Genomic DNA, 70548 nt, shown 5'->3' with positions numbered 1-70548 from the left:
AGAGGGCTGGTCACCCAAGGAGGCTTCCCAAAAGTTACACTGAGGAAAATAAATAGCTTTGAGCAAATGCCCAATTAACGAGTCTGGATTTTGAAGGAGCCGCCATCCTTGTTTCGCTAACATAGCCAGATTAAAAGCAAATAAATGCCGGAACCCCATACCTCCCATGCTTTTGGGTTTGCATAACTCATCCCATACACGCCAATGCATAGCCCGTTTCTCCTCTGTACTACCCCACCAAAATTGGGCACACAGCTGATGAAGCTCCTGAATAAGGGAATGAGGTAGCAGATAACAATTCATAGTGTAGAGTGGCATTGCTTGAGCCACCACCTTGATTAGAATCTCCCTTCCTGCACTACTCAGTAATTTAGATCTCCAACCTGTCAGTTTCTTAGATAACTTATCTTTAATAAAAGCAAAAGTCTCAGTCTTGGAACGTCCCACAAGAGTTGGAATGCCCAAATATTTGTCATGTTTCGACACCACCTGTACCCCTAGAATTTGTGCCAAGTGGTCACGCAGAGGGGGAAGAACACTACCACTAAATACCACATTACTTTTCTGGAGATTCACTTGCTGACCGGAGGCTTCCTCATAGGTATTAAGCAAGCGACGGATCCTGTAACAATCCTCGGGACTAGCAAAGGAATACAACATGTTGTCATCAACAAATAGTAGATGACTGATCATAGGAGCTCCATCACAAATATGTAGACCTTGCCAACTTCCATTCGTTACTGCATTAGATCTAGCAGATAAACCTTCTGCACACAAAAGGAATAAATAAGGTGAAATAGGGTCCCCTTGCCTTAATCCCCGTTGAGGAGCAATAAATCCCTTAGGTGCGCCATTAATGAGAAAAGAATAACGTACTGTAGAAAGGAAAAACATAATCAAGTCAACCCACTGAGTAGCAAAACCCATCTTTAGCAAGATCCGACGCAAGAAGCTCCACTCCAGCCTGTCATAGGCCTTGCTAATATCTAATTTAAGGGCCAAGAAACCTTCTTGTCCCCGCCTGAGCTTATTCATATAGTGGGCCAATTCCGAAGCCACCAGAGTATTGTCAGAAATCAACCTGTCAGGCACAAACGCACTCTGTTGGGGGGAAATAATGTCTGGTAGGAAAATTTTTAATCTTTTAGCCACAACCTTGGAAGCAATCTTATACAACACATTGCAGAGAGCTATGGGTCGCAAATGTGACATTGTCGTCACTTCCTTGATTTTTGGGATGAGCACTACATGAGTAAAGTTCAAATCCGGGGGCATCTCCATTCTAGTCAACATCGAGATTACCGCATTGCTAACCTCATGCCCAACCAAATCCCAATATTTCTAAAAGAAAAAAGGAGACATACCATCAGGCCCCGGTGCCTTAGAAGGATGCATTTGGAAAAGCGCCTAACGGACTTCCTCCATAGTATAAGGGGCTACCAGAGAAGCCTTCATAGATGCCGTAACTCGAGGTGAGATGGCCTGGAGGACAGTATCCTGAGCTGCCGAATCAGAGGGTTGGGAGCCAAAAACTGACTGAAAATACTCCAAAACAACTTTCTCGATCCCTGGAGACGTCTCCTGCCAGGTACCCTCCTGATCAAAAAGCCCTTTAATACTATTCTTCTGACGACGATTAGAGGCTCGCTTATGAAAATATTTTGTATTTCGGTTACCGTCCTTGAGCCAAATCTCACGTGATCTTTGGCGCCAGTAAGTTTCATCAATAGACATTAACTCATTCAGCTTTTTAGACAATTGCAACTTGGCCTCGTGGTCAGCTGGATCAAACGGTTTTTGCAACAAGTCGTTGAGCTGAGAACGAATCACTTCCACTTCATTCCTACAGCTCCGAAACACATTGCGGTCCCAAGCTAGTAACTGGTGGCCAACCCCCTTAATTTTCCGACAGATATTCAGCATAGGATCCCCGGTAGAAGGCTCGTTCCAGGCTTCCTCTACCTTCTGAGAAAAGCCTTCATGGGTACACCACATCTCCTCGAACCGAAATGCCTTCTCCGTCGCTCGTGCACCGGTGGAACACAGCGGACTTCTAGTAACAGAGGAACATGATCTGACCGACTAGGGTGTAAATGCACTACTCTCGAAAAACCGAAAGCAGGCCACCACGACGAGGAAGTAGTGCATCTATCCAGCCTTTCTTTAGTCCCGGAATCACACCAGGTATACGAACCTCCAGCAGCCCCCATGTCTTCCAAATGGCAGTCTGTCAAAGCTTGACGGAAGGCATGCATCTGCCCTAGACTCCGAAGCCTTCCACCTGATTTCTCCCCCAACTCCAATATCTCATTAAAATCCCCCGCAACAACCCACTTCTCTAGCGGATTCCTGGCCAAGGACCTAAGCAAATCCCACGAAGTATGACGTTGCCCGGTTTCCGGGTGGCCGTAGAAATTAACCAGTAAAGCGCCACTCAATGTTGTCTGGGCCCTTCACTATCGCATTAATGAAGTAGCGATCAACCATTCTGACATTGACGGTGATGGAGTCATCCCACAGCAAAGCTAACCCACCTGCTCGGTCAACTCAATCGAAGTGAGCAATCTGAGAAAGCCCAACCGATTTTAAGAGCGACTGGTGCTGCAGTTTAGTGCAATGAGTCTCGCTGAGAAAAACCAAAGAAGCCTTGTGCTTCTGGATCAACGATCTGAGGGCATAACGAGTTCGAGTATTAACTATCCCTTGACAGTTCCAAATCATACAGTTCATAGTGACGAGAACAAGGTGACAAGCACCCGCTGTAGCCGGCAATCGGCGCTGCAGAAAACCCTAGGAATCGGAGGCGCAAACCCTAGGTCCGAAAAGTTCTCCCTCTAATATCGGGGGAGATTGGTATCATAGTATTCTGAATTGACTAGCTAGCAGGATTTATCCCTGAAAATTACACATATTGCCACTATTTAAATATGATAAACATAAGTCAACTAGCAAAATTAACGTCCTCTTTAAATACCTTAATTGTAGATTTTTTTAGGGCTAAATACAAATTACTACCCTGTGGTTTAGGTCCAAAATCAATTCAGTCCCTGAACTTCCAATTTCATCAAAAACACCCCTGCACTTTCAATTTTGATCTAATAGGTCTAATTTGTTAGTTTTCCTACAATTGAGTTATTTAACTTGTTAATGTGGCTCATATATGGCCTATGTTTTATGATGTGGTGTCGAGGTGGTCTGCATAGTCAATTTAGGAGTGAGTCCTACTATTAAAAATAAATAGTTTTTCAACAAATAATCCAACTATAACTTGAACCCATAACAGAATATTAACAAATTGGACCTATTAGATCAAAATTGAAAGTGCAGGGGTGTTTTTGATGAAATTAGAAGTCCAGGGACTGAATTGATTTTGGACCTAAACCACAGGGTACTAACTAGTATTTAGCCTATTTTTTTATTAGTCCCATTATTCCAACAATTTTCCTTCTACTCATCATTATGGCTAGAATTATGGAGTTTTCTTTGCACGTTTTTTAATTCAAATGTTTTATAGATGTGTTTTTGTTTTAAATACATGTTTGTCAAAAAGGGGAGAGCTCCGCAAAACTCGGACTGGTCGGCGTCTAGAGTTGCAAACTTGTTCTCGTCCGGTGGCGCTCTTTGTCGGCGGTGGTTCGCCTCGCCGGTGAGGGCTGCTGCCGGACGGGGATTCTAAATATGCCTGGGAGCTTCTTGGAGAATGTTTTTGGCTCGGGATTTGGGCCTGGATGGCTTGGCGGCGAGTCCGAACGACGGGGCCTCAGGCCGGTGATTGGGTGTACATGGGTGGGGCACCTCATCGAGGGATTTCCAGATTCGGTGAGTCGAAGGTGACTGGGCGGCGGTGGAGGATCCTGGATCGGGGAGCACGACGTGGTGCAGCGGTTTCTGTAGCCGCGTAGCTCGGTGTGGGGCTTTGCGACTCAGGGCGTGGCGTTGGGGTTGTAGCGGCATGGGTCGTGGGACGGCGTTAGGGTGCGGCGGAGGAGACCACTGGAACTACGCCGGAGTTGTACGCACGGCCAGTCGGCTGAGGAAGATGAAGTTTGGGCTTGGGCCAAACCAATCTTTGTCGGACCCAAGTTTGAGCCTTTTTTCATGAGCTGTCCTTTTTGGGCTACTATGGTGGGCTGGGGTGTTTTCCCTAGGCCCATCCCTATGTTATTAGTTTATCTAATTACAATAAATTCCTTGTATTAGGAACACTCTATGTACTTCTAGCGTCTGGAGTAGTACCGAAAGAGGGTATCCGCTATCTCTACGTCTTTAAATGTCTAATGAGTGGGTCTATTTCTATGTATCATTGTGGGTACTACCACTATCTTCTTGTCTGTCTATAGATGGCAGCGGAAGGATATGTAATGGCCTATTCTGGCTTGAGATGATTATATTGACACCCGCCCTTTGGGTTTGGGTTTGATTCAAAAAAAAAAAATGTTTTATAGATTTAAATGAATTTAGAATTTACTTTTTGGCAATTTAAACTTTCTATTTTAAAGGTAGATTTTGTGTTCTGAAACTCAACTAATTAGTATTAGTTGTTCTTATCTGTTGTGTTTTGCAGCTCAACTCTAGATTTATATTTTTCATCAATGCATTTACTTGCAACTTGACTTAAAGGTAAATTAAAATATTTTTTTTTTCTAATTACAACCTAAAGATTATATGCGTATGTTTAGCTAACCTTACTTATAGGAATTTTCATATCAACCTATGATTCATTTTTCACATCAACCTCTTTCTTAGGTATTCTATATATCATTGCGATTTGACCATATTTCTTAGGTTGAATCTCTAACTTAATTATCCCTATATGCATACACCTATCTATTTGGCGTGAGAAGGCGCATTACTCGAGCGTGATGTGTACTCCACGATAGTTCATACTCAACGACGTACGTGAGTTTCGATATTTATCAAACCAATATTCATCTACACGGAGGATTCTCGAAATTACTTTGCCTCTATATTTCGATTCACATGTTGACCGTGGAAATAAGTTGTTTCAAGGAAGTATGTTGACTTTTCACTCGGTTTAGGGCCCGGCTGGCCACTGGATCCCCCTAGTATATACCGAGCTTGAAAGTTTGTTAATTAATGAATACCACTTGTGACAAATAATAACAAAGTTATTGAAGTGGCATTGTAGTGACACCTTAAGAGGCAGTAAGAAGCGAAATTGTTGCTCGCTTGATTTGAAAGATATCGAGAACCACTAAAGAAATTATTTATGAGATCTTTGAAATATATTGGAATTATCATTATAGTCGATTATGGAATTGCTCTATATATGCAAACTTTGTTGTGATACAAGTGAGCATTCCCAGAGAATAGGTTGGGTGACTGTTATGGAAACTTTGATTTAGTCACCGGAATGTTGTATTATATGTATTGTTGGCACCAAATTGTTATTGGGGCTGTGTCTCAAAAGATAGAAGTACTCAAATCTCATATATACATTGTGATTTGGGTTGTTGGTCTGTCCGAGCAGATGGTATCCTTAATAAGAAGGATTATGTGGTAAATGGAATTGTGACATGAGGCAAGAGTCTAAAGGTTTTATGTTAGACAACACCACAAGGTATGGAGATTGAAATGGGCACTGGAGTCCGACAAGGGAATGATGAGTTTTATTGAGAAATTGAGTCTGTCCCTCGAAATTTCTTTTAAGGGGGGGTGGAAATGTGAGCACCGGGAAAAATTTAAGGAATTAAGACGAGATTAATTCTATTTCTCGATAAGTGATCATGGGAAATTTTCCGGAAAACTTTACGGAAGTGAATCTTCAATTTATTGACTCAATGTAAACTTTGTGTCGCGATGAGTTCATGGTAATTTTTGTAAAATTTTTCGGATGTCGGAACTATTTATTTTAAATTTCGGAATTTTGGAAATTAAGGAAATGTTTAATTAAAGGAAATTCAAGCGGTTAAATCTGGAGCGTTGATCTCTACCACTGCTTCATCATGACCGTCCACTGAGCCTATAAGTATGCTGAGATTAGAGCAAATGGTCTAGATCACTCATTCACTCTGATATTTGGTGTGTTGGCGACCCGTTTCTCGGACCAGCGACCCGCCAAGGAGACCGGATGGTATCTCCTCCGTCCGGCCACTTCTCGGTGGCGCACCACCTACATTAGGATCGCCTCGACGTCGCGACTAAACCTGTGGCCTGGGTTTCCACCGACGGGCTCGAATTCGAAGCCGAGAAGTTTCTTTGGTTCCCAAGGTTTTCTTGTGTTTTCCGGCGACTCCGGTCGCCGATAATGACATGCAAGGTAAGGAAGTTAGTCTTCTCGTTGAGCTCTACGTTCTGGTATAACTATTTTTTGATTTCGATTGAGTTTTGAGGAATTGATGTTTCGGGATTCGTCGACCTACTTCCGAGGTACTGGTCACGGCGGCTTTTCTGCATTTTCCGGCTTTTTCGATCATTGTTGGTGGTAAAATAGTTAGAGACCAGTGGAGTTGTGTCGGAATTGGAACGAGGATGAATTGGAATTTGGTTTTTTCCGGCTGTTCTGCATAGAGGTATTATGCCATTATGGTGAAGGTAAGCTTCGAACTTTGGCTGCACATGGATTTCATATTTAATTGTGGCTCTGTTGACCAAAGGACAATTGTTGTTAATTTAGATTAAAGATGAAGGAGTGAATGAGCTGATCGAACTAAGGGCATTGCCGCATTGCAGTGGCTCTGTACCGTGTTGAGTTTTAGAAGCTTGGTTCATGAATGATTTCTATGAACTATGATCAAAGGTATAATTGTTATGCTTGAACACATACTTTGCATGTGATTATTAATTAGTTATCGCAGGGTTTGGTCTGCAATTGTAGTAAATAATGAAGAGTTAAGTGGACAAGAGATTGATTTGGATGCTTAATCATTTAGCTTGGAGTTGTGAATTTGATCTAATGTTAATTGTACGATTGGAAATCAACTCAAAGTATATGCAAATTTTGTGTTTGGTCTGCGATCATTTCACTCTGTGGAATTCTTGACTTTAATATCTAGTACTAAGTTATGTCTTGAAAGTGGATTCATTCCAGTTATGGTTGACACCTACAAAGAAGGTGCTGGATATTGAGAAACAAAGAGAAAGGACAAATTTAAGTAAAAGGTTTGCTGGGCAAAAGTTGCTTTTGGTTATTAAGAAAATGGTGTCCAAAGTAGTCAAGAGTACGGGTACTATATATATATATATATATATATGGAGATACATATGTACTGACATTGTTATATCTTGTTATTGATCAAGAGGAAAATAGTCAATATTTGGGTGTCCATAGTAAATTGGAAGATCTACAACCAACAAGAAAATGAATTCATTTTTGGAATAAATTAAACAAATAGATTTGGGAGTAAATGTTGAGTGTAAGAGAACAGAATTTTATATTAACACTCGAATACTATCATTGTCGGACTAGGACTCTAGTTACCCGGAATGCGAGTTTATTCGGAAAACAAGCTATGGTGGTGTTGGCCTAGAAAAGCAAATGAAGTCAAAGTTGCAATATTCCAGGTAGGGGATTCTAGACTCGCCTCAGTAACTTTTATGCATATATTTTAAGGAAATTAATGATGCATGAAAAAGAATTTGATTTTTATTGCATTTTCTATGTTGATGACCTGAGAGTGAGAGGAGTATAGCGACTTCCTTGGGCTTCGATCCCCTAAATCTTCGGAGGGGCTGTATGGACTGAACAGTGTCTGACATCCGTTGAGGTGTGGCATTGCTTCTAGGTGATATGGCGTAAGTGGACACTCTCGCTACACATTGCCGGTGTAAACGATATTAATCATGGTAATTAGGTGTTGTAGTTGGGCATAGCGATCAGTCATCAGGTCTGTTTCATTCCTTTGGGCCCTACCATATTTTTATAAACGAACTACCGTTTGTGGTTTCGAACATTTTTATCTATATGCGTTTCTCACTTACTTTGCAGGCACCTATATTTTAAATTATTTTTGCACCTAGCTGCATGGGGTAGAGTCTTATTGAGCAGCGAGGACAAAAGCTCACCCCTGCAACAGTTTGTGGATGTAGGTACTGTGTACGAAGACGGGATAGTTGGATGATGCTAATTGTGGCTTAGTTACCTTGTACTTTAAATGGTCATCAACGGAGTTAGATCCGCGTGACAGGTTCTCTTATTTCCTTTACTCTCGTGTAACTTGTTTACCGAGGTTGTGATTATTTGTAAAATACCTCTTTTGTATATTTTTGGGACTTTGGCATTGAACTGGACGAACATTCAATAATTGTTTTGAAATGACTTGTATTTGTTTTCTTTAAAGGATTTCCAATGGTTTTATATAGTTTTCACCTCACTTAAACAACTGCTTCCGTGCTCAAGTTTTCCTAATGTATTTACTAAAACATTTTTAACTTTCTTGTGTTGCCTTGCGGGTTCTTAGGACTTCAATTAAGTATCTTAGCTTAGGTTCTAAAGGCACACGACACTGTAATGTACTCGGTTTGAAGAGGTGCAAATTGGGGCGTTACACAAGTAAACATGGGCGCAATAGCATACAACCCTTGACTTCAAATGATACTTATTTGATATCATTACCATTGCCTTCAACCCCAAAATCAACTTAACCTGCCAGGATCGATCAAATTCATTTATGATCAATGAGTTAAACTTCCTGTGGTATCCAATATTCAATCATAAGGAACAGCATAACCAACATTCTTTGATATATAATACGCTTCAGTCATGTTAAAAGTCAAAATTGCAATGAAACTAGTGAAGGAAAAAAAATTCCTAACTATACAAGTAATGGTGGCAAATTAAATTCACTAGCATCTAATTAAGAAGTCTAACCATGAAACTAAGACTGTATAATTAAACCTGAGGTGCTGACCAAGCACATTAAATAACTTGCTTATGATTTCATCACCATATAATCTATAATGCACAAAACTATAGTTACAAAAAATATAACTCAATCTTGGAGGGAGAAGATTTGGAAGGATCAATGGCACTAGATTCACCATTCTCTAAACATCATTGAGCATTTGCTTGCACTTCACAAGCTTAGAGTTAGCTAGAGTTCCAAATTCAGAAGCAAGCAAGTCTTTGACTCTATTAATTTGTTCCATTAAAGTGTAGTACCAGCATCCCCAGCTTCTATAAATTCAAAGAGAATGGAAGCAGTAGAATAATCTAGAGAGGACAATATAACAAGCAATAACTTTTATGTCACATTAACTTGAATGACAACAGCAGCAGCTACAAATTAATTACCAAAATGCTGTTAGACCATCTTTGAACTGCAAATAAACACAAGTACTAGTGTAGTCTAAATGAAAGTGATTGTCTACATATAAGGCCAATGGTGAACACTCATAAGGGAGGAACCATATGAACAAACCAATGACTGCAAATTGAAAATAGAAAAAATCGCATTAAACATCAATCAGATCCTGGTGTTCTCCCCATAATTGAGTGAGCATATTAAAGATCAATCCTAGATAAAAGAAAGGAGCTATTAGAAGTGAACAAGTAGAAGGTAGTCATGTTAGAAAAATACCAACAGGCATTTCAGATGTGGCAAGGTTAGGATACTGAATGGTTGTTCCAGCTAAGCATAAATGCGCAATTATCAATTGATGACACTACTATATCTAATATAGATGGAAATTGAGAGTTTAAAGGAAGAAACCTAGAAGAAGAAAACCGAAGTGGGAGCATATGAATTTGAAGCTCACCACTTGAGCAATTGATACAAGATCAACCGCTGTAGTCGTAATCCACATGTGGTGGTAACAATTCCCCAAAGTTCAAGCAGCATGAAACTGTATAGATTAGGAACACAGATTCTAGTTAGCCAAAAAAAAAAAAAAAAAATTACGTAGTAGTACATGACCAAAGATGTAAACACAGAAAACCCACTCTCAAAAAGATTTATACAAATAAGAACATGAGCTGAGGCCCAAAAGTCAAGTGATGTAAGTCTGACTCTCAATTTTAATGAAAAATGACCAAAATACTCAATTTAATGAAATATTTACGCGTATGCCACTGACCCAATACCAACACCCCAACACAGAGAAGCATCAAGATAACTCAACCCATTCTCGAGACCTAGCGACGACCCCCGACCGAAATTTTAGTTTCCGACGACAAAATGACGGCGGACCACCGGCGTCTGGTTCCTTTTCTTGTCAGGGTTACTATGAACTCGGTGGAAATGAACTCAGCCGACTCGCCGGACTGCAATCCGCAGCCACAAGAAGAAGACCCCCTCCTCAAATTCATCGATTACTCTGTTACCGTATTTGGGGTTTGAGTACCCTCCTGATCAATCTTTTGTCCCAAATACACAGTATATATTTAAGAACAAAATAAAAGAATCGAAACTATAATATACTACAATATATCCAACAAATCACAATACTAATGTAAATTGAATTAACAAAAATGCAATCACTAACTTGGTTGGTTGAGAGAGGCTTGCGTATGCAGCGCAATGTCCTAAGACAGAATTTCGTCCCCACACAGGTGTTGTGGTTGATCGTAGACGTCTGCCCTGCAGGATACAACTCTCGTTCCAAGGCGTGGCACCGTTGCCTTGAAACCTAGCGAACTTCACTTGTGTTTCTCTCGAGTGTTTATGAGAAGAGATGTCAGAAGCGATTTTTTCTTATTCTGTAATGAACCTTCATGCCTCTTTTATAAAGAGCAGATAAGAAGAAGAAGACGTAACTGTTCAATCAATTTGAATTTGATGTAAACAGTCACAACCGTTTTTGGATAAGTTTTTCCAAAAATATTGTCTTTATCCGAATTTATAAAAAGAAATGGTTTTATTGGAATTTTAATTTCGGCCCAAGGCCCTATCTTTGATATATTGAATATATATATTTATCAAATATATATTTCCAATATTTCCATTGCAAAGGGCTTGTTACCCATTTAATGGGCCTCCACTTTCACTTTGTCTATTTAATATGTTTCTTGTGTAAACATATATAAAGAGATCAAAGTATGGCCTTCACTACTAGAAAAACAGGTACTTTCACACGGATGGATTCTGTGTGAATACATTGAAATACACACGGAAATCTGTGTGTATAGGTAGTTTCACACAGTACAGTCACGGATTCAGAATTTGTACGTGTTGCGAGCGTTGCTAAATCACTTTCACACGTAAAGCTCATCTATGTGAGCTATATTAGGTGGGTCCCGTATGAATCTCAATTATATTAACTTCCAAATTTATAAACATTTGAATTTTTGTAATTTCCAGATTATTCAAATATTAGATATTTATTTTTAGGTCCTCCATTTATTTTCATGTTGTTTTAGGTCCTTCATTGAAGTTTTGCAAATCTGGAGATCTTTCCTTCATCATTCTTCATTGAGATTTTGTAAATCTGGGAATTTTTCCAGGGGCGGATCCAGGATTCCAAGTTCGGTGGGGCTTGGACTTCTTAACAAAGTACTGAAGGAAGAAAAAAATAGGCCGGCCTAGTTTGAGCTTTTTTGGAGAACTGTGTGGCAGCTGCTTGTGCACCAGCTATGGCTGCATTGAGACTCGAAGATCTTCCCGCTTCAGATGTTCTAGATTGATCAATGTTTGCAGATATAGACCCCGGCTTCAAGGAAAATGGATCTTGTGGATTTGGAAGTGGAAATTTAAGCGGGAGAGGAACTTCAACCGGGGTGAGACCTCTAATAGCAACTTCATATATCTGAAACATGTAAATAAGTTAGGTCCAGTACAAAATAAGCACCCAGAAACAGAGAGGGAGCAAATTTTTGCACACAATATGCACCTTCTTTTCCAAGTCGGACGGCATTAATAGTTTCTGCATTAACCAAAACCAGCACAAACACAGTTTATCCTTCAAATCAAACAGTAGCCATATATTTTATCCTTCAAGTTACACACCTGTGGCTGCTCGCAAAGCCAACACATATTGGTCTGTGCTTCTAGCCGCACCTGTATATGTAACCAAACAGTCCGAGGTTAGTCAGCACACTTTTGGCACCCCTGAAATCATTAGCTTACTACATTGAGAAATTTAATGGCTTAACTAAGTAATTATACCCACCCCTTCAGGCCTTCAGATACCATCTCCCAACCAGCTAACTCTTCGCATCTAACACATCCAACTACTTCAACACACCCTATCTCATGCACAAAACCATAATTTGTCAAAAGATACAGTCATGAATCATACAAAGCTACAAACTGCAATTGAAGAAGAAATCAACATTAAATGGAAATCAAGTTATCAAATCCATATCTAACTACCCAATCAGTATCATTACCTCAATTAAAATCAACATCAAGTTATCAAGATCAAAAATTCAAAAGGAAATTGAACCCATTTCTAACTACCCAATCACTCAATCAGTATCATTACCTTAATTAAAATCAAGATCAACATCAAAAGAAAATCAAAGCCATTTGAAATTGAACCCATCAGAAACTCAGAAGAGAAGAAGAGGAGGACTGGAGGAGCCGAGGAGGAGAAGAAGACGGAGAGGGGTTGCTGGTTGCAGCCTTGCAGGTTGCTCACTGTGTTCCGTGTTCCGGACTCGGAAGTGCTCCAAGTCTCCAACCCCGAGTTCGGCTCGGAGACCGGAGATCGGTAGCCTTCTTGCTTCTCTATCGGACTCAAGCAGGATGAGGATGTCGCCCTCCCGGACAGGACCATTGACGTTTCTCATGATGAACCGGTTCTGGTCGTCGAGAAACTTGACTCGGACTTGGGTCACCTGACCTCTAGATCCGGTCTGGCCCATCACCTTCACCACCAGGGTGTGCTTCACAGTCGATTCCATGCTCAGATTTGGGAGCTCGAGACGAGGGTCTGGAGGAGGAGGAGGTAGCTTGGCTTGGAGGTTGGTGGTTGGAGGCGGCTTGACTAGGTGTCTGGGTATGTATGTTAATATCCCAGCTCGCTATCCATTCTTGAGAGAGAAAATCGGAGAGAGATGAGAATGAGGGAGATGGAGAGAATAGAGTCTTTACTCTTTCAATCGGAGATGCAGAATTAGAATTTTATTATTTATATTTTTACACAAATATCCGTGTAAAATATTAAGCTGGTATTAGAATTTTATTATTTATATTTTTTACACAGATATCTGTGTGAAATTAAGTGGGTATTATAATATTTAGGGTTTTTATCCATTTATCCCATTTCTAGGGATTTTTTTCCCACTTACCCCATTAAGTTTTTTTAATTCCCTCCTACCCAAAACACTCTAAGGAGGTCTTCTCTAATACCCCATTAAGATTTTTTTTTTGTTTTTTGTTTTTTTTTTAATACCATTTTACCCTCACATTTTTTTTTTTTTTTAATAACCTCACCCCTTTGTTATTTAGAGAGAGAGAGAGAGAATGGAAGAGAGAGAAACTATAGGAGACTTCGCGGGAGCCCGGTCACCGACCGCCGGATTCCGGTCACCGGTCGCCGGATTCCGGCAAACTTTCGCCGGATTCCGGCGGCCGATGACCGGAATCCGATCACCGGCCGCCACCCACCGGAAAGATTTACTGCCCCAATAGACATCTATTGCCCTCAAATAGAGGGGCAATAGACGTCTATTGCCCTCCAATAGACGTCTATTGCCCCCCAATAGACGTCTATCAACCATGTACTGCCTCCCAATAGACGCTTATTGCCCCTCAATAGAACTTTCGGTTGCAAGAATATGAACTAATCTCCTAAAATTTAGACAATAAAACTTTGCTTAAAGAAAAAAAACGAAGAGATTATATCAATTTAAAAACGTCTATTGCCCCCAATAGACGTCTATTACCCCCCAATAGACATTCAAAAAAAAACATGACCGAAACAACAACAAATCGTGGTGACTGTGATTCGATTGCCCAGGAATGTGTAGAGAAGGTCACCACCAGAAAACAAAAAACTGCAATTCAACAACTGACCCTTCCCTATCTGGCCCGCCATCCAACCCAACTCCGGCAGCCCCGTCCTCGAAAATTACGGGTTCGCCCTCCCCAGCCTCACCCACCGCTCCTTCCTTGGTCCGACCCAGACCTGGTCGGGCCGGATCTGGGCCCGTACAGGCAGCTCCCACTCGACCAACCACTTCTCCTGCCTCACCAGCGACTGCGGCAGCAAGCTAGAGTGCAACTGCGCCGGCGCAGCCCCCGCAACTCTTGCCCGGTTCGTCCTCCACCACGGCCCCAACGACAATGGTCTACGGCGTCAGAGAGAGAGAGAGAGAAGTTGAAAAAGCTCCGGCTGCTTGACGCGTCCATGAACCGGCTGACGGGGCCGATTCCCGACGAGTTGACTCGGCTGGAATGCCTGAATCTTTATGAGAACAACTTGAGGGGAGCTTGCTAACTCGCTGAAGCTGTACGAGCTCGATGAGAGAGAGAGAGAGAGGAGACAGATCGATCTGCCGGAGGGAATGAGAGAGTCAGAGAGATAGACAGTGGCAGGATGTAATTTCTTAATTAGATTAAGGGCAAAATGGTCATTTGGTGTTAAATTGGATAGATGGGAACAAAAATCTGTTGCTGGGGTAAGTGAGATAACTTTGGCTTATTTTGGTGCTTTGGGTCAAGGACCCTAATATTTATTTATATTTTTACACAGATATCCGTGTGAACTAATATTTCACACTGAAAACTGTTTGAATTTTTAATAAGGCCAATGATAAAAGAGGTCATTTTGAAGTACCTTATTATAATCTAGGACACACAAATGTCCCCATGATAATTAAGGTCACATCTTCACAACCTGCCACTAAAAGTAACAATAATTACAAAAACTGCCACTGACAGCTCTCTCTCTTCCTCCTGTTACCCAATCCCGGGTTCACTAAACCCTTATCCATTCGGACTCATTCAGAGCTCTCTCTCTCTCTCTCCTTCCCTCCCCAATGGCGTCCAGTACGCCCGGTCTCCCTACGCCATCGTTTCTGCGCTTCTTCGCCGGAGCGGGAGCTTCGAATCGACTCTGTAGAGATGGAGAGATCTGGTAGAGGCGGCACTGATTTCCGAGACTTGCTTCGGAGATCCTCAGGAGGTCCGATTTCATTCTTGAGCTTTTCGATGCCTATGGATTTGAATGTTGTTTCGGCGGCGACGGTGGCGATTCTGGTAGTGGAGTCGAAGTGGCGCTCGCGGCGAACGTTGTCCTCGATTTTTTGCTGGGCGCGGCGTCGCTGGTTGAATTTCTCGGAGGTTTGACACTTTGACATACTTGTCGCTGCATTTTGCACTGCCATTTGCATACAAATCTCACGGAGCCTCTCGCCTTTACTTCTGGACTATGCATTATGTATCTTTATGGGCGTACTTCATCCATAGATGGTACCACAATATGCAGGTATGAACTGAAAATGGCAATGTGGTTATATTCATATATACAATGGTGCCAGAGGCCAAATCGAAACTCTTGTTATCAATGATCTTATGTATTCATTATGATCTTTACAGTTACAACTTCTATCTCAACAAGTCATAGTTGTCGCTTGGCTTGGTTTGCAACAAGATATGTCAAAGTCAAGTCATAATCACTTTGAGGCATTATGTTTAGTTTGGTCTCCAAGCAATTGTTTTTCCTTGCTCATTGGTATCAAAATATATGTCTTATATGTGGCAGTACTCAGTTACTTAATTACTATTAGCAAAGTATATATGATCATTTGAACTTTTAGTTGGCTGCATTTGCTAGTTGTTGCTTCTTGGAGATTACATGCAGATTCATCATTCCTGATTTGTAGATGAGAATGTTGCATTTATTTGTATAAAAACTGCAAACTTTGATAAATATATCTAAGGCCTTTTTTTACTTTGTGTGATTATTCTAAAGATGCAGATTTCCCAAATCATTGAATAGTAGAAACTAGGTTCACTTTGGATTCTGCTTGAATGTTGTCTAATTTTGTAACAAAAGGCCCTAATGTTTCTGTTTTTGCATACTCTACCAGTGGAAGATGACAGAAAGTAAAGAAATAGAAGATCAATAGCTCATCTGGCCGGCAAAGCATTGTCCAGAATCTAAAAAGAGATTATCTGTGATAATCGTTGTTTTGGAGGTTTGCCATTTGCTCTCATGCATAGACAGAATGTTCTTTACAGCAAGGCCGAGGCCTTATTCAATTTTGGATCAAAACCAATCATCAAAAGTCCAATGAAATTCCTATCTTATTTCCTGAGAGAACACATGTTGGATTATGCCCTATCATCAGAATTATAGGTTGGGAAGTTTCAAAGTTTAGCTCTGGATTTCGTTTATTAAGAAGATCAGAGTGGCTGATGAAAATCAAGGAGAACTGTCTGATGAAGATGATGATCTGTGTCTAGTTGAATGTATTAGAGAATTTTATCTGATGAGGAGTTCTTCAAAATTCTTGATACGGCCAAAAAAAAAAAAAACAATTCTTTAATTGTTGTAGATTTTTATCGCACCTCATGTGGAAGCTGCAAGTACATAGAGCAAGGGTTTTCAAAGTTATGAAAGAGGGCTGATGAGAGGAGAAGTTGAAGCAATCTTCTTAAAGCACAATGTGAGTATGGCATGGATATAGTAATCTTATTTTATTTTGGTCTGAAGTCGTTGAACTTTCTTTTAGCAGCTCAATACATAATTCTAAAAGGGTATTTGCTACAGGTAATTGATGAGTATGATGAACAATCCGAGGTTGCAGACTGGATTAGAATTAAGGTAACTTCCTCTGGTAATAACTCTCCTTAATCCTATATCCTGGAGAGCAATGATGTTGTGTGAGACTTCTGTTGAGGACACTTGATCATAACTTGCACACCAAACTTATAGCTTCATTTCTCTATGATCTACATGTATGGTTCTTCTGCATCGGTTGATATACTGATCAACTCTATATCTGTCTTTCTATTCCATACTGCTTGCTCTAAATTTAAGATAAAATGAAATGATGCAGACGGTCCCCCTCTTCCATTTCTATAAAGATGGTGTTCTCTTGGAAGCATTCCTAATTAGACACGAGGAGAGGATCACTGTGGCAATTCGTAAATACACATCTCCTGCAACATCTGAATTGATTTGAGCTAATATGGTTTTGCCTACAGACTTGAATATGTAGATTTACAGTGATCCCTAAACATATATATGATGATGATTGATGAGTTCTTTTGGACCAATTTGTATGATATAGTTCTTTGTGCAATCTGTATGATATAATTGATGAGTGTTGGTTGTAATACTGCAAACATTATGTTCTCACATATAAGCAAAGAAAACCTTCCTATTTCATGATTTGAACTGCGAGTAGTTCATAAAATATGTGGTCTGAGCAGTTAACATTAAATTAAAATCCACAAGAGAATGAGGCAGCTGATAGAGTACATTTACTAGAATGACAAAGTAATCTTTGCAATATCAAAATTTGGTAAGAAAAGAAAAGAAGGGCATACCTTTAGTTTATGAGATATGGTCAGTGACATGGTCAGTTACTTAGTTAGTGACATATGATTAACAGTGACTTGGCTATGAACTTGTGACTTGGCTACTGACAGTTACTTGGTTAATGACATGGTCAGTGACATGTAATGTGACATGGTCAGTTACTTAGTTAGTGACATGTGATTAACAGTGACTTGCCTAGCTACTGACAGTTACTTGGTTAATGACATGGTCAGTGACATGTAATGTGACATGGTCAGTTACTTAGTTAGTGACATGTGATTAACAGTGACTTGGCTATTAACTTGTGACTTGGCTACTGACAGTTACTTGGTTAATGACATGGTCAGTGACATGTAATGTGACATGGTCAGTTACTTAGTTAGTGACATGTGATTAACAGTGACTTGGCTACTGACAGTTACTTGGTTAGTGACATGGTCAGTTACTTAGTTAGTGACATGTGATTAACAGTGACTTGGCTATTAACTTGTGACTTTGCTACTGACAGTTACTTGGTTAGTGACATGGTCAGTGACATGCATGTCACTGTCAATTCCTGACAAAGTTGCTTACCATGTCACAGGCTATGTTACTGGCCAAGTTATCTTAATTTCAAGTCATCGACAATGACATGTTCATGATTGTGATATGGCCAGTGACTTGAGGTTAATAGTAACGTAGTCAGTGACTTTCCCAGTGATTTCAGGTTAACAGTGATGTGGTGAGGGATTGATAGTGACATGATCCGTGACTTTGCTGGTGACTTGAAGTTAACAGTTACTTGGTCAGGGATTGACAGTGACATGGTCAGTGACTTGACAGTGACATGGTCAGTGACTTGATCAGTGACATGTGTTGCAAATTTGAAATTGAACTTCACAAGTATTTTTTGGACAATGAATTCAAGCGTAAGACAAAACTGTATGCTCAAAACATTAGTAAGAATATTTTATTGTGATTCCAGGAAGATTTCAAGTGATTTTAGTCAAAGTACAACCACAACACTTTTTCCAATTAGAACAACCTCCCATAAGCACATTGAACAAAATAAAATATAACCACAACTGGGTCTAAAGATACGGCGAGAATTTTTCTTGTCCAGGGTAAAAGTTCCATAGCAGCATTACGGATGCGGTCAAAGCATATACTGGACCCTCCACAACTCCCTCTTGCACCGAAGCCCATATTCTCTAACAAGCTTCAGCTCAACATCCAAATGTTCCTTCTCATAAGGACGTCTTGGTTTCTCTAAACATGAACAATTGTCTCATCACTATCCAAAGCCACAGAAATCATCAATTTTAACCACAAACACAAACAAAGACCATAGCATATAACACTTGAATTCACCAAAGCAAATTTTAGCAATACATGTGTACTACATGGTGGAATAAGATATGATGAGTTTTCTCAAAAACCAAGTAATGGGACAATTTCCTTCAGTAAAGAGTAGAGATAAACTTGTCAAGAAAATGTAGCTAGGAGTCTGAACCATCACACTAATAAGTGACAAGACTACAGCAGCTACTTGAAATTAAAGCTAATACATATATGAGGTACTACAGCTAAGTAACAAACTAATGATAAAACCCAGACATGAACAAAACAATCATGAAAGTGTAACCGGACTATCCAAGGCGGCATTATGATGATCTAAGAGAACTTCACACTCCACTTCTTTCTTTACAATCTCAATCGAAGTAGGACAACTAGATGCATAGTAGTCCAATGTTAAAGGAGGGTGGGTCACTTGCAAGTAGACGCATAGTAGTCCAATGTTAAGGGAGGCGCATTATTTCAATTTTTCTACCTAATCAATCCATGAATGAAATTGAAAACATAGAAATCGCATTCATAACGTTTTGAGTCAAACAGATAGACATATAGAGATTAGAAAGCAAGGGGCCATACCTGAACATCGTCGAAGCTTGGTTTGTGGTCTTTGACTGAACTAGAATCGCTGAAGTAATCCAATTAGATCATTTTTGTTGTTTGAAAACCTAAAGCTTTTTGGAGATAAAATAGAAACTTAGTGAAGCAACTTAGATTTTATTTATTTAATTCTTTTGGGTAAAATTAAGGATCCTGTGATCTTTTGCAATTGGAACTAATGAATCCCCAGCATAAACAAGCACAAATTATAATACGTGAGAATCAGTAACTACCTAATTCAACATCCTGTGCAACTCATCCCTTGCCTCAACAACTCGATCCATGTCATTGCAATCAACCACAAAAATAAGACCTTGAGTGTTCTGGAAGTAGTGCCTCAACAACTCTATCCCTGTCATTGCCCTTATATCTGTGTTCCAAACAAAATACTAATCTTACAAGAAAATCAATTCGTCAATTCAATTAAGCCAATTGTTCTTGCTTGACAACAATTGTGACCACACCACAGATCATACCCGTTTCTTTTCTATTTAATTATCAAACGCATATACTGTAAAATCAAAATGAAAAATGACTTAAAATGAATCGACCAACCAGATTCTTCATCCTTTCTTCAGCCTTCCAAACATCACATGAACTCAACAAATCAAAACTGCGGATCCACAAGAACCGAAAACACTCACAATCTCCGTGAACCTGTCAATCTTTCCAAGGATCTGACTGATCAAAGGCTCCACCTCTCCAGATCCTGCGACGCTCATCTCGAACTCTTACCTCTGTGCCATCTCCGAGTCTGAGACATCTCAAAATCAAAATCAAAACGCAAACCAATAACAACATCCAACAATTTCTTAATCCATATACTGGCATAATCTTTAGAGGTAGCAGCCCTAATTCAAAATTGGCTGGAATAACAAAAATTTCAAATGCATACTAGAACCACAGAGAGAAAGATCTAGCAAAGAATGGGATAAAATTAAAGAGAAGAAAAACAAGAAAGAAATCGAATGCGATGCGGAGAGATAAGGATAGAGGAGGAGCTGAAGAACACAAACCTTTAGTGGCGGAGAAGATCGGCGAGGGGAGGAGTTCTTGAGCGAGACTGACTTTTCCGTGGGCCATCATCAACGAATCAATTGCAGAAATTTGATTGAATTGAAATCGAAATTAGCTTTCTACAAGCGAACACTTGCAGATTACGAGAATGGCGAAGGGGAGAGCCAGACGGAGAGAGAGAGAGAGAGATTTCTAGGGTTTCGGGAAATGCAGGGTTTGCAAAATGAGAGACAAGGTGGGAGAGAGGGGTGAGGCCGTGAGGGTTTGGGTTGGTGAATCTATGTACATCAGTTTTTAGGCTTCAAGGGCAGAATCGGAATAAAAAAAACTAAAAATTGATCTTTTTTAACATTATTTCATTATTTATAAGGACTAAATTAATATTATTAACAATTCATTATGGATCTTTTTATCAAGTGGGAAACTAGGTGACTTTTTTATCATTTCATTCTCTAAAGTGACATTTTCCATCATTTCCCTTTTTTAATTTACCATCTGACAATCTTATAGGAATTTCTAAATTTAACTTTATTTCACACGGACTCTGTGTGTAAATTAACTTGTAAAATATTGGGTCCCAATCTGAACCCTATGTGGCCACAATAGTCAGTGTGAAAAATATTTACACATGGATTTCCGTGTGTACTATAACACTTTATACACGGATATTCGTCCGTGTGAAGCTCTGTGACAATACCATCCGTGTGAAAGAACCTATTTTTCTAGTAGTGCTTATCTCCTATGTGGGAGCACTATCTATTCCAATTGGTTCTAACATACTCCAGGTCCGCTCTCTCGCCTGAAACCGACGAAGATTCAGATCCGAACGGAAATGGGGCGGAGACCTGCAACGCCTACTCCAGCGGCGTTACGGCGGCGATTTTGCTCTTTGATCTCTCACAAGTATGGGTTTTTAGCTGAACTAGGTTCTGGCTTTCGGTTTGTGTTTGGTTGCTGATGAAATGTTTGGGATTAGATATGATTGGAATTTGTGTTGATTTGATTACGCATGGCATGAGCAAAATAGGGACAGGCCTGTGAAGAAAATGCTAGAATGCGTGAAGCAATTGCAAAAGAAGAATAAGCGAAGGAAGCATTCGAACACTGTGACCATTGATTCCATTTACAAGAAGAATTTCTTGTCCTTGAATAGTGTGTAGGAAGTAGTGATTGTCGACGTTTTTGTTCTCCCTGGTAATCTGGTGACTGAGGAACTGTAGAATTAAGGGAAAGATGGCTTCTTTTGGTTGAAATGTCGTTTGTTTATCTTTGTAGCTTTGGTGATTTTGATTGGATGATGCTTTGGTGAAGATAGTTGCAGTTATATGATTATGGCTATGATAAAATGACCAATTTTGTATCAAATAATAAGGCTGCAGCATGGTTCCATAACTTATATGGAAGATGTATTTGTGAAATCATCTTTTGTCAATAACTTATATGTAATTTGTTAAAAAAAAAAAGGAACACAGATTTTAGGCTTTGCCATATAAGACCTGGAGCAGAACACCGATAAATTATGAAATCTTTGTTTAGCCGGCATGCTAAATCTATGGAATTGATTCCTCAGCAATCTATACAAATTAATCATCAAAGTTGGGATGTTTGTGATACTGGAAAGATGGGGAGGTCGGATGGATATATAAGGGGCGAATTTATTTGAGTTGTCGAGATGAATTTTTGGTTATAACAGAGATCCATGAGAAGAATAGTGGCTAGGATGGAGACTTGGAGGAGATAGCAGAGAAAGGATGGATTGTACAAAAAGTGATCAGCAGGTCTATATATATATATAGGAAGGATCTGAAGCGGACGTCCGCAACCCAGAAAAAGTGCTGACGTCGCTCCTCCGGCCTAATTCAGGCAGCGACAGCGGCATTTTTGTTGCCGGAAGGAACCAGGCCACGATGTGGAGCAGTTCAAAAGCGACTGGACTCGTCGGCGAAGGGTTTGAAGTCGAGCTCGATGGGCTTCCATGGTTTCCAGCAAGCTCACAGCACACCGCTGAGTTTCCGATCGCCTTCGCCGCTTGATCAAGGCCGTCCGGGATGTCCAAAGGGTGCGTCCGGCACCCGCAGCGCAGCGATCGCCACCTTCCTGACGCCGGAGGAGCGACGTCTACACTTTTTCTGGGTTGCGGACGTCCGCTCTCGAACGGCTGCGTGTGTGTGTGTGTGTGTGTGTGTGTGTGTGTGTGTGTGTGTGTGTGCCGCTGAGTTTCCGATCGCCTTCGCCGCTTGATCAAGGCCGTCCGGGATGTCCAGAGGGTGCGTCCGGCACCCGCAGCGCAGCGATCGCCACCTTCCTGACGCCGGAGGAGGGACGTCTACACTTTTTCTGGGTTGCGGACGTCCGCTCTCGAACGGCTGCGTGTGTGTGTGTGTGTGTGTGTGTGTGTATCTCTTCAAATTGAGGTTGTACGTAGCAAATGAAAAAGAAACGATAGTACGTACAGCCACCAATAAAGGATTGATCTAATATGTCGTGGTAAAAGTATTTTCTACTTGCAAGTTTACTCATTCAAAACCAAAAGTTATGGTTCAAAATTGAAATCCAGAAAACGAGGATTAAGCTGGCAAACCTGATACAAGATCTATCATGAAAATTCCAAATTTGTCAGCGGCAGTGCATCATTGGAGGCTAGATCTTTAAGCTGCTTGCCACCATACATGGAGGCATGTCCCTGCAATTAATCCAGCAAAGTACGTACACAACCTCCACCACTAAGTCACCACCTTCATCAATAATTCAAGTCATAAACTTGTATTGCTCTTCCACTGTAACAGCTCAGGTCTGAAAAATTGCATCTGGCCATGAGTCGTGATTATATATCCTACAGGCTACAAGAGAACTTGTTCAATACAATAGGAAATAATAAGAAAATTTACAAAACACCACACACTTAATATATAGTCATCTAATTCATTGAAAAAAAAAATAGTCATCCAATTGAAATGAAAATGTAACTCTGAGAGTCTCGGATGATAAGAAAAGTATAGGACTAATGTACTTAGCTTGTATAAATTGATCTATTTTTCAATAGAAATTTTCTGACACAGAGGATATGTTCTGAAAGAAGCTGAAGCATGCAGCTACTTTTGAACTAAAAGAAAGACTAAGTAGTTTTTCTGTTGCATGTTAGTGATCAATAGCAATGTATAATTGTTAATCTTGATATATAAATTTTCCATTCTGGAACTTGCAGAAGATAAGAAAAGAAAAGTAAATATATGCATGATATGTATGTTAGGTTTATTAACGTGCATGCTGAAAAGTAAAAGATAGAAAAAGAAATGCAAGTTTGATATAATGGAAAAGTAATTATATCTTGATATAAATGTCTAAAGTTTGCATAGATCAATTTTCACTACTTACTCTATATAGAGATTGTAACGCACAACTAGATAGTATAATAAGAGTGAGAGAGAGAGAGAGAGAGAGAGGTGTTTGCTTCAATAGAATCACTTAGAGCAATATTTGAATTGGAATTTGTGGAGGTCCAGTAGCCCACTGATATTGCTTTCGACTTCTGCAAAATTGCAGTGTTCTGCCCTAAAAATAAACAAGGCATCTATATACTTGGACAGCAAATTCGGATAGGAATTATCAACAAATTAATATATTTCAATACCGAGCCCTGAGGTTAATGGAGGATTTACATGAACGGCATTATAATTAAGGGACGAAAATAAGTACAAGAAATACAAAGAATATAATAGATGTATTTTTATAGAGGACTTATATTGAAACACTAAAACTGAAAAGGGAATTTAATTATCACTGGCGATAGATGTTTAGCAACAGTAGTTAACTCACATTATTTTGATAGTCTTGATAATACATGTAATGCAAAGGCATATTGGGTTAGAAAATACAAGTATACTAATAACCACTTCACTCACACAGGTAGGGTTTGCCTATTGAGAAAGAAGCAGCAAACTGTGCCCTATCTTGCAGCAATACTCTAGGTTGAACAATTTAAATACTCTCTAGAGTAGTCTTCAGGAACAACTAATTAAACACATAACTTTAAAATCATCATTTACACTAAACACTACTAAGCTTAAAATCATCATGGGTAGATAACGTTTACTTTGCATAAATACCACTAACCAAAAGCAAGAGATAAATACTACTTACTAGATAACGTTACTTGGCCACTGATCCCAATTCCTACATCAGTCATTTGGATCATCAATACATAATTAGCACCTAATAATATTATGAAAAAGCTTCTAACATCAACATGAAATGCCAACAAGAGTGCGCATGCAGAAGATATTGATATTGATTTAGGAATTTGGAAGCATAAGATAATGATTTCCGTATATGATTAACAGAATAATAATTACCATCCCCAATGTTAGTATAAAATATTGTTGGCATTCCAAAACCTACTATACCAGCCGTGTGAAGTATAAGGAAGTGTGAAGTATAAGGAATTGTTTCAAAGGAAGTGTGGTGTGGTTGCTTTGCTCTTTCGTACGTGTTGAAGAATTTGTGGCTTTTTTTAGCATGCAAGATTGTTTAATTGTATTGTGGAGAAAATGCTGTCAAAAGAATATTGCAGCTTGCTGCAATGATCAAAAGGTGAAGATCGAATATTACTGTACACCTCTTCTCCTTCACATGATCATTCCTTCTGTTGAAAACCAAAAAGAAAAGGAAGTTGCATCTGGGTTTTCAGTTTTTCTATTTCTCTCCTTCGTGGAGAACATGCTATGAAAGAGAAAAGGAAGAACATGAGAACATGCTATGAAAGAGAAAAGGAAGAACATGACAACGTGGTTTTCCATTTCTTCTTATGGAAACATTGCTGTCAAAGAAGAAAGTAGGAAGCAACTACATCTGGTTGCCAGCCATCTCGTCTTGCCCACTCAATGCAATATCCCCTTGAGATGGATCCGGTGCCTTGGTGATTTGTTAGTATTAACATATTGGCAAGGAGAGGAAATATCCAATTGAGATGGATCCGGGTGAGGAAGAAAATCTTGGAGAGGTAATTAATATCCCCTTGAGATGGATCCGAGTGAGGAAGAAAATCTTGGAGAGGTAATTAATATCCCCTTGAGATGGATCCGAGTGAAGAAGAAATGTGAAAGCAACCATATCTTTTCCTTGCTATCCACTCAGTGTAATCATGAAGACCTTGCTGTCTAAAATGATAGTGGGAAGCAAGCAACTGGTGATCATTCATACATGAACTTAAAGACCAAGTATGATAGTTTGTTTAATTGCAAGTATGATAGTTTGTTTAATTGCTGTCGAAGACAGGTGGCCTTGTTCATCTTCATGTAAACCTTGCTGTCAAAGATCAAAGTGGGAGACAATTGCAGCAGGGTTTACCATTTTAGTTGGTTATCTTGCCGAAACACAAGGCCCTACTCCAACCAAGCTTCTAGCAACTTTGACAGAATGGAATTCCTTCTTCCTCCTATATATACATGGGTATTCTGTTTGTTCTATGTATTGAAATCGTATTGAGTTTCAATCCCTTGATTGTAAAAGAGTCAGACTCTTTGTTGCTCTGTTTTGTGCCATGTTGAAAACAGTTTGTGAGTCTGTCCAGTAAGGATTGCAGCAGTCATTGCAATCCCACAGTTAAATGTGTAGTCTGTCCAGTAAGGATTGCAGCAGTCAGTGCAATCCCAGATTGTAAGTTAGTCAGTTCAGGAGGGATTGCCGCGGTCAGTGCAATACCTGAGTTGTAACTTTGTAATCTGTTTTGATTAGTGAATCATTGGGTTCTCAAGAGTTAGAGCCCCGCAGTGTTTTTGATCTCAATTGAGGTTTTCACTGCGTGACCAAGTTGTGTTGTGTTGTGGAATTTTCTGTTCTCTGCCCAGTATCCAAAACACGTTCATCCTTGTATTTACAATTGGCATCAGAGCGGGTTCTAAAGAGTTTTAGTTGATCCGTGATCAAGGATGGAACATCAACGTGACAGAGCCTCCAGCTCCATTAACTGTCCACCATTATTTGATGGAGAAGATTACTCACAATGGAAGATTATGATGAGGGCATTTCTCTACTCTCAAGATGAAAATATGTGGAATATAGTAGAAATTGGTTGGGAACATCCAACCATGGCAGAAGACTCCAAGAAAGAAGAAGTGAGTTCTGCAAGAATTCCTAAGCCTAGAAAGGAATGGACAAAGGAGGAGGTTCGTGACAGAAATTGTGATTTCAAGGCACGAAATTCATTATTCATAGCTCTATCCAAGAAGGAGAGAATGAGAATCAGCCACTGTGACACTGCCAAACAAGCATGGGATCTTCTCCAAGTCACCTATGAAGGTAATAAAAAGGTTAGAGGGCAGAAACTTCAACGACTAGTTTTGGAATTTGAGAATATGTCAATGACTGAAGATGAATCAATCGACGACTTTCATGCTCGGCTTCTCAATGTAACAAGTCAATGTCGGAGCTTGGATGATCCATTTGAGGAGCACCGAATTGTCAAGAAGTTTCTTAGATCTCTTCCTTCAAAATTCCAGGCCAAACAGATTGCCATTGAGGAGGCTCAGGATCTAGATACCTACACTCTTGACGAACTGGTGGGAAATCTCAAAACTTTTGAGATGAGACTCAAACCGGATAAAAAGGTAAAAGATGTTGCTTTTTCTTCCATTAATGATAAAGATGATATTGTTGATGATTCTATGGATTTAACTTTGTTGACAAAAGAGTTTAAAAAATTTCTGAATGATAAAAACTCATTTGGAAACACCTCAAGAAACTTTTCTGACACAAAGAGAGGTCAAGAATTTGAGAATCGTTTTGATAAAAATTCAAAGTTTGCCAAATTTGCTCAAAAGAAAAGTTTTCCTGACAAACCTAAATGCTATGAATGTGGTGGAATTGGACATATTGCTGCTAACTGTGGTAACAGGAGATATAATTCACGTGGCGACAAAGCTTTAAAATCCACATGGAGTGATAGTGATGAAGGATCTCAATCGGATTCTGAAGAGGTAAATCTTGCTCTTACTTCTTCCCTTAATATTGATTTATCCGATGAGTCTGATATTGAAGTTGAAGCTTTTGATGAGGAGACGAATGAAAAGTGTAAGCAATTGTACAATGCTTCAAAAATTGTTCTTAAGAAAAATTTCAAACTTAAGGAAGAAATTGAGTCATTAAGAAAAGAAAAAAATGAATCTGAGCTAAATTTTGATTCTTGCTTGAAAGAATGGGAAGAAGAGCGTACTGACCTTGTTGATAAGATTAAAGTTTTGCAGGGTGAGGTCAAGTCTCAAGATTGGGACAAGGAACATGATGATCTTATTAACAAGATCAAAATCTTGCAGGTTGAAGTTAAGGCTCAGTCTACTCTAAATATTTCACTAACATTTGAAAATGAAAAATTGCAGGATGAGCTATCTAAAGTCAAGGAAAGCTTCAACAAATTCTCTATAGGGTCGGAAAAGGTCTCTAGGATGATTGGCTTTGGTAAAGCTCATTCTAACAAAGAAGGATTAGGGTATGAAGGTGAGTCCTGCAAGCCCTTGACCTTTGTAAAAAGTCTGGATTGTGAAAATTCTTTGGGTCAGTCACAAACTTTAAATGACAATGATTCTGATACTAAGTTGCCCAGAAGATCAAAACCAAATTTAGACTTCCAAACCCATCAGAGAGTTGCTCAGGTAAGTTCTAACAAGCACACATGCGTGCATCAGCCCAGGTATGTTCACAACTCCAAAAGGTTCATTCCCACTTGTCATCACTGTGGTAAAATAGGGCACATTCGTCCTAGATGTAATTTGCTCCGCAGGGAATCTCAAAAATGCAGGAAACAGAAGGAACTCAGCTCTACAGCTTCTTTACAAGCTGAGTTGAAAGAACATCTGAAGTTGATAAACAGGATTGCAGTGCGTATTGCAATCCCCAAAGAGCAGAATTTGAAGCAGAAGCAAATTTGGATTAAAAAAGGTTCTAATAATTGTCTTTCTGCTCATATGGATAAACTTGATAACATGTTTGAACTTGCTTCTGTTCCTATTAAACACAAATTGGCTGATTCGGTTACTAAGTCCTTAGACACAGCTCGATTTGAATCTCTTAGAAGCGACATTGGTGGGTGCTCTAAGTATTGATACTCTCACTTTACTTGATCCATTCTGCATGCATTCATATTGTATGATCTCATTGTAGTATAAGTGCATTGCTCTTTTTATTTCTGTATTTTTTATTTTTCTGGTTTCTGGAGAATCAGGATTGCATGTGTGGTTTGTATCCCGAAGTGTCTGACAGATTCATTTGAACTTAGATTGACAAGGTTTCTACTCCCTTCCTTAAATATGAGTGTGATGAGATGATTAGCATGTTTTGAACTTGTTCTTGCATCACTGTGTAATCTCGAACATGATCAACATATTCTCTATCACTTTGTATGATCACATGCACACATACTCCTTGTGGTGGTAAGTAATATTCTTGGTTGACTTGTTCTTAGTCTACACATATGAAGTTGTTAAAATGTTATTATTGCTCCTAGTTAAAAAGGTACAATATATTTGGAGCATGGCCAGGCTATTCCCAAAGTAAACAGGTCTTGGTCGTGACGAACGATATAAGGATTGGGAAGAAAAGGGAATGGTTTGGTCACCCCGGTGGTATGTAAAACTATTGACTCGAGTTGATGTGTCCTTTGGGATGTCCTTGTTACATCTAGTACCCTAAAGTCATCTGACTTGGGAGCTGCTGGCATAAAACTCATTACATGAGTCTTAGTTTTCTTGTGAAAAACTATATGTTGTGTGAAAAGGTTAAAAAAAAAAAAAAAAAAAAATTTAAAATTGTGCCCACACGGAGATATAAGGGGGAATATCTATGTTGTTCATTTTTTCTCTTCTTATGTGTGTTCTAATTTCAAGGATTCTAAGAATGTTACACACTCCATCTTGAGTTATGTTCACTTACACAACAAAGGTATAGAATACTCGATCATCTTCCAGCTTACCTTGTGGTTGTCAAAAATGGTTTACTCATGTGACCTTATCTTGTTGCATTTATGTTTATGGTTTTGTGGTCGTACTCTTGTCTGAAAAGCTATGCAAATTGAATCTGTTTTTAACTCTTGGATACAAACCCACTCATTGTGTGTTTGCATTTCATTCGTGCATCCTTCATAACATGATCCCATTTAGGGGGAGTATTGATATTTGGACTATCTTCCTCTGATTGTTTCTTCTTGGGTTGGTGTCTCTTGAGCAACATCTACAGGTAATTCTTCTTCTACATTGCTTCCGCTACATAGTTGCCTTTGTCATTCCTAGACAAAAAGGGGGAGAAGATATTTGTTGACATTTGGTTTTGTTTTCCTGGTTTATGTTGCTTAATTTGGCTAGACTTCTTTATGGTTTGAACTAGTCGGTTAAATTGCTACTACATGACTTATTGAATTGCAGTTTTATGTCTTGATCATAGTATTTGTTTTTCACAAAGTGTGTGATAAAGATTTCAGGAACAGAGGATTCTCTAGTACTACATGAGGGGGAGTTGATCTAGATTATAGTAGTTTTGTTTAGGAATGCCAAAGGGGGAGATTGTTAGTATAAAATATTGTTGGCATTCCAAAACCTACTATACCAGCCGTGTGAAGTATAAGGAAGTGTGAAGTATAAGGAATTGTTTCAAAGGAAGTGTGGTGTGGTTGCTTTGCTCTTTCGTACGTGTTGAAGAATTTGTGGCTTTTTTTAGCATGCAAGATTGTTTAATTGTATTGTGGAGAAAATGCTGTCAAAAGAATATTGCAGCTTGCTGCAATGATCAAAAGGTGAAGATCGAATATTACTGTACACCTCTTCTCCTTCACATGATCATTCCTTCTGTTGAAAACCAAAAAGAAAAGGAAGTTGCATCTGGGTTTTCAGTTTTTCTATTTCTCTCCTTCGTGGAGAACATGCTATGAAAGAGAAAAGGAAGAACATGAGAACATGCTATGAAAGAGAAAAGGAAGAACATGACAACGTGGTTTTCCATTTCTTCTTATGGAAACATTGCTGTCAAAGAAGAAAGTAGGAAGCAACTACATCTGGTTGCCAGCCATCTCGTCTTGCCCACTCAATGCAATATCCCCTTGAGATGGATCCGGTGCCTTGGTGATTTGTTAGTATTAACATATTGGCAAGGAGAGGAAATATCCAATTGAGATGGATCCGGGTGAGGAAGAAAATCTTGGAGAGGTAATTAATATCCCCTTGAGATGGATCCGAGTGAGGAAGAAAATCTTGGAGAGGTAATTAATATCCCCTTGAGATGGATCCGAGTGAAGAAGAAATGTGAAAGCAACCATATCTTTTCCTTGCTATCCACTCAGTGTAATCATGAAGACCTTGCTGTCTAAAATGATAGTGGGAAGCAAGCAACTGGTGATCATTCATACATGAACTTAAAGACCAAGTATGATAGTTTGTTTAATTGCAAGTATGATAGTTTGTTTAATTGCTGTCGAAGACAGGTGGCCTTGTTCATCTTCATGTAAACCTTGCTGTCAAAGATCAAAGTGGGAGACAATTGCAGCAGGGTTTACCATTTTAGTTGGTTATCTTGCCGAAACACAAGGCCCTACTCCAACCAAGCTTCTAGCAACTTTGACAGAATGGAATTCCTTCTTCCTCCTATATATACATGGGTATTCTGTTTGTTCTATGTATTGAAATCGTATTGAGTTTCAATCCCTTGATTGTAAAAGAGTCAGACTCTTTGTTGCTCTGTTTTGTGCCATGTTGAAAACAGTTTGTGAGTCTGTCCAGTAAGGATTGCAGCAGTCATTGCAATCCCACAGTTAAATGTGTAGTCTGTCCAGTAAGGATTGCAGCAGTCAGTGCAATCCCAGATTGTAAGTTAGTCAGTTCAGGAGGGATTGCCGCGGTCAGTGCAATACCTGAGTTGTAACTTTGTAATCTGTTTTGATTAGTGAATCATTGGGTTCTCAAGAGTTAGAGCCCCGCAGTGTTTTTGATCTCAATTGAGGTTTTCACTGCGTGACCAAGTTGTGTTGTGTTGTGGAATTTTCTGTTCTCTGCCCAGTATCCAAAACACGTTCATCCTTGTATTTACACCCAATGGCAAGTGTCATATCAGCACTTCAGCAGTCCTGTTTTTCACAAGAGCAACAATTTCTGCTTTTTGTAGTGGAGCCACTCGGCAACAAAGCACCACAGAACACTTATTTGCTAATTCAAAGAGCTGCAACACAAAATAAAGTAGATCAGTATATACTATATAGCCATCATAGAGAAAAATTTAGAAAACTAAACTTGTAGGTCAGGATGCAAATACCAATTCCTGAAGTTCACTGTCAAGAGTTTAAACAAGACTCGTACCTTTAGATAATGAAAGCTACTGAAGTTATACCATCTCCAGAACTTCCTCAGGTAGTGTGTGCATCACCGGACACATCATGAGCTTCTTACACGCACTACACCAAAAATGTTATCAGACAACGGCAGAAAACCGTTGTGGGATTTGGAGTCCCACCGTTGTAGAGTGAGCCGTTGTCTGATGAAAAATCAGACAACGGTGGAACACAGTTGTGTGATAAACACACAGACAACAGGTATATATTATAACTGTTGTGTGATAGCTCGGCAGATGGCTCGGCAGATGCCAAGCGGAGCTGCGCAGCAGTTGAGGCTCTGTCTTCAGACAACAGTGCCAGTTTTAAGCTGTTGTAGGTTATGCATATCAGACAACATTTTTTTATTTTGTCTGTTGTCTGATTGCTCTTCCAACTTCAGTTCTTGGACTATATCTGTTGTGTGATTAAATTTAAGACAACAGGGTTCAATTGGTTCTGTTGTGTGATTAACTTGTAGGACAACAGAGTTCAATTAATTCTGTTGTGTGATTAACCTGTAGGACAACAGAGTTCAATTAATTCTGTTGTCTGAGTGTAAATCAGAAGACACTGATTCGTTAAAAACCGATGTGTGATATAATTGATTACAATGTATTTTTGTCTCATTTTTTACCATTTAGACAACAGGCAATGATCATTATATCTAATTTGTTGTGTGATCATTTGAACATCCAATTCCCGAATTAGATTGTGCATTCATTTGGTCCATTTACCAAATGAACAGTACTCTATCAAATACAAACATTGCAAACCATCAAATGATTCATATAACCAATACTTTAAACTTTAAAAGCGAAAAGGGTGCATTTCCCAATCATTGAAACCAACATTTTACACAAGAAGAGCATTCTAGTGCATGCCCATCTACTTGGGACAACAAAAAGCCGATCCACACATATATTGTTCCAAAACATGCCTCACATGGTGCATGACAATGTACAAGCAAAGAAGCACAAAAAAGATGCTTTCCTTATCTAAAATGTACCAGCAGCAAATGCGCTACTTCATGACTCGTACACATGTGTGTTGACAACAAACTTCCCCCACTCATTTCGCACTTGATCAATATCTGCTTGGGTGTATTGGCTGCAGCCTCTCCTCTCCCACTGAAATCAGTTTATTAGAAAATCATGTATCTTCAGATTTAAAGTATAACCAAGAATCTGAGCAATGGCAGAACACACACTATTGCACTCTTTCTCAATATGACATCAAATTATGACTCTCTTTGATATTCAATATAATGACGTTAGCTCTTACATTCAGAAGCTAGCTAGAGGAGAGACCTAGTAGACACTGATTATGGAGTCTACTCATAATGGCCAAATTAGGTTACCAACAGGAAAACAGAACATATGAACAGTCGGGCTGATCTTTAACTCATGGAATGATGAGGAACAGACGATTGACAACTCAATAGATATTAGCAATTGTTAGTCCCTCAGTACCTGGTGCACAGTGCATTTATTAGTCAACTTATTGTACCAGTAACCCCATGACCTAATATCATGTCAATTCATATATATAAAGTTTTCATCTGAATGAAAGAGATTTAAATATGACCTTTAGGTTTGGGAACAAGATGAGGACTCCATATATACCCATAGGGAACGTCACCAGGAGTACTATAGTATCCACTTAAATATGTGGTATGTCTCAGCTTCAGCATTTTCTTCCTAAACTCATTTATCATGTCTCAAATTCCTAGCCAAATTAATGCATCAACTATTTGATATGATAGCTGGAAAGAAAAGAAAAAATTGTTCAACAGCAAAATAAAGAACTGGCCAACAAAAGCACCAATGCAAATCAAAATCAGTAAGATATTTAAGTTTGATATGAGACTCACTCTATATCCAATATGTTGCTTGACACGGGATAGAGGATGAGGGAATTCACTGGTAGGCCTAAGAAAAAGTAAGCATATTATCAAGAAATAAAATATACAAATCTGATATGAAGATAGGAAGCTACATACGAACATAGAGTCATGAAAGAATGAGGAAAATTATCCTTTGTTAGGATGAGGCACTTATTTGAGTATTTAATCCGAAAACGTCCCCATTGGAAATGAGAAGGGATAAAGAAGAAAATTAATAAAATTTACCAAACTTTAGAAAAGCTATATATATGTGATGAACATTCCCTATACTGGTATCCATTATGTGTCTTTAAGAAACACATAGCACCAAAACAAACAATGGACACAGAAAGTCTAAAGCAATAACAAGATAATAGTTAATTAGAAATACTTACGTCCATGGCATTGTGAAAAATATATGAATCGGTATTTTTAGTGCCTCAGCAACATGAGAGTGCCCCAGACCACGATTTGCAAAGATTAAGAGACCACAAAATAATTTCAAACCACATAAAAATAAAATAAAAGATCTTTTGGTTATTATTATTTTCCAATAGAACATAAGCATGAAGCCTTTTAAAGAAGTTCAAGACATTGAGCTAATTAGCCAAGAAGGGAGTTTGGTTCCAAAGGAAAGGTTGTAATTTGAAGAGAATAAAAGCACTATAATTTCTGGCAGAGTTTAGTTCATAGATATATGTACAAATTTTGATTTAAATTCCAGTTTGTTACCATTTTTTTCTCTTGATCCACTGTATATTACTCAGATCTCACACAAAAGAAAGTTTTAGTTCATTTCCACGGAGCCAATATGTCAAATTGACTTGCAAAATATCAATATGTGAAGAAAAGGTCAATTATTTCAGTGGTTATAGTAACCACAAATACCATTAGCTCTTAGTTTTCTTGAAAACACAAGAAGTAATTAAATAAATAAATAAGATGACGAAATCTAACCATATGCTGGTGGTAAATACCTTGTCCTTCATTAAAAAGAAAATAAGAACCTATCAATCACCAAAATTACCAGAACAAAAAAAAAAAAAAAGACTCATCATGTAAGCAGGATATCCAAAAAGAAAAAAGTTCAAAAATATTTACTTACATTCGGCAAGAACTTTGGATCTCCACCTAAAGGAAAGAACTCCAACCCAACAGTAAGGACAAAATCTTTGAAATTTGCATGAGTTGCTAGCCTAACCCTATTTCCTGCAAAGTTGAGTAACATCCCATCATTTCACAGATAAGGTTCTCAGATATCACGACCAAGAAAGCTCTCTTTATATATTCTCATTCCTGGCCTGTGAACTTCAATTCCATATAAATAAAATTTCTCAAGTACTCATATTTATACAGCCGACATAAAGATGAATTGAAAATAACTAATAGACCATGTAGTCAATTTCCAAACCAGCCTTTTTTAATAGTGAACACCCAAGATTAACAACTCAGGGGCGTAATAATATCGCCTAAGCAACAGCTAAGTACCAAAAACCATCAAATGGTTTAATAATTGCAATGCACAGGAAGAGAATGAACAAAGATAAGGAGATAAGGTAGAGGGAGAGAGAGAGAGAGAGATGAAAGACAGAGCACTCATGGTAATCAAGCATCAATCATTCAGAAAACAATCGTCCTCCAGAATCTTTTTGCGAGAAATCCTATACAACTTTTGTACTTAATTATCCAATTTAATAAATTCACTTTTTTTTTACAAAGAGATAGAATTAAAAAAACACATGTTGCCATATCAGTTGGAGGGGCGCATTCGTTGTTCTTTAAAGAGGATCCCCCAGAATATTGAAGTTAGATTTTGCTTTCAGGATATTCAATATCATGCAACCGTTTCTACAATAATGTACAGGCACAAACCTAGCAATAATTCAACAAAGCTACTGAACTTCAAAAACATAAACAGTAGCTATTTTCGATTGAACCTGCATCTCATTACTCAACCTAATCAACAGTAGCCATCACTAGATCACCAACATATTACCATTGAAGTGAACAATTTCTAAAGAAAGTAGACACAAAATCATACAAAACTTAACTGAGAAAGCCTAAATAACCTGCAATTTCTTTCCGAAAAGAGATGGAGGCATTTGGAATACATACAGAGATTGAGCGACGGGACTTGGCGGGAACTGCGGGGGAGAACAGCAACGACAATACTAAGAGGATTTGAATTGCAATTACCAATTGTTGAAAGTAGTGATGCAGAGGCCTTGGAATGGTTGGAGAAGATGGTCTGCTGCAGATTCTCTGCAAATAAGGCAAACTAGCTGGGCATAGAACAAAGTAAGATTCTTTCTTTCAATGAAAGCAAATGAGCAAAGCAAGATGAGATTTTGAAGCTACTAAGCTGATGAATAACCAACAAAATGTGGTTATAATTGAGATTAAAACCAAACAAAACACAGTTTTTCACCAAAACAAATCGAAATTAAACTCACCAAGAATCGCCGAGAAACCCCCAAATCCCCAAATCGAAGAACCCACAAATGGAACCCTAGTTTCAACTTCGGTATTTCGATGTCTAGATTGAAACCCATTTTTCTTCTATCTTTTCCCCAGTACGAAGAACCCATGAATAGATCGAAATCTTAAGCGATTGTACAGATGGGTATAATCTTAATCGATGATTGCAGTTATGGATGAGTACAGTCGAGCCCTAATCGAGATATATTTTGATGACAGATGGTGTTTTGATGAGAGATCCGCCATCAAATTGCTCACTACAGACAGGTTCATGGCCGGAGCACCATTAATAGAGAGTGACGAAGAGAAAAGAGAAAGAGAGAGAGATCTGCTCAGTGGCTTCAAGTCGGCTGCGCAAGAACAACAAGGTCAGGGCTTCTGCATGTTAATTAAACTTACACCGCAAAGTTTTGGTTGAGGTGGGAATTACCTTCGTGGTGATTTTGCTTAGAATCAAAACTCCGAGCTTCTTCCTTTTTGGTTTGCAGGTGAGGGGAGATGAGAGAGGGAATAGGTTGGCATGGCTTCTGAGAGATAGACCTAATCTCATGACAGATGGTGTTTTCATGAGAGACCCATGGTATTTTGATGAGAGAGTGATGGTTTTTGATGAAGTTGAGAAGAGAGCTGCTCGACGAGAGGAAACGGCTGTTTTGACAAAGTGTTGACGGGGAGACAACAAATCCGCTAATTAGGTTGTCAAAGGCGGGCTTTTAATTTTTTCTTTATGAATCAGACAACATAAAGACAAAGTTTTGTTGTCTGATTGTGAACAAATTAAACCTCAGCTAAGGTTCCAAAGAGGGAAAAGTTCCCGCTATAATATGCAACCAAAGTAACATGCTAGGCAATGCTCATTCACACAACGGAAACAACTCATTTGGTTGTGGGATCCTCAATCACCAGCTATATTTCAATCAAAACTTGGAGGTTTTTGGGGGGCTTCAGTGCCATTTTGGGCCAAATAAAGGCACATCCAAATATTTCCCACTTTATCACACAACAGAAGGTAAAAAACCGTTGTATCATGTTTTGCATGCTACTCTCACACAACAGATATAGCTATACTGTTGTACTATGTAGTACCAATTTGGAGCCGAATTTGAGTCCATCTAGGAGGGAAATATGCCGCTATTTTTTTTATGATTCACACAACATATTATTCTTGTAACCGTTGTGCAATGACCTTCTAAATAAAAACTTCAGAATTTTAACCACCTTATACAACGGAAGTTTTGTAAACATGTTGTGTGATTCACTTTTCTTCATCACACAACACTTTTTTTTTTTCGTTGTGCAAAAAGTGTTGTATGTTAACGTTTTTGGTGTAGTGACGTGAGTATGGCATCTTCTTAACTCCTTCTACATGATTCCTTAGAGCTGCTGTTGATTAAAATATGGGTCATCCGCCTTGTAAGAATCTTTGAGTAGCCAATTGATATGGCAGTTTCGTGCTTGCTGCCTTGAAAGAAGAGTGCCACTGCTCAAATTCTGAAGCAGTGAGTTCTCTAATCCCCACACAAAAAGTGTTCTCAAACCCAGAGAGGAATATGGGCTTCTGTCGCACGTGTTATGTTCCAGTTCAATCTTTTGTATGTTACACTTAACATGGTAGTGTCAGCACCTTTTGCAAACACTTTCGATTTTATCAGGGCACCCCAATATCACCGATATTCTCTCCCGGTTACCATCGAATTCATACAAAGTTACAAACCCAGAACACTGAGCCTGCACTTCCCCACTCATGTTAATTTTGATTGGGAAATTATGATTAAGAAATTAAAAGGTCTTAAGTAAGCAGAAATAAATAAATAAATAAATAAAAAGTAAGGAGTATAATAAAAACGAAATTGAGTGAGAAATTAAAAACGAAAAAAAAATGAAAAATATATATATATAGGGCCCTTTTAGTGAGGGATCCTTTTTTTTGGTATTTTCTAGGGATAGGGCATTAGACCAACTTTTCGATCATATTTTCACATCTCAACCGTTCAGTTTTTAGGTCCTAACGTATAGATCACTTCTGCAAATTTTCAGCCAATTTGATGATCGTTAAGGCATCCAAAACTGCAATTTACCATTGCAAATACGAACGGTTCCGGTTCGACAGATTCAGTCCGTTCGTGTAAATTGCAATTTTGGATGCCTTAACGATCACCGATTTGGCTGAAAATTTGCAGAAGTGATCTACACATTAGAACCTAAAAAATGAACGGTTAAGATGCCGAAATATAATCAAAAAGTTTGTCTAATGCATATCCCTATAAAAGACCCAAAAAAAGGATCCCCTATTGGAAGGGCCCTATATATATATATATATATATATATATATACATATATATTCTTTTTAATATAAAGGTGAATGACTGAATTATTTTAGAGAAAAAAATATAAATTGTAACCAATATTTAGTTCTCAAATAAAATTATAAAGTGCGAGTAAAAAGTTATCTAAAAATTTCAACCAATTATTTCACGTCATATCAATATTATCTTAAAAAGTGATAGATTGTATTATTAAAACGAGAAGAAAAGTTAGCCCAATAAATATCTTTAATTAATATTTTGATGCATAAAACATTTATTTCTTTTTTTTTTTTTTTTTTGCAAGTTCTTTTTCAATTTTTTTTTTCAATTTTCACTTATCATTAAATGAAAGTTTGATGAAAAAATTAGACAAAAATATAGACGCATCAGGTAATTAAATTAGGGGTGTCTGTATAAAATTTCAAAACAAATAATAGTGACAATTTGTTGATGTTTATCTATACACACTTAGGACAGCAAAGAATGGCAATGGCCATCCCGTTTCTGTAATCTCTTTCTCCCCATCAAAAAGCAGTGGCAACATCATCGAGAAACCAAAAAACCTAGAGAATTGATCTACTCAGAGTTTGTTCTACAAAAGAACTCCCCAACAGTCAAATACACATGTTTCCTCAACACCAAACTCACAGCGGGCACATTTTCAATGCAATCAACAGTTATCTGCATAAGAAGGTACAATAAGCATAATTAGGACATAATGTCACCACTCTTTTGCGCCTACAGAGACTTTTAAGGGAATGAAACAAACCTTCCCGTTTCCATGTTGAAACTCGGTCTTCAGATTTGCATGATCCCTTGACAACAAGTACGTTTGCAGACACCTTGCGAATTCTGAGTTTCCTGCTACCATTGAGGAAGAACCATCAGAGGGAACGACACCAGGTAAAAATTCATTGATCACGCCATTTTGAATGTGCATATAATCACTTTTCTGTTTATTAGTATTATAATTATCATTTAATATGGTAAAAAATACAAACCTGAATATAAAGCAACAATTGCATCCGAGTTGAAAACTAAGGCAGGTCTGGCCAGTTTGATAGCAAATGAAAGTTCGGTATCAAATGAAACAGAAATCCCATGGAAACTCTCTTCCCCAACAGGGACCTGCAATAAAATACTTGCTTCAATCTAATGTGACCATGATTGAAATGTAAGGAATTACTGTAATTCAGCATGAAACAAGAAACCTACATAGATACCCTGCCATAAATATTGTCTTCCTTTTTCTTTTTCTTATATTCTTGATAAAATAAACATTGAAATCTAAAGTGTAGAGTTTCAATATGCAAAGAACTCTAATCGAGTATTAAAATAAAAAAGATGGTTTTCCATTTACTCAAATATTAGGGAGGAGAAAAATTATAATCGAACATTAAAATGAAGATATTAGGGAGGAGAAACAAATGAATCAGAAGATTTTGATGCCACTTTATAAACTCTCAACCGAGTAGCCTATTTAACTCCTAATATGAATAGAACTTACAGCATGTGATGGCATCAAACTTGAAGGCAGCAACGGCGAACCAATGGCATCCCTAATGTATTGTTCCTGCAAATTAATATGCGATCAGCCAGATATTTGGGTTTAAAAATTTTATTACTCTACTCGGAGTATGGAAAACAACAGTACCTGTGATTGCAAGATCCTTTGGGAAACTGCTTTATCTTTATCCAAAGAGTCAAAGTAGACCTCCACCGAGTCAGTAGGTTCTAGAGCAGATTTCTTTCTGAACTTCTGGATTCTGTTGACAATCTGATACAGGTGGGGGAAAATCAGTTTATTGATCAGAAATATGTCCACTTTCCAACAAACTGTCTGGTACTCAAATAGGGTAACAGATAAAAGATGTCATGGACCACATGCTGTTATAAAGGTTTAACACCTACATCTTAGGAAGAGAATGGTGTCTTTAAAAATGCACTTGCTAATTGAAACTGAAAAAAAAAAAAAAAAAAAAAAAAAAAAGGGCAAGTGGCATAGACACAATGGCAAACAAAGATTCAAAACAATATTGGTTAAAAGTTGCGTACACTTTATGAAAGATTGGTAGAGCAGCAGTAAAAACTACAGAAGCGAGCCATCTTCAAAACAGAATGATTTTGAATGACATTTGAAAAATACTGACCAATCAATAATGAGTTGACTCCTCATGTACTGTTTCTTTTAATATACAGCATATGGTTGTTGAGATGAAAAAAATGCATCGTTCCCAGTTATTCATTTAAAAAAATATAATATATACCCAACATAAGATTTATTCTAATTAATCATTTTTATGTATATGAGATACATTTATTTATCTAAATTTTGTGATACACCTGATACTAACCATGTCTGTTATCTCTTAACAATAAAAGAATCATAGAGATATAGAAGGCAATCACACAAAGAACAATTGAAAAGACCACGGATGTTTTAGATTCTTCTGAACTGTATTTTTTAAAACAAAACCATAAGGAAAAAGCCCATTGGTGCTAAATCTCTTCTTCAGTAATGAGCCTTCCAAATTCTTCTACAAGGAGGCTCAGCCAAAGGACAGGGAAAAAACAAACAGTAAGAAATCAGTTTCTTTTGTCTGCTTTTCAGGTTTCTTGGTCTGTAAAGTGAAGGTCTCAAAACTTAACCAATAAACTCGGTTAACTATTTTCATCTTATGTGAACTAAAGTCGCAAAAAATAAACTACACCACGAATCAGAAGGACTCAAGGGAGAGTTATATACACTGCATAAACCCTACAAAATATAGCAACATTACCTCTCGAGCAACACCTGCATCAGCCAACGACTCATCGGAATGTAAATCCAAAATCACCAAAACATCACCTGAAGCGAATACAAGAGAGTTACGACACAAATATTTACAAGTCTTAAAATATTACATCAGGTTCCTGTCAAAGATCCTCACCATCTCCTGTAGCATCCACGTCGTCTACTGCAGTGCCATCAGGACGCTTGAAATCCCTAACAACCTGGAAATGAAAAGAAATAGAAACATAAATTAGTATTGCTACCAATGACTTCTTCTTCCATGATTCTACACATTGCTAAATGCTTTCTTTAAGAACACAGAGTCTTTTTCAGGATGTTCCATGATCCAGCTAATACAAAGAAGTTACCCAATATATAACATGAAAAGCAATTCAACTTTTCTATAACAACGCAAAATTCTTTTTGCAGCCTTTTAAATGTTTATCTGAATGTCGCTATTATTGCAAACAGATTGCATGATTCAAAACATATCACAGCAATGTGAAAGAATAGGGAAGGAAAGCATGGCAAAGGAGCGGATGCAGAAAATTATAGCATATGCGGTATAGAGAAGTGTATTGTATTAGCAACAAAGCATGAGCACCTTAATATCAGTCAGCTTTAAGCAATGACCAGAAAGAGTAACTTCTCCGGATTTCTCAAATGCTAGAATGCTTTCCTGCGACATTGCCTTGACTTCTTTGGCAACAATTCCCATATATTTTCCTAGCCGCTTACCCAAAACGCTATAAGAAAACAAACCAACAATGTCATCAAACATAAAGTGGGGATAAATTCCACAATAAAATGAAGGTGATACCCCTCCCCCACCCCAAAAATATCCATACCTGAAATCAGGCTCTGCACGTAATGAAGCATACTTCAGTGTATCATTACATGGAACAAGAGATCGCACATTAAGTTCCTCCAGCACATACTGCGGTTCAAAAGGAACGGTAGTTAATATTCTAGTTTGGGAAGAATGAAGCCCATAGCGAAAGAAACAGTTAGTGCTTCACATTACACTACTAAGGAAATAAAACAGAGTTACGTAAAAAGAAAAAAGAAAAAGAAAAATAATTAAAAAAATTAAAAGAAAAAGAAATCAGGTCCATGACAGAGAGCCATCAAGACACTACAAAACAAAGAAAACCAACAGAAGAGAAAGGAAGGAAAAAAAAAAAACAGACCTCACCCTTGATGATCTATCCAGAACAGAGTAATTTAATGACTGGATAAACTTTGAGAATAAGGTTTCTTCTAAACCAATAGTCCAATGATAAGAGGATAAAACAGTATAAATGAGGAAACTGAGCATCACTCTTCCCAGAAAGACCTTTCCCCATTCCACCCCATCTAATGACCATTTGACTATAAAACCACATTGTTTCACCATTGAGCTAAAAAAAAATAAGATGAGAAGATCAAGAGCACTGTTTGCCATCTTTTCCTAATATAAGTTGGTACATGCTTGGACGAAGTAGTTTTCATTAATAATTGTATTGAGAGGCAAATTTCAGGTGCTCTAAGGGGCAATGTGAGCCACAATACGGTCCGCCAGATACCTCAAGCATGCCCAAGAATTTCAAAAGTTCCTATTAATGTTCGTTTAATTTGTCAGTGCTGGCATAAGCCTTGTGTACTTGTGGCACTTCCATTTTCCGGTTGGCTTAATAGATGAGGTATTACAGTTCAGAAGGACTTTATTCAAGCAGTCAACAAATAACACGGCATATTGGCATTAACATGCAAATGGATCCACCTCAGGAAAACAATATTGATGGTTGCAGATTCATAATAACTGCTTAGATAGCCCCAATATACAATACAAATGAACCTATTACTTTCCAATGTACAACTGATGAGTCAATTAGGCGTACGAAAGTCAAGAGCAAAAAGATACTTTCAAGTGAATAGCATCAGTTGGTAGCACAGTTTAACAATTAAGTGAAAGATGTATGAAAAAGAGCTTCCAGTATGATTCATATACCTCTTTTAGCTTTCCAGCGATATCATCAAGAAAGTCCACATCAGGATGAACAATAACCATCTCCCTAAAGGAAATAAAAGAAAATGATTTTCAGATAAAATCGAGAAAGTAGACAAAGGCCGAGGCCGAGGCATAAGTAAAATTAAAATAAAACATCGAACAAGATGCTACGAGCACACCTGAGTGGTGTTTTAAGAGGTTTGTTATGTCTCTCACGAATATTACGGGCAAGATCAATTATTGTCATCATCCTTGCAACACTTTGCTCAATACGTTCATCCCTCTGTAATAGCAATAAAAATTGTAAAACCATGCGAAACCTTAAAGAGGAATACTGAAAGTTTAAATTACAAAAAGTATGAGGATCAGCAATTCAAGCTTAAACCCTGAAAGCTTCCCCATAAGATTAAGCCAACCTCACTTTCAAACTTAACAGAAATAAAACCATTTTTTGTTTCGCAAAATGTTAAGCAGAGATATGAACGAGTTAAATTGGTTTCATAATTTCTTCTTAAAGAACAAAATGATCACCACTAATACCTTGCCTTCTGCTTCAGGAAAGCTGCAATGATGAATGCTTTCCTCTGCCGTGTTGGAAACTTTCCGCATATTTTGAAAAAGGACCTCAGTGAAAAATGGTGTTAATGGAGCCATCGCTTTACATGATACCAAAAGGACCTAGAGACAAAAATAAATAAATCATACACAAATGTTAGACCAGTGATTCTCACAGAAAATATCTCAAGAACTGAATATTTATGAAGCATATTAAACAAGTACAGGGATCATAAAATACTAATGACATAAGGATAAAATGAGGTCCATATAGCACTCCAAATAAAAGCTAATAGTATCTAATTTGGAAAAAAGTCTTGAATATAAAATAAGTGTAATTGTTACTTTGACAACTCCTAATGACTTCTAGTCCTTCTTCTTTCTTTTCTTCTAGTTCTTCTTCCTTTTTTTTTTTTTTTTTTTTTTTGGACTTGTTGAACACTTGCCAACAAAAAATAAAGAAAATACATGCAAATAGGACCCGTATGTGTTAATGGGTATTGCCAGATATAGCTCAAGAATGAACAAGGAAATAAACAGATCCAAGAACCACAACCAACATGGAAGATGAAACTCAATGACCATGCATACATATCTGATTCTTAGACCCAGCTATTTGGCACATAAGGAAAGCAACATACATAGAGTTACTACCATAATAAAGAAAGTTACCACCACCATACATTGTAAAGTGTTGAGAGCGCCACCCTACAATCTTCTTCACCTGTACGACCCTTCAACCTCTTGCGATTGCACCTCACATAGATATTTGTCAAGTTGTCTAGAAACTTCAAAAGATATGGAACCACCTATAATGTTGTTTACATGTTGGTTAGACAAATTACAATCAGAAGAGGAATGCTTTAACAGAAATAGATATATTTTATTTATAAACTATGGACTCAAATATAGTGCAAAATGGACAAGCTTTTAACAAGAGAACATATAAACCACATAACCAAACTGCTTTTAGAAAAACCAGTTCCAACAGGAAATCTCAAACAGAATGCCAAGGAGCTAGACTAAGAACTAATAATCATATGGGCCAACCACTGCCTCAATGTGCATGAAAAATATCAAAATGCAGATGAAAATGCCTCTAAAATCCCCCCACATCCACATCCTGTTTTCAAAAAGCCTCTTATCCACTGCCAGGACAACTGCCAACAGCCAACACTCCACAGTATGCATAATTCAGGTTCACCGACATTAGCTTCCTTAACTTTTACCAAAAGCTTAAGAGTACTAAATTTAGAAGAGTATTTAAACATCTGGATTTGCTGGAATCTTCTAGTTTTCATGTGTGTTCTAAATGTTTTATTTAAGAAGCATGTTCCTTGTATTGGGTCATAAAGTTACCTTTTCTAAGTCATGTTCCATCAATCATTAATAATTAGACTTTAAGGGCTGTAAGTCATTAATCAGGGTCATTTAACAATTGGTTTATTTCTGTAGACAAGGCCACTGTGTATTACTGGAAATCAGTTCATGAGACTGATTGTGTATTATTGCAAACAATATCTCTCAAGTGACTAGTGAGAATTCTTGAAGTAATTTCCAAGAAATCTTGCTGGAGCGAGTCCAGATTCCTCATACTCCCTTCTTCTCCATTCATGCCCAGAACTTTTAACAAAGTTCATGAGACTGATTGTGTATTATTTCAAAGAATATCTCTCAAGTGACTAGTGAGAATTCTTGAAGTAATTTCCAAGAAATCTTGCTGGAGCGAGTCCAGATTCCTCATACTCTCTTCTTCTCCATTCATGCCCAGAACTTTTAACAACAACACCTGTCCTCCACATATTATAACAATAAACTTCACCCTTGTAAGACCTTAACCATAGTAAACCCTAGGTCATATCTGTAGCTCTCTATATGAGGCCTTGTATAGCACTAAACTTCAACCTTGTAAGACCATCCTGCATAGATAATTGCACCACGTGTACAACCAATAATTTGAAGATACAATAAAGTTTCCACTACAAGACACATTTGAATAATTAACAGTTTTATACACCTAACAGGCTAACATAAGATACTTGTACCGCAACATTAAAAATTACCTACTAATCATAACAAAACTATATTGTGATCTTTGTGCTCTAAAAAGCCAGTTTTTTATTTGGTCATATTCTGATCTTGTGGTCTACACAACCCGATTCCCTATTTGGTCATATGACATAATATGCCCAACTACAAGGACTTTACAAGAACTACGAAATGCTTTCTGAAGGAATAGTTCATAGACAGCTAACCGTATAAAGTCGATAACCATTCATCTCCTGACGGACAAAATACACAAGACTCTGTGTGGCTGAGTAGATCCACTGGTCAAGCACATTAGATGACTTTTGTAGAGTGGCTTGATCAATAGGAACAAAAGGGGCAAACCCTTCAATCTCAAGTCTCTTTGCGTTCTGGACAAGGAACCTATATGCATTGTACCATGGAAGAAATACATCCTTGACCTGAAAATAACCAAAGATAAAGGTACTGCTGGATCAATTCAAAGAACCAAGATCAATAAACAGCAATCCAACATGAAAACAATACTACAGGAATAGATAAATAATACTTACAACACCATAAACTCCTTCCTTCTTGAAACGTAATGGTTCCGCGCGCACAACAGGAGAGTTAATTAGGTATAATCGTACTGCATCCTGCACAACAGAAATATGATTAGACAAGATATTTGTAAAATACATCATCTTCCCACCATTTGACAAAGAAACCAAGAAAAAAAGGCACTTAAACTATATAATGTACAGTCAGTTGTACTATAAAACACATACAGCTCCATACTGATCGATAACTTCAATTGGTGGAGGATAATTTTTCAGACTTTTACTCATTTTTTTTCCATCCTCAGCAAGTACGAGTCCATTGCAAATGAGATTCTTAAAAGCAGGTTTCCCAAATAATGCGGTAGATAACACCATAAGAGTGTAGAACCTGCAGAATCAGAAGGAAACAATGAGGACTAGCTTAGACATTGGAAACCCGTACTCAAGTTAGGATAAAACTAGCACAAAGGAATCTAATTCCACAATAGGCAGCCAACATTTAGTCTAGTCGTTATGTTAATTAAAAAAAAATCACATTTATAAACAGGCAAAAGGAAAACTTTAATAGATATCAAAAGAAACTTTACATGTCAAATGAAGTATGTTTCCAACTGTACTTCATAGTTTTTGGAGTCTTCATCTAACACTAGTATCCATGTGAATAGAAGTATCATTGCCACACATGCACGTGATATGTAATCTTCTAAAATGATTATAGCAAAAAATAGGGAGTTCTAGACCACTGACATTGACTAACCCAACTTAGCTGTACGACTAAAATTAGAAATAGTCAACATGAGGAACAATCAAATCAGAAAAACTGGAAACCCCAAATATAATAAACTTACCATCCACGAGTCTGATCCAGCCCTTCAGCCACAAAATTTCCAGGAAAGTTTTTCTCAAAAAGTTCAACATTCTCAAAAGGATAGTGGATATAAGCATAAGGCATGGAACCACTCTCAAACCAACAATCAAACACCTGAAAAGATAATTAAACAAGTCAACATCAATACCATTAAGCACACATCAGTGAGTGAGAAAATTACACTCGCTCATTACAGAACAATTTGAAAAAGCACAGCATTTACAGTACCTTTTTCTTTCATTGTTTTTTTAATAAGCATAACCGGGACAATAACATATGATTAGGAGGTCAGATTACAAAAAGATATTCTAAGTTAAACACCAGAAGAAAGACAATCATGCTCACAAGTCCTACATTCCAATTTAAGAACCGACCCTTTAATTTCTACCACCAGGGTAAGAAATCCAGAACTAACTAACAAGGTTTCTTTTGAGTTATTTGAGAGTTATGAAACTTGAGTTATCAAAAAGCAAAAAATACCAGAATTTTTTTTTTTTTTGGAGAGAGAGAGATAAAGTATTAAGTAAATAGTCCAATTGATTTACTGGATCTCATGAACATAATTGATATAATAATTCCACACATTGACATAATAAATAGGACACTGACATAATAACTAGGATACTGTAGTAATTGAATGAAGTGAAAGATACTTGCCCAACAAAAATGGTAATTTGAATGTACTACAAGAACATTGGATGCATAGTTGTACATTATGAATTTATGATCCACTAGAAATGCATACGAGTCACAAAATTATGAATCTTTAATGCAAGATTGGTTTTTACTTAACAGTATGAAAAAGGTTAGTCTACTGCTAGCCTTGATTCCATAGGCTTACATCATCAATACGTTGAAGAACACCAAATTGAGGACCACGGCTAGATGGAATAGTGATATGATCGATATTGTGCCGGTGAAGATCAAAAACCTGTTAAAATCAGCAGAAAATATTCAAAACCAGTATATGCAGTAACAGAAAAAGCAAATGAAAACCAAACTTTTTTCCTTTTGATACCAGAAGTGTCAACCCAAGTAAGAGTACGCTAAACAAGAAGTTTACACATAATACCAAGATCCCTCACCCAATGGCCAAAAACTACTTCAGAAAAAAAAAAGCATAGAAAGAACCAGCAGCTAAAATTAAGTCTAAAAAGAGAATGTAGAGAAGAAAATAGTGCCCCCAAAGCAGAGAGAAGTGCAACATCGAAGAACAATTTCAAGTCCATACACAAATAATAGCACAATGCCTCAAATTTATCATAATATTGTAGCCCAGTCCTATTTGTCACTATACAGTCTCCACTAGTATACTTTTTCCAAATAAACATAAATGGATAATTGTTTTAACCGCCTTTCGCCCTTGCTTGGTGATTAAGGCTTGTTAAAGGCATTCATAAGCTGGTATGGTGGTGGTGTGATAGCTAGAGGAAAAATATAAAGAAAATCACCTGGAGTATGAGAAAGAAGCAAACTGAAATAGAACTCCTCTATTATTGTGAATTTGGTAGATTGATGAAACCTTAAAAACTCAACAACTAAGTAATTATTGACACAGAGAGGAGAAATCAAACCTTAACACCGGAAAGCTTTTCGAGCTTCTCAATGGAATCCATAACTACTATTTCCTCACCATCCTCACTAATCCACACAGGAAGAGGAGTGCCCCAGAATCTACTTCGACTAACTGCCCAATCTCTTGCATTTTCCAGCCAATTGTGGAATCGTTTTTCCTGAAACAATGGCAATGCAAAACAGGGACTTATTACTACAACAGTCCAAAGTCCATAAACATTTCCCATCTCAGGAAATATGTGCCCAATTTCATTGCAGAAAAATTTCATTCAGAAAGTTCAATAAATCAAAATTGGGCAACAAGTAACATGAACTCTTCACTTAAAGTATTTATCAAAGCAACTATGAAGAATGCATAAGAAATTAATTACTTCAACGAAAGCACCATACTACTCTAGAATAGAAAAGTAATATATATCTTTTAGTGGAGTACCAGCAAGCAAATAATTTAATTTCAGGCTTATTTTGAGAACTAAGAAAATGGTGAGATCTGAAAATCATCTTATTGGAGTTCCATCTTAGTGCAAACACTGCTATTTATCAACATTTACCACACTCATTCCCAAAAGCATAAATAAAGAAACACTGTACAAAACAAAGGAAAGAAAGCCATAAATGTCAACAACTAAAACTAAAAATCAACCTTCACAAAATCAGGAACCCAGTATGTCTGCTTGTTGTTTTCTAACAATTTTTCTTTCAACTGCTCCACCCGGATAAACCTGTAAGCAGAAGTAAAACTTACTTAGGATGAGATTGCACATTGAAATGTGAAATAAGAAAATGGTTTAACAAATATAGGTTTAACCGTTTATGTGCTCTGGTCAAGCCAAGGGTTCAACTACTGAACTTGCAATAAGTTCCAAGCATGGATGTAAGAATTTGATAAAAGAGAATCTAACTAGAAATCAATTGACATGCGAAAGGACTGAGTTTTTAATCAAAATAAGAGTCCATAAAACTCAACTACAGGTAACACCGAGTTAAATCTGCACTTACCAACTTGGAACAGCTCTTTGAATAAGTGGAGTTTTAGATCTTGGGCAGTGGGGATAAGAATGCATAATGGTTCCAGACTTAACAAGCCTTCCTTTCCGCTGAGCATATATGAAGAGTGGCATTAGAACAACGGAGACAACATACAGACGTAGAATAAGTACAAAAGTATATTACAATAATGACCAAATATATTACAATAAGACCAGAAACATATCCCATCCTAACCAGAAGTCTGATTTCTACCTTTTTATTTTTTTTGTTCTGCAGATCTATTTAACTTATGACGACATCAGGAAGAGAAGCACTACTAAATATGAGGGGGGAAATTTATATATTTTTGAACGTGAAAAACCCAGGCTTAACACATGAAACTACTTCTGAAAATTTCTGAATTACTCCTACCATTTCTTTTAGAAGTTAGAATGCCATCGTTTTCCTTGTTTGGTGCTGGTGTAGAGTTGGCATACATAGATAAGACTAGTAGATTGTACAAACATCAACAATCACTGCAGAGCATTGACCGCATGGCAATCCCATGCAATCAACACCTGAGGGAGTTTCAGATTTGTGTAATGTAAGTGAAAGACGTCTATATGTTTCTATATGTATATAAACTCTCTTGTAATGTCGTACCTTCAGTGCTTCAATAATATCTTTATCTGCATTTTTGACATAGCACTTGCTGAAGTCGGTAATTTTTTCAGTAAAGCATCCATCCTCATCAACTGCTACAATCAAGGTCTCTCCCTGCATGCCAATGGATAAACGCAAACATGACAATAAGTGACTATAAGTAAAGTGCAACAATATAGATGTTTCTTAATGAACAACTACCATTATTCAGATATGATATCTAAGAACGTGAATTGCAAAACAACCCCATCATGGCCTTAAGAATCAGAACTTAGAATGCCATGTTGATACTACTCAACAACTGAAAAAACAGCAACACTATCTAAACTGTCTACAGAAATGGTGCTGGGAGGAAAAATAAAATACAAGTGTCTTTGAATCCAGTTGAGTACCGTTAAAATCGAAGAACCAGAAAAGGAATTGAAGTATCAAATATTCAAATATAGACCTTATATTTATTTAAAAGTAAATACATAAAAAAAAAAAGCAAATTTAATCAAACAGATTCTATAGAAATAAACAAACTAGACTCTATAGAAACCAAAGCCCACGATGCCCAAAAGCAAATTTAATCAAACAGTCTCCATCCCTCTTCCATTAAACTCCTGTAAAATTCTTCCCTTCTCCTCCTCTGCAGGCCTGGCTGGTAATATATTAAACAATCCACACTATACAGCACTATTTTGAAAAAGGTTTTTTTTTTTTTCTTCCTTTTGAAAGTTCAAACGAAAAAATAAGAAAATATGCCCAAGCAGATCTATGGCACAGTGCACATTATGTGGCTAAAGGAAAAGGTAACAAATGAACGGGCCCTGGATCAAGCTGCAACTGTATCAGTCAACCCGCCTTGGGAGACACTCTTAATAATTCTCTTGACAGATTATATTCTTGTCCAAAACACCCTAATTACCAACCACAAGCTTCTGTACAGACCTTAAACAACCCCATCTTCCAACGATCAATAAAAAGATGTCCCTATTCTATTATTGTGTGCACCAAATTTCAAGAAACAGTAACTTATTAATAATAACACTACAGCCTCTGTCGACAAGCAGTCCACCACAAAGCTACACCAAAACAAACACTGAGCATAATATACTTACAGAAACAGCCACAAAACTAAGCACAACTACCCCTGCTAATAACTGCTTTAAAACCACCGACATATCCCAAATTCCTGTTCACTTAAGTCCATAAAGAGGCTAAAAGTATTGACACCAACTTGGTAGACCACCAGAAAGAAAACAGCTGAATGGGATAATTTCCTAGGCACAAATCAGCTTCTGATTGTAGTCATTGTACCTCCCAACACTTCCTTAAGCAGCTTATCTCCTTCTGCTAGAACTTATAGTTGCCACAACAATGGAGGCATGAGTTCACTACCCAACCCTAAACCCTATCAATTAAAACTTCAGCGAATGCAACAAGTTGCTTAAACAGAAAAACGCAATCCAGCAAAAAAAAAAAAAAAATATTACATGCAAACAGGATGTAAAGCCACACAATCTACACGAAAAGAAAAGAAGAAGTACTGACAGTTCCTGCAAGATCATAAATCCCACAATCTATAGACAGCGGTAAGAAGAGTCCCTTTCATAAAAAAGAGCTTAAACTTTTAACCAAGATGACTGAAAGTATTGTCTGCACTAGTATATATGATTAGAGGGAAATCAAAATATGCAAGAAAAGAACTCTACAGGCAAAATTTGAGAACACACAATCAGAGTGCGGATGATTTATAGGAACAAATTGTATAACAAAAGAAGCTATGCAGAACCACTAATTTTAAGACCATCTTGTTCATAACATCGTAAATGAGACCACAAATAATATACGTACAATCTCATCTTTGATGTAAGGAATCAAATGTATCAAAGGTGAGTTTATGCCATTTACGTGCATCTTGATACATACCTTACTGATAACTTTATTTTCAAGGCAAACACGATAGTCGTCTTCACCAAATGCAGGAGCACAGTGGACAATTCCAGTACCACTGTCATCAGTAACATAGTTGTCCGCAACAACTCTAAATGCAACATCAGAGAACTCCTTAAAGTAATCAAATGGTGGTTCATACCTGTAGTTCACAATCTCATTATAATTGTGATATTTATAAGAAACTATAAAGTAAATAGATAATTAGACATAAGTAACTATGTTAAACTAAACAAGTAAAATGAGGAATTGAAGTACTCACTTCTTCCCCACCAATGAAGCCCCGGTCATTTTCTCCAACACTTCATATGATGTGTCAACTGCTTCCTTTTTCCCACCCGAGGATCCCTTGGTCTTTGAATTTAATTTTTTTGAATCAGCAGATCCATTTGGTACATTTTCTTTTGGTTTGTCATTAGGAAGAGCTGACAATCGAGATTCAGCAACGACGTAAACTTTTTTTGAGTACTTGTTGCGAACCTGAATGTTATTCCACCTCAAATTAGATGCTCACATATTATAGTGCAAAATTGCATTTCATAAAGTTGAAGAAAAATTGAGGAACTCACATAACATAGTATGAAAACAAATATATCAAGGATCTCATGTAATAACTATAACTTGAGGTTAAGGCACCTATATGGACCCTAAATTGGCGAAATATTTTCCAGTAAAATCATGATGCGTACATGTCATTTAAAACAACAGTAGAGATGAACAAATAACACTCTAATAGCATAGGCAAAAATGTGTACCAACAAACAAACTAACGCTAGCATTGATTAAAATTTGATACCCAAATTGTGATAAAGGAAAATATGAATAGAGATAAACTAACTGACCTTCAAATAGGTAAAATTTGCATTGACACAAAGCGCTAAATGGCTAGGAAGGGTCCACGGAGTAGTTGTCCAAGCCACAAAACTTGCCTCGTCAGAATCACCAATAATTGGAAAAGCCACCATAACTTCAGGATCAGGAACATCCTGAGTTTCACCAGAGATGTCAAAAATGATAGGAAACACTTCGACCAAATTATAAGTTCCATCATTACTAGGGGGAAAAAAACACACAAAAGGCTGAACTAATGACTGAACAGGACAGCCGAATTCCTAATGTTACCAACTGAATTATTTAACTCGGCACTGAACAATAAAATCTCATAACAATTAACAGAATTCAACAACAACAGACAATCAAAAATTAATAATTCAGCAATCTTTACATAAAATAACAACAGAAGTAAACCTTGTAATCTTGATTAGCCTCGAAATTCGAAAGCGGCGTCTTGCAACCGGTGCTGTACGGCATGACCTGCAAACCGAAGCAGCATATGGATTGGTAAACCTAAACTACGCATATAAACCAATCGGAAAATTTCATCAAAAATACAATTGAGACTGCAAGGAGCTAACCTTGAAGCCCTTATAGACAAGGCCCTTATCATATATCTGAGCAAAAACCCACCACACACTCTCCATAAACTTCAAGTCCATGGTCTTATAATCGTTCCGAAAATCGATCCACCGCCCAGTTCGCGTAATCACCTTCTCCCATTCCTCCACAAACCGAGTAACAATGCTCCGGCACTCCTCGTTGTACTTATCGATCCCCATTTCGAGAACCTGTTCCCGGCGCCTGATGTCGAGCTTCTTATCAATCTCGTTCTCGACGGGAAGGCCGTGGCAGTCCCAGCCGAAGCGGCGCGTGACGTGGTGGCCGGTCATGGACTGGTAGCGCGTGATGATGTCCTTGATGGTGCCGGCCAGTATGTGGCCGTAGTGAGGGAGGCCGGTGGCGAAGGGGGGGCCGTCGTAGAAGACGTACTCGGGCATGTGTTCGGTGAGAGACAATTGAGTCTCGAAGGCTTTGATTTGGGACCAGTAGTGGAGAATCTTCTCCTCTTGCTTCGGGAAGGAGAAGTCCTTGCCCTCGCATACCTCTTCCATGGCTGGCGGCCGTGAAACGAAGGAAGGGAGGGAGAGATTAGGGTTTTTGAACAAAAATTGTGGCTGCCGGAGTGAGCGAGGGTTTTACAGTGGGGGACTCTGGGGAGGAATAAAATTGGATGTTACGCAATTCATAGGCGAAAAGGCGACTTTGCCCTCATTTGAAATTTTTTTACGGCTCTGCCACTGACCTATTTTTTCCCTTGAGTTTTTGGGTTTGCATGGTTTTTGGGATCATTGATTGTATGATCTTAATGTCTCTGTTGAAGGTTTTGGGTGGCTGTGATCTTAATGCAATTTGGACTCTGGAGTCTGGAATATCATCATCTGGGTTTTATCTATTTTAGGTGTTTGGGGGTTTAATTTTGAGATAGATTTCATAGTCTCTGCAAGTGTTTAGGGTATTGATTAAGAATTAGGTGAGAGCCAATGAACCCAGCTATGCTATTAATTTCTTCATTACTAAAGTGATGGCTCATGATCTGATCGTTTACATTATTAGCCAATGTGTTTATCTTGCAAAGTTGCAAAAATGTGTTTACATCAATATTCAGGTCATTAGGTGCTATGATTATGCATTCTTTGGTAAAGTGAAAGAAATGTCAAAAATTAATGCCAAGAGGAGACCTTTTTTAACTTCTATTTGAGAACATGAGCTTACTTTCAAGGACATGGGCTTCTGCAGACTTGGTTTCTCTTTAGATGAATAGTTGATCCCTCTTATATCAATACGAGACTTGGTTTAGTTTTCCTCAGAAAACTTTACTATATATCACCAAAACGGTGAATGTTAAAAATTAGGTGAGAGCCAATATGAAACTTGATTTAGTTTTGTTACTTAATAGAATTTGTTAAAATTATGTACTCCTTATACACCAAAGAGAAAGAGATTAATAATCATGTATGAATTTGCATTGACAGTATCTTGAAAATCCATTATGGCATTATATCATCTATATTCGTTTGATTTATTCTATGTTTTTTCTTTTATATAATTAACATACTCTATTCATTTAATACTATAATGAACACTATTACTTACTGTTATGAGGGGAAAAAAAAAAAACAAAAGTTCTATGTATACTAAATTTTTTTGAAAAGAATCATAACAGTAAACCAAAGGAAGGAACTAACTTTTCTGCTTTACATGCAGTTACAGAGTCTCTATTACTATTGAAGATGCCAACGATCAAGCCACAGTTATATTGATGGGAAAGCAAGCGCAGAACAACTATTCGGAAGCAGCTGTCAAGACTTGGTCAACAAAAGATCATATCCAACAGAGGAAAACAAGGGTCCAGAAGTGACTTTTTCAAATCAAAGTTAACGCCACAAGTGAACTCATAGTCAAAGGTATCTTCCCAGACGTACAACCCTTTGGACCACCACTGCAAGAAGAGCCAACCACTGCAACACCAAACCATCCTGCTTCCGATAGAAAAAGAGCCATTCAAACAAGCAGAAGAGAATTATTCACCTCTGAATCGAACAAAAAAGCCAAGAGGTAAATATTACATAAATTTAGTTTCTATAATCACTACACTATACTATGTTTGGTACGAATAATTAAACCCACTTGAATCACTGTTTTGTAACCATGAATAATTATTTGAATCATCATACCTTGAAACAAGGTGCTGTACACAATATATGATAATTCAAATCATTATTCATGGTTCCAAAGCCTGGGAAGAACCCAACATTACAGCTTTCATTTCTTGATGTAATTTGAGGATGTTGAGTTTCTATGGATATCATGATCAGTTGAAAGAACAATTATTAAAATACATTAATTGAATTGCTCTTGATAAAATAAATAAATAAATCAATAAATCAATAAAAAATCACACTCTGAACAACTTCATCCCAATGGTTGGTCTAAACTGAAATAGATTAAGGGATTGGAATGTAATATATAACACACCAGGAAATTTTGGTTTTTCTACATGATCTTGGTTATGGTTAGAAGATATCTTTATTTGATGAAAATAACATTCATGTAATCAAACTTTAAAATCAGTTTCGTTGACTGCAATATACTCATTTCTAGATTATTCATTCATTTTCAATTAGCCATACATCTTTTGTTACCAGCATTTTGTCAACTTGAAACATTTTGGTTTCTGATTTGGGTGCTTTGGGGTATTTGCATAGAAATCTGAAGTTTGATTTATCTATTTGAAATGGTATAGTACTCAATACATGTTGTGTAGAAATATAGTTGTACATCTTCTGTTATTAAAATTTGCTATTTTATTTGGTTTCTGATTTAATTGAAACTGTGTAATTCATTCAGAGAAAAAATATGCTATCAAATTCTCTGACTGTTATATTTCTATTCTATATCAAACTGCAATTTTCAAATTCCTTCCTGTAGCTCTAACTCTGTTTTCTTTGTCTTAAAGTGACAGGCAAAGTAAACATGGAACAGCAACATCATCATCAGGAACTAAAGCACAGCCTCGCAAGCAGAAAAATGACTAAACATAAATAACCATGTTGTACAGCTATAACTAGAACAACCAATGCTTTGAACCAACTCCAACAACAACTCCAGCATTTTGCGTAGCTTTTGCTAACCAACTCCAGCATTTTGCGCAGCTGAAACTGAATCAATCAACTGGAGCATTTTGTACAGCCACAACTGGAGCCATCACTTTTTTGAACAAACTCCAGCAGCAGCTTTTTCTAAGTTAACTTATAACTAAACCAGCTAGCTCTTTCAATATTCTGAAGCTGCTACTTTTACTATGTTAATAGCTACAACTAAAGCAGCCAGCTTTTTTGTACAGCTAGCATTTAGGTAAAATGTATAAAGACTCTTTCACTATTTCAATAATGGGGTTAAGCCCGTTTGCCCAAAATCATGAGGTATTTTGCCCAATCAATCCGGGTAAGATAAGAATGATTACAGATACTTACTTGTAATGAAAGCACACTACTTCACACTAGACAGGAAGGAAGGAGCACACTGCTACTATAGCATTCTTACTTCTTTGAGAGAAGACTTCTTCTGCTCAAGTTTCTAAACTATTTTATCTGATGCTTTCTTTTTTCGAATGCCTTCCAAATAAAACTAAGGCTCCTATATAGCGGAACTCAAACTGGAATTCAAAACAACTAAATGTACAGAACAACTCCGTGATTTCTTGCTTTCCTGAGTGCTCCTGATGATGGAGGTCGGATGGGGAAAAGCATATTCCTCTAGGTGAAATGTTTTTCACTTGTCTTTTTGAAAAGCAAAAGCGGCTTTTGGGAAAAGTCCATAGAGTGCTTTCGGTGTTTTCTACACATGCTGCGTCACATGTTCTCGTCTGTTTCTGAATTGTGACCAAGGATAAACGAGTTGTTATCTGCCCGGGCCATACGAGCAGTTGTTGCATTGTCTTCGACATTTGTATCAACATACATCTTGTAGTGGTTGTCTGTTTCAAGCTTTTCAACCCACTGTAAGCATGCCAGTGTCGAATCTATCTCCTTTCTTGTGAGAGATAGGAAAAGGTCACTTGACTACGTCAGGATGATCGTAAGCAGTGATTATTGTTTTTTCTCCTGCTGCCAAGAAAGTATTCTTTGTATCCTCAGAGATGATCTTCTTGATATACTCTAGAGTCATGGCCTTCATCCATGGAATGCTTGAGTTTGGCTGGCCATTGTATCCAACACAGGCGGGCTGAAGATATCTTCTTTGAATAATTCTCACATAATGATAAGGAGAAATGTACTCAACCTCACCATTTGCTTTGTGTATCCATTATGGTGGAGTGGATCTAAACTTCAGTCTCAACATACAGTCATTTTTTCTGATATTTTTGTCTGTGTTTACAATGATAAGGGGCAGTCCCTTGAGATCATCATTTGTTTTAGTCCATAGATTATGGACAAAACCATTTTCAACAAGCCAAAGCTTGTGTTTTTGAGGATGTTCACTCTGAACATTGACTAAGTATCTTCCAACATAAGGTCCTGCAATAATGAAGAGAGTTGGAGGAATACATGCCTCAGAATTATGACTTCCTATCGGATTATGGAATTCGAACCAGTCTGATTCTGTTAATGCTATGATAGGAACTTTAGCACTTTCTGGGTCTTCAAGAAAATGAATCTTTTTATTTCGATCAGCACTCTGCTGTGTATGAACTTCTTCAAACTGTGGTCTGCCATTTTCATGGAGCTCCTCTGCTAATGTAAACAGAGCTGGAAACATTATGTCACTGTTTCTTTCTTGAAAGGAAAATAAGATGTTATCTAAGATTGCCTTCTGGTGGTAAGCTAGTCTCCTGCCAGTTCTGAACACAGGAGTATCAAACGTTTGAAGTTCATAGTTAAAAACATTTATTACTCCAGTTGGAGTTGGTTTGCTTTTTGGCAAAGCAACAGCCGTCAACGGTCTTGATGAGCCTTTACCGTCTGCCGTTTGAGACGGGCTAGCCAATCCTTTACCCTGGGATTGATCAGTTGTGGCTAGTCCTTTTGGGCCTAGCAGAAACCTTTTGAGGATTTTTTCTTTAGGATCCTCAGCAGTTTCAGGTTCTTTCCTAGTTCTTCTGCTTCTGGGATTGCGACCTTCGTCGTCATCTTTTCGGCTGAACATTGCCATTTCTCTTGTTAAGGCGTCTGGAAGATAGTTCTTGTTTCCTGCAATTAATTCAACATTATAATCATATTGGTTAAGAAATAATTGCCAGTTTGCTAGTCTTCCTCTATCAGCAGCTTTGTCAAGTTTGAAATTTTTGAAATTCTTTACTCTAGCACAATCGGTGCGGACAGTAAAGGGTTTTCCAAGAAAAGCTGGAGAATTTAAGATTGTTTTCTTAACAACTAAAATTTCTTTTTCCCCTGTGGGATAATTTAGTTCTGCAGGGCTAAACTTGCCACTACAAAATTTACAGATCTTTTCAATGTTAGTTCCAGGCGTTTTTGCCAGAACAACATCGGACCAGTAATTATCACTCGCATCTGTTTGGAGGATAATTTCATCATTTTCCTCTGGTTGTTGTAGAGGAGGGCGATTCTTGCAGAGATTTTTTATCTGCTTCACAATTTTTTCATCATCTTCAGTGAAGTTCCATTTTCTTTTGGAACTTGTTTTAGGCGATAACATCGCTGTTAGCCCTGATATTTTGGGAATGAAATCTCTCCCATAGTTTATGACTCCTAAGAATCTCTCTAGACTCTTAGCATCAGGAATTCTATCTGGGAACTTCCAGATCTTCTCAAGGATGTGAGGTTGGAGTTTTATTACTCTATTTTTGATATTTATCCTAGGAAATCAACTTCATCGAGGATAAAGAAGATTTTCTTTTGTCCTAGGATAATTTCATGCTGAACTATCAGCTTTACAACCTCGTGGAGGTGTTTCATGTTTTCTTCTCGGTTTTTGGAGAAGACAAGGATGTCATCAATATAGACGACGCAGAATTCAGCCACATGTTTGAAGATGTTATCCATCTTTCTTTGGAAGATTGAAGGGGCTTGTTTTAGTCCAAATGGCATTACCAACCATTCGTAATGACCTTGTGGTGTTCCAAAGACAGTGAGAGGAATACTCTCAGGATGCATCTTGACTTGCCAAAAACCCGACTTTGCATCGAATTTTGAAAAGACTTTAGCTCCTCTGAGCTGGTTGATCAGTACTCTTACTTGAGCAATTTGATAACCGTCTTTGACAGTCTACTTGTGGTGTAATTAGTATCTTAATTATGCAAGAAATGACAAAAGAGTCAAAATGGTCTCGTAGCCATTAAAAGTGATGAAGTACCAGATTTGTTTAATTGGAATAAAGTAACTATGAATGTAAAGGTTGGTTTTGTTCGATTTGTGTAGTGAGCAACCCAATTGAAAACGAATATAAGGTAGAGCTTAATTTTTAAGCTTGGACAGAGACTCCAAATACCAATAATGAAAATAAGTTCATTTAGATGACTATGTGGTCATACCATATGTTTATTTGAAATCGGAAGCTCATCGGTAGTTATTGGTAAATCAAGGAATTTGAGTAATTAAGTCCTTAAGCATGATGAGCTTGAGAAAAGTTTGTTCATGAAAATAAGAAATTAACATTGGATTTGTCGGACAGACCTCCAGTTATCCACGATGCAAGTAGTGGTGGTGTTTGCCGAACATTGTGGAGTAAAGGCTCAAGCTCCAGGAATACCAGGTAGGGGATTCAAGACTCTCCTTGATTAGTGTCTTTCATACATAACGTATATACAATGGTGATTGCATGGCTATGGTTATTTCCTTATGAATTTAAAGATTTTGATATTTTAATCGCCATGCTTGTTTTCAATTATTTTTTAGATTGTATGATGACCTGAGAGTGAGCGGAGCATAGCGACTACCTTGGGTTTCAATCCCCTAAACCTCCGGAGGGGCTGTATGGACGGTATAGTGTCTGACATCCTTTGTGGTGTGGCACTATTTCTAGGTGATATGGCGTAAATGGACACTCTCGCTACTCCTTGCCGGTTATGATGTAAATCTTGGTAAGGGTGTAGTTGGCATAGTGACGGGTCATCAGGTTTGTGTTTTCTGGGCCCGCAAATGTTTTTGAGACAAAAATCTCTACCTTATGATTTGATCTTGGGTTTTATTTGTATACATGGTTTTCGCATACTGGCCAGTAAATTAAATAGTTTTCAAACCTAGTCGGGTTGAGTCTTTTTTGAGCAGCGAGGACGAAAGTTCACCCCTACAACAGCTTTGGATGCAGGTACTGTGCACAAGAATGGAGAGAGCTGAATCAAGCTGGGTGTGCATAATTGTTCAATGTTAAGTGTCTTTGAAACTTTGAAATCACACGTAAGGTTTCAAGTTCATATCCTAGTGTTTGGCACATTTCTTGTATTATTGGAAATCTTGCTCGGAACTGTTTGTCTTGCAATTGCCTTATTCTTCGACCACTTACCCACACCGTCAATGAGCCATGTTTTGGTTAATCGTGAAAATGTCATTTTTGAGTTGTACTTTGACACTATTCTTGCCTTGTGATCTTTAGTTCGACTTCAAAGAAAGATAACTTAGTTTTTAGAATGTTTTACACCTCAAATTATTTCACGCTTTCGATTTTAACTCTGAGTTTCGAATTTCATAAATTATGGTTTGTTTTAACTAAAATGCCTTGCGGGTTTTTAGGATGTAAACGAAACCTTCAGTTTATGTCTTAAGGACACGCGGCGCTGTGACATGCCTAAACTGATGGGGTGCAGTTTGGGGCGTTACAGAAAGTGGTATCAGAACAAAGTTTTCAAAGTTTTCGATTTTCGTCGATTTAAACTCTCCGGTACCATAAAAGTTTTCATTGGCTCCTCAAAGAATTATCGGATTGATGTGAATGCAGGACGTATCATAAGGTTTCATGAGCTCATTGGCGCCATGAACGTAGCTGAAAAGCACGACAATATTCTTGTGAAGAACTATAATGCTAAACCCGTGGGAACTAAGTCTATTCCGGAGTCTAACTATAGTCGCGCCCCCAAGGGAGGACGCAAGGAGCGAAACCCTAAGAGTAGGGACAATTCTGGACGTTCTGGTCCATATTCTCACCCTAAAGAGGAAGGAAATCGCCAAGAGAGGCGTGCACGGAACCGTGGAGGTCAACGTGTGAAGAGAGAGAGAGGCGGAGCCTCCGACCATGGTGGTAACGCCACCAAGAGCAATGGTCGTCCAAATCGCGCCCCAAAGGCGCCTTGATCAAGGGAGTCTGACCATAATGATGTTTGTTTTCGATGTGGATCAACTGAACATTGGGCCAAAGCATGTAAAGCACCCCAGAACGTTGCAAACACATACAAGACGTATCGTGAAGCAAGGGAAGCAAATTACATGGAACAAGAAGATCAAGATGGCGATCTGGATCTAAGGGTGGAAGACTACAAGAATCAAGAACCAGAAACTGGCGATTTTGATTAAGTCTTTTTATTTTCCAAGAGATGTAGGCAATTGCCATATTATTTTTGTAGTAGATGCCAATGGTATTAATCTTTCTTCAAAGTAGGCGTACTCAATGTAAGTGTGATGTCTAGGAAGGTTTTGAGATAAGTGGTACTTAAGCGAGCTTTGCTCCACCGACATCTCTCTACTAACCTGGTCACATTTGCATTGGAATTACCGAAAGGAGTTAGACGACTACCATTGTTTTGCATTAGCTAATTTATTGGATTAGATTTTCCTTGGTCAAAGAAACGATGATGTAATTCCGTTTGGCATATTAATAAAAGTTGAGTTCTTTTCTTTATGACTCCTTTTTAATTATGAGCTTTTCTTTTAGGAATGGATGAACTACAATGTCTTGCGGATAGTGCGACTACGCACACCACTCTACGACATAGGCAATTATTCTTAGAGATGTTGCCTACATATTCCTCTGTGACTACGATGGCTGGGCCATCAGGTTTAGTTCAAGGACATGGAATGGTCCAATTCCTATTGCCAAATGGCACCTTGATTAAAGTCACTGAAGCTCTCTATGCTCCTAAGGCAAATCGAACCTTATTGAGCTTCAAAGATATAAGAGCCAACGGATTCCATGTGGAAACGCATAATGAGAACGGAAAAGAGTTCCTTTGCATTACCTCTAATGATTGCGGACGAAAGCGCATCTTAGAGAATCTTATGTGTCAATCTAGTGGACTTTATGTCACTACAATTCGACCAATTGAATCCAACAATGTGATAAGAGAAGATCTCTTGGATTCTGACACATATTGGCTTTGTCATGACCGGCTAGGACATCCTGGTCGTGATATGATGCTCCGTATACTAAAGACTTCACACGGACATCCATTCTTCAGAGTGAGAAGAAGCAAGAATCGAAAATTGATTCTTGGACTTAGCAAGACCGCAACAATTGCAGCATCTGGCGCTGCAGCCGTCTTGGGGCGCCATAGGGCCGCCCAAGTCCCATGTGATGACGCCACCAAAGGCGCCAACCATGAGCATGACGCCATAATTACCAATTGCCATGGTTCCAACGCCATGATGGGAGATGTAGTCACACACTTTGCTTCTAATAGTGCTACAGACGCTTAGGCCCAACCAAAATACTCATTGGTTGCTTCTAAGTCCCCTCGCTCATTTTGCAAAGCCTGTTCCTTCGGGAAATTAGGACCGAGACCGTCCTACGCAAAGGATCCTAAAATACTCATCTCGTTCTTACAGAGAATCCAAGGGGATATCTGTGGACCAATTCAACCATCATGCGGACCTTTTAAATACTTTATGGTATTGGTTGATGCGTCGACACGCTGGTCACATGTCGCGCTATTGTCCACTCGAAATGTTGCTTATGCTAAACTCCTTGCCCAGATTATACGTCTACGGGCTCACTACCCTGACCATCCAATTAAGTCAATTCGACTTGATAATGTTGGGGAGTTTACATCGAAAACGTTCGATGACTATTGCATGTCACTGGGGATTGATGTAGAGCATCCAGTTCCCCATGTTCATACCCAAAATGGTCTCGCAGAAGCCGTTATCAAATGACTACAGATGATAGCACGGACATTGGTTATGCGCACCAATCTCCCTGTTTCTGCTTGGGGATATGCAATATTGCATGCAGCGACGCTAATTCTTCTACGACCCACTGCAACCCAATCTTACTCTGCGTTACAGCTAGTGACTGGGTACGAGCCTGATATCTCGCACTTACGCATTTTTGGGTGCGCCATTTATGTACCTATTACGCCGCCACAGCGTACTAAGATGGGTCCACAACGACGAATGGGCATTTACGTTGGATATGAATCTCCAACCATCGTCCGCTATCTTGAACCATTGACAGGCGATCTCTTTACCGCTAGATTTGCGGATTGTCACTTTGATGAGACAGTCTTCCCATCGTTAGGGGGAGATAAGAACACAGATGTTCAACAGGAACGACAGGAATTGTCATGGTCTGTCCCCACTATGTCTCATCTCGATCCCTATACCGCATAGTCCGAACTTGAAGTGCGACGAATAATCGAGCTCCAGAACGTAGCAGACACTCTGCCTGATGCGTTTTCTGATGTTGCCAAAGTGACGAGATCACACATACCTACTGCAAACATGCCTACAAGGATCGATGTCCCGAATACTGGACATCACGCCACTCCTGTGACACCAGGAGATGGCGTCATTGCCCAGCATGGCAATGATGTGGCATCTATGGCCGCAGGTCCCTCAAGAAAGCGCTGTAGACCGATTGGTTCGAAGGATACTCGCCCTAGAAAGAGAGCGAATGAGGCACAAACAAATCCTTTGATCATCGATACTCAAAATCCGTTCCATGAGAATGTTCCGGATTACGGTTATGTCCAAGAGACATCATTGGGGGACGCCTCAATGTCAGAACCTATCCCTGAGAACGTAGAGATCTCTGTAAATTACACTAGTGTACATGGGACGTGGGAAAGAAACTCCATCATCATTGATGATGTACTCGCGTATTCAGAGGCGCGTGAGATTATTGAGACCGATGACATCGAACCATGCTCCGTTGATGAATGCCAACGTAGAGCTGATTGGCCAAAATGGAAAGATGCGATCCAGGCAGAACTTGATTCTCCAGCGAAAAGAAAGGTATTTGGCAAAGTTGTACCAATACCGCCCAACACCAAACCAGTTGGTCACAAATGGGTATTCGTTAGAAAGCGTAATGAGAGAAATGAGATTGTAAGATACAAAGCTCGCCTTGTGGCGCAAGGCTTCTCACAACGCCCTGGAATCGATACGAAGAGACCTATTCTCCCGTAATGGACGTCATTACATTCCGCTACCTTGTCAGTTTGGTAGTTTCCGAAAAACTGAACATGCAGCTTATGGATGTGGTTGCTGCGTATCTATATGAGGATCTAGATACAGAGATATATATGAAGATTCCAGATGGAATTCAGTTACCCAAATCAAGTGGCTCTAAACCACGGAGCGCGTTTGCTATTAGGTTGAAACACTCACTATATGGATTGAAACAATCCGGACGGATGTGGTATAACCGTCGAAGTGACTACTTGATTGGTAAGGGATATGTCAATAATGAACTATGCCCATGTGTGTTCATAAAAAGGACAAGTTCCGGATTTGCAATAGTAGCGGTTTATGTCGATGACATGAACATAATTGGCACCCTTAAAGAGTTAAGAGAAACCGCTGAACACTTGAAATCCGAGTTTGAGATGAAAGATCTTGGTAAAACACGGTTTTGCCTCGGTTTGGAACTTAAGCACCGTAGAGATGGTATCCTGATTTATCAATCAGCTTATACCCAAAAGATGATTAGGCGGTTCAACACTGACAAGATTAAGCCTTCAAGCACCCCAATGGTCGTCCGTAGTTTTGATCCAAAGAAGGATCCATTTCGTCCAAAAGATGACGATGAAGAAGTGCTAGAGGCAGAAGTGCCCTACCTAAGTGCAATAGGCGCATTATTGTACTTAGCACAATGCACAAGACAGGATATCTCATTCGCTGTGAACTTGCTAGCTAGATATAGCTCTGCGCCAACACGACGCCATTGGACTGGTGTTAAAGATATCTTTCGATACCTAAGTGGTACGATTAATATGGGCTTGTTCTATCCCTACAGAGAGAAGATGGATTCGGACCCATCAAGTGCCAGGGACACCACACATGGTGGATTTCGTTCCCTCTCCCCATCCCAAAACGATATAAGTATTTTGGAAGGTTTTGCTGATGTTGGGTACCTCTCTGACCCACACAAAGGTCGCTCCCAAACTGGCTATGTATTCACCATGGGAAAGACCGCGATATCTTGGAGGTCTACAAAGCAGACCTTAGTCGCTACCTCTTCGAATCATGCAGAGATTATTGCTCTTCACGAAGCAGTTCGTGAATGTATATGGCTTCGATCCATAGTTACGCATGTTCGAAGCAATTGTGGTCTGAAGTCTACCACAGATAAGCTAACGAGCATTGATGAAGATAATGCTGCTTGCATTGAACAAATGAAGCAAGACTACATCAAAGGCGACAACACCAAGCATATATCGCCCAAATTCTTCTACAATCAGCAACAACAGAAGCTCCTCAAGATCAAAGTGAACCAGGTTCGATCTGAGGACAATGAGGCAGACTTGTTTACTAAGTCATTGCCCAAATCCACGTTCGAGAAACATGTGGCAAGAATTGGCTTGCGGAAATTATCTGAACTCCCATGATCGTAGTCATCAGGGGGAGGCGCAGACATCAGGGGGAGATGTCTACATGTTCACCTCGAAACGTGAAGGGTGTGTTGTGCTCTTTTTCCCCTTCGACCGAGGTTATTTTTGTCCCACTGGGTTTTTGTTACTCGGCAAGGTTTTTAACGAGGCAACGAGAGAAGCACCGCGTTTGGACAACACAAGGGGGAGTGTTTAAGGATATCTCTATTTGTGTTTGGCCCAAACTCTAGGTTACTTGACCTAGTGGTAATAGGGTTAAATTAGAAGGATCTAGATTCCTATTCAATGTACGATTACTTTCCTTGTATGATTGAGATTCTATGCATTGTAATCCTCTATATAAAGAGACTCCTATTATCAATGAGAATACACAGCAAATTCCTCTCAATTTCAGTTTCTCTAAAACAAATATATGTTTATTAATAAAGACTAATCTCATAATAATACAACTATAGAATGAAGGAAAGAATAATATGATACTAAATCTTCATTATATTAATAAAGATTAATCTCACAATAATATACTAAAAGCAATATATTTTGAGTTATTTTTTTCTTTCTTTCTTTCTTGTAGTGGAATATAAAAAATTATTAGAAAACTAATCTTAAAAAGCTAAGATTGAGAAAAACATTGTAGAACTTAATTTATTTGAATTTTCTAAATAATTAAATAAAATTATTTTTTATTTATTCAAATTAAGATTTTAAAATCGTGCTTTATAGTGGGTAGGCACGAGCACGGCCCGTTTATTGGCCCGGCACGATATGGGCTCGGGCCATGAGTCAGACCGGGCTTAATGTTTAAGTAAATGGGCCGGCACGAGCCAGACACGATAATAAATTGGCCGGCCCAAGCACGGCACGAAGCACGACTAGGCCCGCTTAAAATGGGCCTGGTCGGGCCGGGCCCGCCCGTTTGCCACCTCTATGCTGGATGGACCCAATCATAGCATACGTCGCACACATAATAGAGCCTGAGGACAAAATTGAGTCCAAGCGCCTAAGGCGTTGGGCCTCCCTGTACACGTTACAAGAGGGCAAACTATACCACCGAGGACAATCTTTCCCCCTGCTCAAATGCTTCACCCCTGAAGACGAACAACAGGTCCTCCAAATGTTACACGGAGGAGTCTGCGGGAACCATGTAGGGGCCAGATCCCTCACATACAAGGCCATGCACGCGGGGTTCTTCTGGTTCACGATGGAACGAGACGTCGAAACAGTGTCCCGCTTATGCACACAGTGCCAGCAGTTTGCCACCTTCCCAAGGACACCATCAGTCCCAATCTCCATTATCAAAGGCCATTCGCCTAGTGAGGCCTGGACTTCATTGGAAAATTCCCAACAGCCCCGGGACAGTTTAAGTTCGCCATCGTCTATGTCGACTACAACACAAAATGGGTAGAGCCCGAGGGAATGGCCACCATTACAACGACCAAAGTCATTAACTTCCTCTGGCGAAGTATCTACTGCCGATTCGGCATCCCAGAAGTAATAATCACAGACAACGGTCCATAGTTTAACAATGACTAACTCCGGGAGTTTGTGGGCCAATACGGCACAAAGATCCCGTATTCATCCCCGGCATACCCACAAACCAGTGTTCTAAAACTCGGCCGCCCAAGCGCTGGGCGGCAGCAGACTGAGGCGAGTTATGGCAAATCGGAAGCCTTAGGCGGATAGGATTTGGGCGGCCGCCTGGGTGGTCTGGGCGTCCGCCTGGGCGGTCTGAGCGGCTAGGCGGTTTCCTCCTTCTTCTTCTTCTTTTTTTTTTTTTTTTTGCCCTCCCGAAACCTAAACTCGACAGCAGCAAATTAAACCCAAAACCCATTTGACCCCAAAACTGAAAAAATAGACCACACCTTTATTCGCTCTCCCCACCAAGCCACCGTGCCTCTACTCCACACGTCCACCAGAGCTCCCCACGGCCCCTCCAGCCATCGCAGCTCCACACCTCTATTCTTGCCTTCTTGGTAATGATTAATGCATTCTGTTAATGAAAAAATGGATGAAGAGAGAAGGTGGAGATGGTGGCTAACTGGCTACTGGTTTCGCAAAAGGGGGAGAGAGAGAGAAGGGAGTGAAGGTAGAGATGGTGGCTACTGGCTTCGCAAAGAAGAGAGAGAGAGAGAAGGGAGGGGGTAGTTAATTATGTTAGAGAGAGTATAATTGTGGCTGTTTTTAGTTGGCAGAGAGGAGGATAAGATGGGCACGTGCAGGCCAACAAGAACATAATTGATTAATTGAATACTGCTTTTTTTTTTTGTTGGATAATTTTTTTGATGACTTTTTTTGTTGGATAATTGAATAACTTCAGTTTGCTCTCTCCTCTAGTTAATTAAATAAATATTTAGGGGGTGTATTGTATTTGGATTTGTGCAGACTTTTTTTAAATGACAGACTTTTTGAAAAGTCCACAGACTCTTTAAAAAGTTGATAGACTGTTATGGATTTCTTAAAACCATTGATTTTAGCAACAAACTTTTATTTATTCATGAAAATCTATATACTTTATTATGAATGACTTCCACAGATTTCCTAGGATGTACAAAATATTAAAAAAAAAAAACAAACAAAGAAAAACAAAAAACAAAAAAAATTAAAACAAATGCAACCCAAACACAAAACAAAATAATAACTTGTTGTCTCTTCAATGCTCCAGTATCTTCTAATAGAAATTGACTCAAATAAATAATTGTTAGTCTGTCTAGCGAGTTTGTTCTTATTCCTAATCTCCCAACAACATAAATATACAATATAGATTACTTGATGTTTATGGTTAATTATTCTCATCAATTTTGTTTTCGCCGATTAACATATATTGTAGCAATATTGGTCAATGTCTTGATCTATAATCAATCAATTGAAATTCAATTGTTCAACCTTTTTTTGAACCATCATATAAATTCAAATTAATGAGAATAATTAATTAATAAGATAAAATTTAGTATGGTTCAAGGTCTTAGGGTTAGACCACAATATTTGAGTTTTAGGGTTTCATAAATCATTTTTATTGCTATTAGGGTTCGAAGTATCACAATTGAAAAAAAAACAAAAAAACAAAAAAAAAAAACAAAAATCACATTCAACAACTACAATGAACATGTTGAGTATCAGAAAAGGTTGATATCATAAAAGATTAGAGAAAAGACAAAAAATTAAGAAAGAGAGATGATGAAGGACAAACTTCTTCGTGCGTAGAGAGAAGAACTTTGATAGACCTTTTTTTTTTTTTTTTGAAGAGGAAACTTTGATAGACTTTTTGAAATCTTTGGTCTGGAGGCTGGAAAATTATTGGAGTTGGGCATGTATAGTTAACACTACAAAGTCCATGATTATCCATGATTTTCTAATTCCATAAGTATGAATGATATTTTGAATACCTCTGTACTTTTATTCATTTTTAAAAGTCCTAATTGAATACCCCTAGATTTTGGTGGAATTCATGAAGTCTTTAAAAATCCTAATTGAATACCTCAAGACTCTCATGGACTGTTAAAAGTCTATATTGAATACACCCAGACTTTTAAATTCCATAGATTTTTTTAAAAGTTCCACTAATTCCATATACAATACACCCCCCTTAGTTTATTTTTTTGTTGAGTTGGATAAATATTTAGTTTATTACTCTTTATGAATTTATAAATTTTAGTTTATTACTCTTTGAGTATTTATAAATTATAGGGTTAATTACAGTTCACCCCCCTGAGGTTTGGGAGTGTCATCATTTCACCCCCTCTACTTTCAATTTTGACTTTTTACCCCCTAAATTTTCCAATTTCAATCAGCCGTGTCCAATTTCTCATATTCCGTCCAAATTGGACGTTAAGTCTGACCCTTGAGGGCTAAAATGGTCATTTCAACATAAAAAAAATATTTTTTTTTTCTGTTTTTTAGTTTTTTTTTTTTTTTTTTTTTTTCTGTTTTTTCATTTTTTTTTAAAGAGTATTTTTTTTTTTTTTGTCTTCAACCTATACACCACAAGTTATAATAGGTTTATAAAAACAAAAAAATACTCTAGGTGGTTGAAAGCCGCTCGCTGGTCTACGATATTTGTGATATATCTCCGATAAAGTGAAGAATTTTAGGATATATCCCCAATAAAGTGAAGAAATATTTGTAAAAAATAATTTTACACTTTATCTGTAAATAAATATTTGTATATCCCCAATAAAGTGAAGAAA

The 70548-nt window shown here is 38.2% G+C and overlaps 3 protein-coding genes, 1 long non-coding RNA gene and 1 pseudogene across 17 annotated transcripts; 2 read left to right on the top strand and 3 right to left on the bottom strand.

The window, feature by feature from the left end:
* The first annotated feature begins 14966 nt into the window (after positions 1 to 14966).
* Positions 14967 to 17163, top strand: LOC133711536 (thioredoxin-like 4, chloroplastic; annotated as a pseudogene).
* Positions 17164 to 18375: 1212 nt separating this feature from the next.
* On the bottom strand, positions 18376 to 23252 carry LOC133707844 (uncharacterized). Of its 2 annotated transcripts, none has more exons than XR_009845326.1 (5): positions 22922 to 23252; positions 19879 to 20077; positions 19557 to 19693; positions 19303 to 19397; positions 18376 to 18639 (listed from the first exon to the last, which is right to left on the bottom strand). It is a non-coding gene; the product is annotated as an uncharacterized LOC133707844 (long non-coding RNA). The 2 variants fall into 2 exon arrangements; XR_009845325.1 differs by lacking the exon at positions 22922 to 23252 and adding an exon at positions 20340 to 20651.
* A 1452-nt stretch (positions 23253 to 24704) lies between these two features.
* LOC133712385 (uncharacterized) lies at positions 24705 to 31340 on the top strand. 2 transcript variants are annotated; one of them, XR_009847349.1, is made up of 2 exons: positions 24705 to 30527; positions 30581 to 31340. XR_009847349.1 is itself a non-coding variant. In XM_062138495.1 (2 exons), exon 2 carries the CDS (start codon positions 26268 to 26270, stop codon positions 28434 to 28436), a length of 2169 nt encoding a protein of 722 aa, XP_061994479.1. In that variant the 5' UTR covers positions 24705 to 25339; positions 25393 to 26267; the 3' UTR covers positions 28437 to 31340. The 2 variants fall into 2 exon arrangements, 1 of the variants encoding a protein (XP_061994479.1); XM_062138495.1 differs by having other exon boundaries at positions 24705 to 25339; positions 25393 to 31340.
* Positions 31341 to 32492: 1152 nt separating this feature from the next.
* On the bottom strand, positions 32493 to 36724 carry LOC133708013 (uncharacterized). 12 transcript variants are annotated; one of them, XR_009845502.1, is made up of 9 exons: positions 36475 to 36724; positions 36020 to 36394; positions 35682 to 35848; positions 34672 to 34775; positions 33962 to 34549; positions 33555 to 33612; positions 33269 to 33446; positions 32966 to 33153; positions 32493 to 32811 (listed from the first exon to the last, which is right to left on the bottom strand). XR_009845502.1 is itself a non-coding variant. In XM_062133461.1 (6 exons), the coding sequence occupies exons 2-5, from the start codon at positions 36152 to 36154 to the stop codon at positions 33601 to 33603; spliced, it is 333 nt and encodes a 110-aa protein (XP_061989445.1). In that variant the 5' UTR covers positions 36155 to 36394; positions 36475 to 36724; the 3' UTR covers positions 32493 to 32811; positions 33555 to 33600. The 12 variants fall into 12 exon arrangements, 2 of the variants coding, with proteins under 2 accessions (XP_061989445.1, XP_061989444.1); XR_009845504.1 differs by having other exon boundaries at positions 33555 to 34549; positions 35636 to 35848; XR_009845498.1 differs by having other exon boundaries at positions 33555 to 34549.
* A 2017-nt stretch (positions 36725 to 38741) lies between these two features.
* Positions 38742 to 54306, bottom strand: LOC133708839 (isoleucine--tRNA ligase, cytoplasmic). The gene is made up of 27 exons (XM_062134376.1): positions 53664 to 54306; positions 53497 to 53562; positions 53091 to 53234; positions 52511 to 52728; positions 52225 to 52390; positions 50311 to 50424; positions 49678 to 49775; positions 49322 to 49400; positions 48678 to 48836; positions 47945 to 48034; positions 47084 to 47217; positions 46464 to 46623; positions 46248 to 46331; positions 45924 to 46136; positions 44352 to 44477; positions 43654 to 43791; positions 43293 to 43396; positions 43114 to 43177; positions 41972 to 42060; positions 41728 to 41869; positions 41281 to 41344; positions 41131 to 41198; positions 40005 to 40127; positions 39858 to 39923; positions 39352 to 39478; positions 39120 to 39211; positions 38742 to 39031 (listed from the first exon to the last, which is right to left on the bottom strand). Exons 1-27 carry the CDS (start codon positions 54195 to 54197, stop codon positions 38927 to 38929), a joined length of 3567 nt encoding a protein of 1188 aa, XP_061990360.1. The 5' UTR covers positions 54198 to 54306; the 3' UTR covers positions 38742 to 38926.
* Between the last annotated feature and the right edge of the window lie 16242 nt (positions 54307 to 70548).

This window comes from Rosa rugosa, chromosome 5 (genome assembly GCF_958449725.1).
Source record: "Rosa rugosa chromosome 5, drRosRugo1.1, whole genome shotgun sequence".
In the NCBI taxonomy this organism is placed as follows: domain Eukaryota; kingdom Viridiplantae; phylum Streptophyta; class Magnoliopsida; order Rosales; family Rosaceae; genus Rosa; species Rosa rugosa.
Note: the sequence above shows the minus strand (reverse complement) of the source record. Positions and strands in the feature narration are given on the sequence as shown.

Coding starts and splice junctions, on each gene's coding strand:
- LOC133708839 (XM_062134376.1), bottom strand. CDS start 54,197: ATGGAAGAGGTATGCGAGGGCAAGGACTTCTCCTTCCCGAAGCAAGAG. Junction 48,035..48,677: donor AAAAGCTTTCCGGTGTTAAG/GTTTGATTTCTC, acceptor TGATTTTAACAG/GTTTTTGATCTTCACCGGCA. Junction 39,924..40,004: donor AAAGGATCTTGCAATCACAG/GTACTGTTGTTT, acceptor ATTAATTTGCAG/GAACAATACATTAGGGATGC.
- LOC133712385 (XM_062138495.1), top strand. CDS start 26,268: ATGGAACATCAACGTGACAGAGCCTCCAGCTCCATTAACTGTCCACCA.
- LOC133708013 (XM_062133460.1), bottom strand. CDS start 36,154: ATGGGTTCTTCGTACTGGGGAAAAGATAGAAGAAAAATGGGTTTCAAT. Junction 35,845..36,019: donor GGGTTTCTCGGCGATTCTTG/GTGAGTTTAATT, acceptor ATGCCCAGCTAG/TTTGCCTTATTTGCAGAGAA. Junction 34,776..35,762: donor ATCACTACTTTCAACAATTG/GTAATTGCAATT, acceptor TCAACTTTGCAG/GAAATAGGGTTAGGCTAGCA.